Source organism: Dermacentor variabilis, chromosome 4 (assembly GCF_050947875.1).
Source record: "Dermacentor variabilis isolate Ectoservices chromosome 4, ASM5094787v1, whole genome shotgun sequence".
Taxonomy (NCBI): Eukaryota; Metazoa; Arthropoda; class Arachnida; order Ixodida; family Ixodidae; genus Dermacentor; species Dermacentor variabilis.
Window position 1 is genome coordinate 175,059,990 of NC_134571.1, and position 72,089 is coordinate 175,132,078.

Consider the following 72,089-nt stretch of genomic DNA (forward strand, 5'->3'; position numbering starts at 1 on the left):
GGAACGTTCCAACCCAAACCATAACATTGCTGCTAGGACTTAAACAGGGAAGTATTGACGAACAAGCCACTGCCAGCGTCGTAACGGTCGAAATGTAAACTGCCGAAAAGAAATCCAACCCCGATTCTAACCGTGATAACTCTACTGACTTTAAGCGCATGAATAACGTTGCTGTCTTCTAGTGAGCAGTGTCTGCTTGAAGGAATGCTCTCTCGCTCCGCCACATTGTTTGATTTTCCTCAAGGTCAACGAGCTTCCCATACACAACCGGCGTCTCGTATGAAACACCGCTTCCATACAGGGCAAGCGACGCCAATTTGTCAGAAACCCTATCGCGTTTCACCTTCAGAAAGAAAAGTCATTGCCGACCAGGTCGAAGAAAATGTTACAGAAAGGAGTGATCCAGGAATCATGTAGCTGTTGGGCTGCTCCTGTGATCCTAGTAAAAATAACTCATGGAGATTCTGTGTGGACTATCGCCGCCTAAACACCGTCACAAAGAAAGACGTGTCCCCCTACCGCGAATAGACGACGTCATGGACTGCTTCCACTCCGCGTCGTATTTCTCATCTGTTGATTTACGGACAGGATATTGGCAAATTCGCATGCACCCCTCAGAGAAGACACCCTTCGTGACACCTGACTGTCTCTTTGAGGTCAACCTTATGCCCTTTAGCTTATGCAGCCCTCCAGCGACATTCCAGTGATTTATGAATACCGTGCTCCGCGGACTCAAATGGGAAATTTGCATGTGCTGTTTAAACGACGTCATTATCTACGGCCGGACATTTCACGAGCACAATCAGCACCTGTCGGTCGCTCTTGATTGTATCCAGCAAGCTGGCCTTATTTGAAACTCGAAGAAATATCATTTCGGTGAGCGTCAAGCCCTCGTACTAGGCTTTCTGGTCGACAAAAACGGCATACGACCTGACCCTGAAAAGATAGTAGCGGTTCGCGACTTCCAACAGCCACACACGGTGAAAGATTTGAGAAGCGTTTTGGGCCTTTTTTCATATTTCCGGTGCTTGATCAAGAATTTCGCACAACTTCCCTCGCCCCTCACGTCACTCCGTCGCAAAGACACCTAATACTTGTGCACTGCAGACTGTGAGTCGGCGCTTCAACAGGTGAAATTTTTGTTGACTTCTGGACTCGTTCTACGGTATTTTGATCCAGAGGTGTCAAATGGAGCTGCATATTGACGCCAGCGGTGTGGTTGTTGGCGCTGTGCTAGTTCAGCTCCGTGGTGGCTGTGAGCATTTCATTGCCTACGCTATTCGTGCACTTACAAAAGCGGAGATAAACTACACCGTTTCTGAACTCGAGCGTCTAGCAGTCGTCTTCGCCATTCAGAAGTTCCGTCCATATCTACATGGCCACGCATTCACGATAGTCACAGACCATCATTCACTCTTTTGGCTCGTTGGGCTGCGTGACCCGTCAGGTGGGTTGGCCCACTGGGCTTTCCGCCTTCAAGAGTACAGCTTTTCCGGTAACTACAAGAGCGGGCGATGTCACACGGATGCTGACTGCATATCCGGTCTTCCTTTGCCGCACACTAAAGCGTAGGATAATGACTTCGATGACTACCTAGTTTCCAGACTGAGTACCTTCTGAGACTGAGTAACTTTCCAGACCTGAGTACCTTCGAGAGCGAGCAACCTTGCCACCCTACCTTGAAGCCTCTACGGGCTGCGAGTCAGCCAGCATGAACAACACCGTTTACTTTTCGTAATGGTTTTTTTTTATTCAGCATTGATTTAGACACAGTGAAGGTCTTGGATGGCAAGGCTAAAGGCAGTACATTTTCTGCCTGACTAAGGCCCTGTCACCCATACATTGCTCAACAGTGCGGTAGCATATAACATACAGATAGTATACACACATATCAATAGCGTGGATTAGACATACATAGCATACATTGCAAACATACGTGCATTAAATTCAACAATCACTATACAACTTTCCAAGCACAGATAGTTTAGGATCAACAGAGTAATATGAACACGAAAAAAACTTTATATATTTACAAGCACAAAATGAAACGCACTTAAAATAATTGTACGTAAAACACACAAAAACCAATTAGCACAATGTCAATCAGAAAGGGAAAGCAAATATTTTTTCATGGCACTTTTAAAGCAGTTTAATGATCTGAAGTTCTGCGCTATAGTGATCGTGTTAGGATGTGCATTTATGAAGGATGGGACTAAGTATGCTAGTTGTTTTCTACCGTAGTTCGTCCTGCAAAATGGAACTCTAATATGGTCATGCCTGAAATTGTATTGGGTGTAGCTTGAGAGGTGGTTTTGATAAAGAATCAGTGAATTTTTCACGAGTGCGCCTCGTATGTATATAGCGAGCTTAAGTTCGTACAGTTGATTAATTTTTAAAAGTGCATGCTTTGTGAAAAAAGGTGCCGTGTGATCGCGGGGTCCAAGGTTCTCAACACAGCGAACTGCTTGTTTTTGGAGACATATCAATCGATCCAAGTTCGATTGGAATGTAGTCCCCCATACCAACAGGCAATAACTAAGATGAGACTGAATTAAAGCATAATACAGACGGCGTTTCAACCAAGTAGGAACAAGGTATCTAATTTTACACAATATGCCTATTGACCTACAAATGCTAGAATGAATCTTCGTTACATGAGGTGTAAAACTCAGGTTCTCATCAAAAAGCACACCTAAAAATTTAAAAGCTGAAGTCCGCTCGATTACACAACTATTGAACTTTACACAAAAAGCATAGTCATCAGGCCTATTTCTAGGCCTAAAAACCACATATTTTGTTTTATTGACGTTTAACTGCAGGCGGTTTGCTGATAACCAAACTAAAAGTTGATCTAACCAATTATTAGCTGTAATTTCTAGCACTCGTAGACTGTCACCTGAGAAAAACAAACTTGTGTCGTCAGCATACAAGACTATGTCAGGAGTAAGCGGTATGTTTACAATATCGTTTACGTATAGAATAAAGAACAGGGGACCCAAAATTGACCCTTGAGGGACACAGAGTGCAATTTCTTTCTTGTGTGAACAAAACCCATTATAACACGTGTATTGCTGTCTGGTAGTGAAGTAATCTTGAATCAGTTTCAGGGCCACTCCGCGAACTCCGTAGTATGACAGTTTATTAAATAGGATAGTGTGTTCAATGGAGTCGAAAGCTTTTCTAATATCCAGGAAAAGACCAACCGTATATAGTTTGTTCTCGATGTTACTAAGGAGTTTTTCTTTGATCTTAACAAGTGCCATTTCAGTAGATCTGTGTTCACGGAAGCCAAACTGTTGGTCCACAAGGGCGTGGTTTTTATCTAGAAATTTAGTTAGTCTGCACTTTACGAGTCGTTCCAACACTTTTGAGAAAAGAGGTAGTATGGATATCGGTCTATAATTATTTAAATCAGCGACAGAGCTTCCCTTATGCAATAAGGGAAGCTCTGTCAATAATGTTTGCTCTGCCAAAACAATTACTTGGCTGATGGTGCTCTATCGCTTCTAGTTGTGCCCGAAAACCTGAGCCCTGCTGCCCTTCCTTCCATGCACGGCGATATCACGTCCGGGCACCTTGGCTACGACAGATTTTTCTGGCACTAGCTTTGAAAAACAACAAAACAGTATGTCGCCAGCTACACTGTTTGCCAGCGCCATAAGCAAACGGCGACGGCTCCAGCAGGCTATTTGCAACCAGTTAGGCCACCGACGTTACTCTTTGAAAAAGTCCGCACCGGCTTGCTTGGCCCGCTCTCAAAGATGTCATCTGGCTACCGCTGGATTAGAGTATGCGTAGATTACCTTATACGCTACGCGGAAACGCCGGCACTTCCATCTGCCTCTGCAACAGATGTCTCTTCGTTTTTGTTGCTTCACATCATACTCGTCACGGCGCTCCCCGTGTTGCCATCAGTGACCATGGAGGGCAATTCACCGCCGACGTCGTTGAAGAACTTTTACGGCTTTGTCATTCTGCATATCGTCATTCCACTCTTTAACACCCGCAAATAAATGGCCTCATGGAACGGACGAATCGAACCCTTGCCAACATGTTATCAATGTATGTCGCTACTGACCATAAGAATTGGGACGCCGTCTTACCTTTTGTAACGTGCGCGTACAATAGTGCCAAGCTCGAAGGTAATGGATATGCGCCGTTTTTTGTTTGCTGTACGCACGCGCTCCCGAGAGCTTTTTGGACACTATTCTACCTTTATCGTGCCAAGAAGATCCTTGCATCGCCCAAACTCTGTGTCGTGCTGAGGAAGCACGTCAACTGGCGCATCGTAGGACGTTCTCCTCACAAAGCAACAGCAAGATTCGCTATAATGTGCGGCATATCGCCGTCAGCTTTACTCCCGGTGATTGTTTGGTTGTAGAGAGCCGTTCGCAAAAAGGGATTGTACCGCAAGTTTCTCGCCACTTACAGCGGACCATTCGTTATACTCAGCCGCTTGAGTGGGGTGAACTATATAGTGGCCAAAGTTACCGCATGTAATCGGCGTTCACGTTCGACAGAACTTGTTCACGTGGCCAGACTAAAGCAGTACCATCACAGGTCACTTTAACTCGCTCAGCGAGGTTCGTCTGCCCCCGAGGAAAATGTCACAGCATTGCGCGACTAAAGCAGAGAAAGAAGAACTAGAGTGTGCGCGCGTGATCTCGCGGTACTCTGGGCGTCGCCTGTGGCTTCCTCGTGGACCTTGTCTCACGGTGTAAATATACATCATTCGTAACAAATAGAAGTTTGGTACGAATGATGTATATGTACAAATATATATATATATATATATATATATATATATATATATATATATATATATATTTATTTATTTATTTGACACGTGTACTTATCTTTATCGGGCAACCACGTTTCGCCGCCTAAGGAATGTAATCGCACAGCGTGGGACGCGCCCGCATGTATCCGAAGTTTCTGGAAAGTTATCGATGCTTCTATCCGCTGTCTGTTGTCACCGAACCTTATGTTAGCTGATTCCATCACCTGACGCGAACGGTGTAGAACTTTGTGGAAGGCACGCGGGTCCGAACGATTAGTCTGGAACATTTGACGACTGCTCTATAAAATCCGACGCGCTTGACCCACTGATCAGATTTTTCGACGATCGCCGACTGTGTTCGCCGCTCTCGTTGTGCTATAAGTGTAGCCTGTTTTGTGGGCACAGGTTCGACCAAAAAAATCTAGTTTTGCCTTTCACAGTATTGCTACTGTGGTCTTAACGTCACCACCACGTGACATCTGGTGGAGGTGCTTTACGTTCATGTACCGGACGCCCCCGACAAGCCGTAATCCAAGCCCGGACCGCCAAGACAAAACCAGCGCCGTTTTGGAACATCGAGCGAGCCGCCGGCTACAGCAGCTGCCCCCGGAGCACGGAATTCTACCAGAGACGACCAAGAAGACAGCCCCAATGACAGCCGGAGCAGCCCCAATAGTTCTGCAGCAGCCCAGAGAGCCACCGACGTTCCGCGGTTCCACATTTGAGGACCCGGAAAGCTGGCTGGAGAAGTATGAGAGGGTCGCTACGTTTAGCAGTTGGGACAGCGAAGAGAAGCTGCGGCATGTCTATTTCGCACTGGAAGACGACGCCAGGACCGGGTTCAAGAATCGAGAAGCCACCTTAACGACGTGGGACCTGTTCCGAAGCGGCTTCTTGCAAACGTTTACAAGCGTCGTGCCAAAAGAGCGAGCGCAAGCACTACTAGAAACCAGAGTGCAGCTGCCAAACGTGACGATCGCGATCGTCACTGCGGAGATAGCCCGTCTTTTCCGGCCTGCCGACCCGAAAATGTCAGAGGAGAAAAAAGTCCGCTTCCTGATGCGTGGCGTCAAGCAAGAACTTTTCGCCGGACTTATTCGTAACCCGCCGAAGACCATAGCTGAGATTTCTGCAGAGTCATCGACGATCGAGAAAACTCTGGAGATGCGCACACGGCAATACAAGCGCCAGGGGCTCACCCCGCAGTACGCCATCCAAGGACTGGATTTCGACGACCATCAGGAGAACATCAGGGCCATTGTGCACGAAGAACTGCGCAAGGTCCTGCCTTCGTCGCAGCCCCAAGTGGCTTCGATCGCCGACATCGTGAAAGAGGTGCACCGATCGCCTGGAGTTCCCTAGCTGCAACCACAATTACCGCAGCCCCAGCCAGAAGCGATGACATACGCCGCCGTCGCACGCCATCAAGGTCCCCCTCCGCGACCACGCCAGGGCCCTGCAACGACGCAATTCCGTCGTCCGCCGCCGCCACCGCCGCCAGCACGCCCACCCGTCGCCCAGCGCACCTACGCGAGGAAGACGGACATTTGGCGAGCCTCCGACCACCGCCCGCTCTGCTATCACTGCGGAGAAGCCGGCCATATGTATCGCCGATGCCCAGACCGGGAGATGGGACTGCGAGGTTTCGCCGTCAACGCTCCGCGCCCGCAGCAAAGTGAACGTCCTCGCGATATCGCCGGCTACCTCGCCGTAACTCAGCGGAGCTCTCAACGACTTTCGCGTTCGCCATCACCAGGCCGCTATCTCTCGCCTCAGCGCCGACCATACACTGCCCCAGCCCGGGCCGGTCAGCGAGCCCATATCCGGAAAACTAATAGCAGCAACCGATGGAGGTGCGGTTGCTTTTCGTCGAACTGACGAAGATCCTCCACCTCCGACGACGAAGAAACCATATCGACCACCTAATGACGACACCCCGCTGTCCCAACGAAGTCAGGCATCCATGACTACACTGACGAAAGACGACTTGACGACGCGACGTTCCAGCTTCAGTTCAACACGACGCAGCCGTGATCCGACACCAAGACCCAACTGCAACGCCGGACAAAGAACCACCGACCTCGACGTACTTCTCGACGGCCACGCAGTCACTGCGTTAGTCGACACAGGGGCCAATTACTCCGTAATGAGTGGACACATCGCCGCCTAGTTGAAGGTTAAGACTGCATGGGAGGGCCACCAAATTCGGACCGCTGGAGGACACCTCCTTACGCCTACTGGAATCTGCACGGCAAGGATAACCATTCATGACCGGACTTACCCTGCCACCTTCGTCATCCTCCAACAGTGTTCACGAGACGTCATTATCGGCATGGACTTCCTGAACCAACACGGTGCAATCATAGACCTGAAGTCAAAATCGATAACACTGTCGGAAAATCAAGCGATACCGCCGGAGAGTTTTCGTAGTCACCACGCCTTGAGTGTTCTCGAAGATCAAGTGAGCATTCCGCATCGCTCGAGCATTGTTAGTTCGGTCGGCACCGAAACACCCGCTGACGCAGAAGGCGTCATCGAAGGCGACCAACGTCTACTGATAGACCGTGAAATTTGCGTCGCAAGAGGGATCGCTCGACTCCACGGTGTGCAAGTGGGAGTGCTGCTGACAAACTTCAGCCAAGAGTTCAAGCATATCAACAAGGGCACGACAATCGCGTACATCGCGGAAATTCTGGTACATCGCGTTTGTCCTCTCGGATTCCGCTGCATCTACCCCGACGACGATGGTTCCCTAACCAGACTACGACATTAATCCAAGTCTCCCCGTGATTAAGCAGCAGCAGCTCAGACGTCCGCTCCGACGATACAAAGGCTGCTTTTCGATATCATCGAGGATTCGACAAACACCAGTCGCCAAGCATCGCATAATCACCGAGGAGTGCACTCGACCACTCCGCCAGAGCCCTTACCAAGTTTCGCCGCGAGAACGTGCAGCTATAAGAAAACAAGTCGACGAAATGCTGCGCAACGACATCATCCAGCCGTCGAAAAGCCCGTGGGCATCCCCTGTTGTCCTGGTAAAGAAAAAGGACCGAACCCTACGTTTCTGCGTCGATTATTGTCGCCTAAACAAGATCACGAAGAAGGATGTATACCCCCTCCCACTAATAGACAACGCATTGGATTGGCTCTGCAACGCTAAATACTTCTCGTCGATGGACCTCAAGTCTGGCTATTGGCAAATAGAAGTCGAAGAAAGAGATCGCGAAAAGACGGCCTTCATCACCACAGACGGCCTCTACGAGTTCAAGGTTATGCCATTCGGACTGTGCTCGGCGCCTGCAACGTTCCAGCGCGTCATGGACACGGCGTTAGCAGGATTGAAGTGGCAGAGCTGTCTCGTTTATTTGGATGACGTCGTCGTCTTCGCCGAAAATTTCCACGATCACCTCAGGCGGCTTGCGACAGTACTAGAGGCCATCAAGTCGTCAGGGCTTACTCAGAAGCCAGAAAAATGCCGCTTCGCTTATGATGAGCTTCTGTTCGTAGGCCACGTAATCAACAAATCTGGTGTCCGTTCAGACCCGTAAAAGACAGCTGCCATAGCACAGTTCCCGCAACGCATCAACAAGAAGGCAGTGCGTAGATTCCTTGGCATGTGTACCTACTACAGGCGCTTTGTCAGTCTTTTTACGCATCGCCGAGCCGTTGACACGTCTAACTAAATGTGATGTTGAGTTGAAGTGGGAAACACCGCAGGCCGACGCATTTAAAGAACACAAACGACGCATGCAGTCGCCGCCGGTACTTGCGCACTTCGTCGAGTACGCCGATACAGAAATCCATACTGACGCCAGTAGCCTAGACCTCGGTGCCGTTCTAGCCCAGAGGAGAAACGGAGTCGAACAGGTGACAGCTTACGCTAGCCGGCCGCTGTCAAAAGCGGAAGGCAACTATTCTACGACCGAAAAGGAATGCCTCGCCATCTTTTGGGCAACAGCTAAATTTCGCCCTTATCGTTATGACAGGTCATTCAAAGTCGTCAGTGACCAACACCCGTTGTGTTGGCTAGCGAATATAAAGGATCCTTCAGGACGACTGGCGCGGTGGAGCCTCAGACTACGAGAATACGTCACTGTAACCTACAAGTCCGGGCGAAAACACTCCGATGCCGATTGCCTATCACGCGCACCCATTGACCCGCCGCCGCAAGATGACGAGAATGACGACACCTTCCTTGGAATGATAAGCGCGGAAGACTTAGCTGAATAGCAACGGGCAGGCCCGGAGCCAAAAGGCCTCGTCGAATATTTGGAAGGGCACACCGACGTTGTCCCCAGGGCATTTAAGCGCGCATTATCTTCCTTCACGCTTCAAAACAATCTACTCGTGAAGAACACTTCTCACCAATCCGTGCAATGTACCTTCTTGTTGTCCCGTCAGGACTCCGTCCAGAAGAACTGCACGCCCTACTTGACGATCCGACCACTGGACACCTCGTATTTTCCCGGACACTATCGAGGATACAAGAAAAGTAATATTGGCCGCGCCTGACCGCCGACGTCGCCCGTTATGTCAGAACATGCAGAGACTGTCAGCGACACAAGACAGCGCCGACAAGGCCAGCAGGCCAGCACAGCTGATCAAACCTTCTTGTCGACCATTTCAGCAGATCGGGATGGATTTGTCGGGACCCTTTCCGACGTCAATAACCGGAAATAAGTGGATCGTCGTGGCTACGGACTACCTCACCCGCTTTGCTGAAACTAAAGCACTGCCGAAAGGTAGCGCAGCCGAAGTGGCGCAATTCTTGGTCGAAAACATCCTGATGCGACATGGCGCCCCAGAAGTCCTCATCACCGACAGAGGAACGGCCTTTACAGTGGAGCTCACCCAAGCCATTCTAAAATACAGTCAGACAAGGCTCAGGAGGACAACGGCCTACCACCTACAGACGAATGGTCTTACAGAGCGGCTGAATAAGACCCTCGCCGACATGCTAGCGATGTACGTCGACGTCACTCAAGACCTGGGATGCCGTCCTGCCGTATGTAACATTCTCTTACAACACGGCGGTGAAAAAAACACAGATCACGCCGTTCAAGCTGGTTTACGGCAGGAACCCGACGACGATGGTCGACGCCATGCTGCCGTACGCAACTGACGAGGAGAATCTCGACCTCACTGTTGCAATGAACTGTCTCGACCGAGGCAGTTCATTGCAACGGGAGTGCCGATGAGCCACGACTGCGTTTTCTCACTGCTGCCGATTCTGTACTGCCTCCCGGCCACGAGCAAGTCATAAGTCTCTCTTCTGCGGACATCACCAATGGCGACGTGTTCATCACTCCTTACGGTGGCTGTCTTGCCCGTGGGATTGTCTTCGCTTCCTGCCTGGTGCGGTTAAAAGAAAGCTCTGCGTGAATTATCGCTTTAAACGAGACTACTGTGACAATCCTCCTACCTCAAGGCTCCGCAGTGACCTGTTATGTGGATACCCAACCAGTCTCCCTGCTTCCACTTGCCGCCTCGCAAGCTCCTCGTCAACAGGAGAAATCTGCTTCATCTGCCCTTGCTTCCGTGACAAGTCCTGGCCTTACTGCTGCTCAAAGTGAAGCGTTGCTAAAATTGCTCACGAAGCACCAGGCCTCCTTTGATATAAATACTTCGTCACTCGGACAGACTTCTGTTGCCTTCCATCGTATCGACACCGATGGCCAGACTATTGTACGCCGTCGTCCCTACCGAGTCTCTTTGGCCAAACACAAAATCATCGAGGAGAACTTCGCTGATATGCTGAAAAGAAATGTAATACGTCCCTCCACCAGTTCCTGGTCATCACCCGTCGTTTTAGAGCATAAGAAGGATGGATCGGTACGATTTTGTGTTGACTACCGTGCGCTAAACAAGATCACCCGTAAGGATGTATATCCGATTCCTCGTATCAATGACGCCCTTGATTTGTTCCAAGGCACGCAATACTTTTCCAGCCTTGATCTTCGCTCCAGATATTGGCAAATTCCAATGCACGAAGCGGACAAAGAAAAGACAGCCTTTTTTCTCTAGATTGTCTTTACGAGTTTAATGTAATGCCTTTCGGTCTATGCAATGCTCCCGCCACATTTGAAAAAATGAGCGATACTATTCTTCGCGGCCTCAAGTGGAAAACTTGTCTATGTTACCTCGACGACATCTTCGTGTTTTCCTCGACTGTCACTGACCATCTGCAACGCTTAGATGAAGTGCTCACATGCCTTTCTAATGCCGAACTTCAACTAAACACGAGGAAGTGCCGTTTCGCTAGCACAACGATTAAAGTCCTGGGTCATCTCGTTAGCAAAGACGGCATGCAGCCCGAGCCGGATAAAATTTCCGCGGTGCTCAACATTCCACGCCCACTTCGTGCAAAAGAAGTGCGCAGCTTCATTAGACTCGCCTCATACTTTCGACGTTTTATCTGGAACTTTGTCCGCATAGCCTCGCCCCTCCACAAGCTCGTTGCTAGTTCCAGTTCCTTCGATTGGAACGATCAGTGTGAAGCCGCGTTCCAAGAACTCAAGCGCGCACTAACATCCCTACCTGTTCTTTGTCATTTTCATAACAAGGCGCCCACATTACTGCATACTGACGCCAGCGGTCAAGGAATTGGTGCCGTACTGCTGCAGCGCGACCACGAATTTTGCGAAAAGGTTGTTGCATATGCAAGCCGCACTCTCACTTCCGCGGAAAAGTACTCGATAACCGAACAAGGGTGTTTCGCTGTTGTCTGGTACATTCAGAAATTTTGTCCATATCTCCACGGTCGACATTTCACGGTTGTGACCGACCACCATGCCCTATGTTGGTTGTCGACGATCAAAAACTTGTCTGGGCGCCTTGGCCACTGGATACTCCGATTGCAAGCATATGATTTCGTTGTCATACATAAGTCCGCAAGGAAGCACCAAGATGCCGATGCTCTTTCACGATGCCCATTACCCCGATCATCGGAGCACATCGCATCACCTCGTGAAATAGGCCGCATAGAGGACGCTTCGTCTATACACCGATTTCTTCCTTGACTCCATCAAACCGCCCTTCAGTGCTTTCCACTCACCAGCGCGCCGATTGCTATTGCCGTGGTATCATCAATCGCCTTAGCGGTGTTTCATCTCAACCCAATGCCAGGCTACGGAAACAGCTCAAACTGTTCAAGTTTGAAAACGACGCGCCCTACCGGTACATTTTTTACCCGAAAGGCCTTCGATTGGTTCCCGTTCTACCGCGCTCTCTTCGCGCTGCAGTTCTGCAGGCCTCACACGATGACCGTACGTCAGGCCACTTGGGTTACCACAAAACACACGAGCGCATACGCAGCCGATTCTATTGGCCAGGCCTTTCCACGAGCATAACTAGATATGTTGCCTCGTACACGCTTTCCCAACACCGTAAGCGACCTACTACTGCTCCGGTCGGGACGCTACAACCACTTCCTTGTCCAGCAGAACCCTTCTCTGTCGTTGGCATCGACCTTTTCGGGCCAGTGCCACCTACTGCAGACGGCAACAGATGGATCGTTACTGCTGTTGACCATTTGACCCTGTACGCTGAAACACCCTCAATACGCTCAGGAGCTGCCTCATAAGTAGGGGCCTTCTTCCAGGCTGTCTACTTACGTCACTGGGCACCTCACGTTCTTCTGAGTGACCGAGGCAAGGCCTTTCTTTCAAGCACTCCTAATCAAGTTCTTCAAGCGTCCAACACCGTGCACAAGACAATGTCTAGCTACCACCCTCAAACCAACGGCCTAACAGAGCGATTTCATCGCACACTGTGCGACATGCTATCCATGCACATCTTCTGGGAAACAATAGATTTATTGACCACAGTGGTACAAATGGTTAAAATTCTTTAAAATACTCTCCGCATGCATCAATACACTCGCGGAGACGTGTCCGCCACGCCTGGAAGGCACCCTGAAAATCCTCACAAGAAAGGTCTCTCGGGAACTCTTTACCATGCTTTTCAATGTATTACATGGTCTCCTAATACTTTTCTTTCAGCGCTCTCTTCAGACGGGGAAAAGCCATGTCGGGACTGTAAGGGGGATGGGTGTCTCAAGGTAACACGATGAGTTGAAAGTTCGGCCCTGTGGTGCAAACTCAAAATAGACGGCTCCTAGGACGTCAAAGAAGATGATGAGCATTGCTTTGATGAAAGACTTCCTCATTAACGCTTGTTCGGTCGGGGGATGATTTTGTGCACCACTCGTTACTCAGACTTTTCAATTCTGTGTCGTACTCGGACATTCAGAATGCGTCTCCGATTACAATAGATTTAAAGTCCGGCTCATTTTGCATCTAATCCAAGAATTCTGGACAGCGCAACTCAAAGTTCTTTCAGATCTCCCATCAACCCTTTCGGCACAGGCTTCGTGCAGACCTTGCGCATTTGCAGATCCTCGGTGTATAGCCCACGTACCCCAAGTGTGGACATGTTTAAGGCAGAACCCTCGCCACATTTCTGGGCCGGTTTTACCGCGCTGCCATGAATAGTCGCGCCATATTACCATGCGCATTACTTTCATAAGGGACCCTACATGTGCCACAGCAGGTCAACAATTTCTGGGCATGTTTCGAAGACCTTATAATACCTCCTCTGAAACGCGACCCTTTGCTTTGTCTGTGTCCTCGTATACAAGGGCTATGCCTGCTGCTCGTAATATATGAACAAAAACTAACATCTTTGTGAAGCATCTGGTGCGTCTATTACAGCATGATGCAGCAAATATGTTGGGTCAAGGGTTGCGCACTCAAGGTATAGACATGTTCATTTTCCCTTCGAAAATTATCGTGTTCTGTCCGCGGTATGAGATGGAGCGTAATAATCTTCCGAAGAAGCCAACACTGAACAATCCTGATAGTGCTCAGCTTCCTCATTGCTACGAAGTTCTTGTATGCATTCAAGACCGAGTTTTCGAAAAAAAATAGCACCGCGCGCTCACAAACACTCTTCCACTAATCTACCACTAGCAGCTTCTTGCGTCGACCATAAAAAAGAAATGTTCCTTTCGCAAGGAATGGCCATTAACAGCTTCTACTACTAAATACCTTTTCTGTACTTTTGTGCAATACAGGTGTCTCGTACAGTCGTAGCACAAGTTACCTAAACCTGGGCTCCAGCAGCTACATCGATCACGCACAACCCAGCACAAGCCGCGCTGGCATGGTGGAAGCATCAGCCATATTAGAATACGGCACCAGGTAAGCCCATTTAAAGAAACGTTTCATTGCAAAGCAACTCGAAGACTACAAGGAATACTTACTTTGGTGTAACTATGCCTGCACCCTCTAAATGTTCAGGGGGAGACATAGCTCTAATGTCTGAAACAGGAACTGCGTCAGCAGTTTTCAGCATTCGGGAAGTGGCGCTCGACTTAACATACATTGTGCTTGCGAGAGAGTAATTCGACACGGACAGACCAGAAAGCATACGGTTTCCTACAATATACTTCAGAGTACTCAGTCGCTGCAATCGTTGAGCCACCATCGGAGTGATGTGAAATACATATATTTGTCTGACTATTTAGACGGTGTTGTGGGTCCGTTTATTAAGCTTTATCTGCCTCCATTGTCGTAAATTTTAGAGCAATATATACACTTTGAAGTGCGGAAGACGCTGCAAACATGTACAATCGCTACTAACGGAAACGACTGACCTTGTCGAGGTGCCCAAATCGAAACCGGCCGAGCGTGTGAACGCACTAGCTTGCCCGCGATAATTATTCAAAAGTCGTTACACATCGTTTGCCGATGCATGCGCCCGTGAAGTAAGTTTCAGTATCGCACCTCTGTGCTCACATAAGCAAGAATAAAATGAATAGAATTAAGTATGTTCTCATGAACGGAGGAAGCCTAGAAACAGTGAAGAAACTAGGAATAGGAAGAATCACATGTATGCATTAAGAGACAAAACCGGCAGGATCGTTACTATTATATTATACTGGCCAAGCTGGCATGATTAGAAACGACATGCATGGTAACACCACACGAGTTGAACCACACCATCATCATCATCAGCCTGGTTAGGCCCACTGCAGGGCAAAGGCCTCTCCCATACTTCTTCAGCTACCCCGGTCATGTATAATTGTGGCCACGTTGTCCCTGCCAACTTCTTAATGAGTCTCATTCGCCCACCTAACTTTCTGCCGCCCTCTGCTACGCTTCCCTTCCCTTGGAATCCATTCCGTAACTCTTAATGACCATCGGTTATCTTCCCTCCTCATTACGTGCCCTGCCCATGCCTATATCTTTTTCTTGATTTCAACAAAGATATCATTAACTCGCGTTTGTTCCCTCTACCCAATCTGCCCTTTTCTTATCCCTTCACGTTACACCTATCATTCTTCTTTCCATAGCTCGTTGCGTCGTCCTCAATTTAAGTAGAACCCTTTTCGTATGCCTCCAGGTTTCTGCCCCGTACGTGAGTACTGGTAAGACACAGCTGTTATAAACTTTTCTCTTGAGGAATAATGGCAATCTGCTGTTCATGATCTGAGAATGCCTGCCAAATGCACCCCAGCCCATTCTTATTCTTCTGATTATTTCAGTCTCATGATCTGGATCCGCAGTCACTACCTGTCCTAAGTAGATGTATTCCCTTACCACTTCCAGTGCCTTACTATCTATCGTAAACTGCTGTTCTCTTCCGAGACTATTAAACATTACTTTAGTTTTCTGCAGATTAATTTTTAGACCCACCCTTCGGCTTTGCCTCTCCAGGTCAGTGAGCATGCATTGCAGTTCGCCCCCTGAGTTACTAAGCAAGGCAATACCATCAGCGAATCGCAAGTTACTAAGGTATTCTCCATTAACTCTTATCCCCAATTCTTCCTAATCCAGGTCTCTGGATACCTCCTGTAAACACGCTGTGAATAGCGTTGGAGAGATCGTATCTCCCTGCCGGACGCCTTTCTTAATAGGGATTTTGTTGCTTTCTTTATGGAGGACTACGGTTGCTGTGGAGCCGCTATACCTATCGGTCAGTATTTTTACATACGGCTCGTCTACACCCTGATTCCGCAATGCCTCCATGACTGCTGAGGTTTCGACTGAATCAAACGCTTTCTCGTAATGAATGAAAGCTATATATAAAGGTTGGTTATATTCCGCACATTTTTCTATCACCTGATTGATAGTGTCAATATGGTCTATTGTTGAGTAGCCTTTATGGAATCCTGCCTGCTCTTTTGGTTGACGGAAGTCTAAGGTGTTCCTGATTCTATATGCGATTACCTTAGTAAATACTTTGTAGGCAAGGAACAGTAAGCAGATAGGTCTTTAATTTTTCAAGTCTTTGGCGACCGCTCGCTTATGGATTCGGATTATGTTAGCGTTTTTCCAAGATTCCGGCACGCTCGAAGTCATGAGGCATTGCGAATACAGGGTGGCCAGTTTCTCTAGAACAATCTGCCCACCATCCTTCAACAAATCTGCTGTTACCTTATCCTCCCCAGCTGCCTTCCCCCTTTGCATAGCTTCCAAGGCTTTCTTTACTTCTTCCCGCGTTAACTGTGGGATTTCGAATTCCTCTAGACTATTCTCTCTTCCATTATCACCGTCGGTGCCACTGGTACTGTATAAATCTCTATAGAACTCCTCAGCCACTTCAACTGTTTCATCCATATTAGTAATGATATTGCCGGCTTTGTCTCTTAACGCATACATCTGATTCTTGCCAACTCCTAGTTTCTTCTGCACTGCTTTTAGGCTTTCTCCGTTCGTGATAGCCTTGTTCAATTCTATCCACATCATACTTCCTTATGTCAGCTGTCTTAAGCTTGCTGAATAACTTCGAAATTTCTGCCAGCTCAATTCTAACTGCAGGGTTGGAGGCTTTCATACATTGGCGTTTCTTGATCAGATCTTTCGTCTCCTGCGATAGCTTAATGGTATCCTGTCTAACGGAGTTACCACCGACTTCTATTGCACACTCCTAGTGATGCCCACAAGATTGTCGTTCATTGTTTCAACGCTAAGGTGTTCTTCATGAGTTGAAGCTGAATACCTGTTCTGTAGCTTGGTCTGGAATTCCTCTATTTTTCCTCTTACCGCTAACTCATTTATCGGTTTCTTATGTACCAGTTTCTTCCGTTCTGTCCTCAGGTCTAGGCTAATTCGAGTTCTTACCATCCTATGGTCACTGCAGCGCACCTTGCCGAGCACGTCCACATCTTGTATGATGCCAGGGTTAGCGCCTAGTATGAAGTCTGTTTCATTTCTAGTCTCGCCGTTCGGGCTCCTCCCGGTCCACTTTCGGCTGTCCCGCTTGCGGAAGAAGGTATTCATTATCCGCATATTATTCTGTTCTGCTAACTCTACTAATAACTCTCCCCTGCTATTCCTAGTGCCTATGCCATATTCCACCACTGCCTTGTCTCCAGCCTGCTCCATGCCTACCTTGGCATTGAAGTCGCCCATCAGTATAGTGTATTTTGTTTTGACTTTACCCATAGCCGATTCCACGTCTTCATAGAAGCTTTCGACTTCCTGGTCATAATGACTGGATGTAGGGGCGTAGACCTGTACAACGTTCATTTTGTACCTCTTATTGAGTTTCACAAGGCCTGCAACCCTCTCGTTAGAGCTATAGAATTCCTGTATGTTACGAGCTATATTCCTATTAATCAGGAATCCGACTCCTTGTTCTCGTCTCTCTGCTAAACCCCGGTAGCACAGGACGCGCCCGCTTTTTCGCACTGTATATGCTTCTTTTGGCCGCCTAACTTCACTGAGCTCTATTATATCCCATTTACTGCCCTCTAATTCCTCCATTAGTACTGCTAGACTCGCCTCACTAGATTACGTTCTAGCGTTAAACGTTGCCAGGTTCATATTCCAATGGCGGCCTGTCCGGAGCCAGGGATTCTTAGCACCCTCTGCTGCGTCGCAGGTCTGACCGCCGCCGTGGTCAGTTGCTTCGCAGCTGCTGGGGACTGAGGGCTGTACGGTTGCATGACTCCTGTCAACAACGGTAACAAGAATAGATATAGGTACACAAGTAAACAGCAGATTACCGGAATAATACCGCACAATGTTTATCTGGAGCTTAGCGTAGATATTTCAAAAGAGAAACAGACAAGATAGAAGACGCGCTAGGCGCCGGCATTTTTGGTTCACTGGCCGTTCTTTTTTCTCAACTAACGGTGCAAAAGATGTCGTACCAGCAATGACTTGACTCAATGTTTGCAGACATAATTGACTGACTGAGAAAAATGCTGTCGGCCGTGGACAGAAGTCGGAGAGAAATACAGGTTATTTGTTTTTCATGAACGATGATTGCAATGAACGTTGTAATGCATATTTTCACGAGATATGAAGAAGCAAAAAAGGAAACCTCGTCGGCAGCATACTTCATTCATTGTGCGACAAAAACAGAAGTATTTGAGGCATTCGTGATGGCTGCGTACGGGGGAATAGAATATGTTCGCGTCGACAGCTCCATGCCTTTGGTGGGAACGGTGTATTCCGCCAATGCAAGTGGAATGTTAAATGACTGGATACAAATACTTAAGAAATATTTGAGCCCGGAAGTTTTTTCTCTTCCTGTTCAATATTGTTACGGGGATGTTTCGAGTATAGAAATACTATATTTACAATATATATACAAGCTGAGCCAGAGTAGTTAAGATGACTGACCATCAACAACACGCACCAGCCAGCCGTCTCCGATCTTCTTCGACCTCTCTTATTTCAGCCTTGCGTAACAGGACCCCTCGATGGCGACGCGCCGTCTCGGCGCATGGTAGGCGAAGCATTGCGAGCGAAGTGTGGCTTCAGCCGCGAAACGTGCACGACGTCAACAGGCGTCTGACATGAGGATGCATCAAGTGTAGCAGCAAAATCTCGTAATTTACGTCGCTAACTTGGCGCAGGATTTTATGAGACCCTGTGTATTAGAGAGAAGCTTCTGGGCGAGGACAACCCGACAGCATGGTGACGCGAGGAGCAACCAAGCACCTGGCGCGAACTTAACATCGCTATGGCAGTGGTCGTAACGCTCTTTTTGTATATGCTGCGAGGGTACCAAACGAGATTGGGCGACTTGACGTGCCATGCGAGCGCGATCGATGACTTCACGCGCCTACTCAGTTGCAACACGTGGCACAGAAGGGAGGATGGTGTCAAACGGCAATATGGGGTCGCGACCATACAAGAGATACGACGGCGAAAGTCCTTGCGGCGTAATGTCGGAACGAGTTATACGCGAACGTCACGTACGCTAGCGTGGCGTCACAGTTGCGGTGATCGTTGGAGACTTAATCCACAGAATCTCTGTGATTGTTAGGTTTAGACATTCCGTAACACCGTTCGTTTCTGCGTGGTAGGTGGTTGACAGCCTCTGCTCAGTGCCACAAATGGGGAGGAGGTCGTCGACAACTCGAGATAACAACGAGCGGCCGCGGTCTTTAAGTAACTGTCGAGGTGCACCGTGGTAGAGAATGACTTCGTGAAGGAGAAAATCGGCGACGTCAGTTGCGCGACTAGTCAGCAAGGCCTTTGCTATCGTGTAGCGTGTCACGTAATCAGTAGCGACAGCGATCCACTCATTCTCTCCAATCGTCGTAGGAAAAGGGCCAAGCAGGCCGAGGCCACCGCGAAACAATGGTTCTGAGGGAACTTTAATTGAATGGAGTCGTCCGACAGGTGCCAGAGGAGATTTATTCTGGCGCTGACACAATTCGCAAGTTGCGACATAACGTGGCACAACACGGTAGAGACCTGGCCAGAAGAAACTGTGTCATACGGGGTCGTATGTAGGCAAAGCACAAGGTGTACTGACGTCGGTGCATCGTGAAGTTGATAGAGAACGACGGATCGCAGATGACGAGGAAGGACAAGGAACACCTCGGGGCCGTCAGGGTTCATATTGCGGCGGTAGAGGATGCCGTCATGCTGCACGAAATGCGCCACGTGATGTCGGTGCAGCCAGATTGTGCTCCGGCGATGATGGACTGTAAGGATGCGTCGCGTTGTTGTTCAGCACGCATGTCGGTCCTGTCAGTCAAAGCCAGCACGCAGGTCACCTGATCATGAGAAACAAATCTCGAGCATCCACGGGGTGACTCTAGAGGCAGTCAGCGTCCTTGTGGAGGCGTCCAGTCTTGTAATGGACACTAAATGAAAATTCCTGGAGCCGCAAAGCCCAGCGACCAAGCCGTCCAGTCGGATCCCGAAGGGAAGACAGCCAGCAAAGTGCATGATGGTCTCTGACACCCGAAAACGTGCGGCCTACAAATATGGCTGGAGCTTGGCCACAGCCCAAACTAAAGCCAAGCACTCCCCCTCGCTGATGGAATAATTTCTTTCGTCAGGTGACAGCAGGCGGCTGGCGTAAGCTATCACGCACTCGGTACCATGCAGCTGGGCGAGAACAGCGCCTATGCCATGGCCGTTAGCGGCAGCGTGGACATCGGTCGATGCATGGTTGGATGAAAGTGGGCAAGTATGGGTCAGAAAACCGATGAGAGCGGCGAACGCGTGAGCCTGCTCCGGGCCGCACGAGAATGGTGTGTTCGTCATTACAAGGTCCCTCAAAGGCCGAGCAACGCCGGCGAAGATTTTGACGAAACGGCGAAAGTAAGAACACAGGCCGAAGAAGCAGCGCACGTGAGAAGCAGAACATGGCACAGGGAAACTGCGCACGGCGCGATTTTTTACAGGATCTGGTTGGACACTGCCTTCGTCAACGAGGTGTCCTAACGCTGTAATACCGAACTAACACTTCGAGGAGTTCAGTTGAAGGCTGGCTTTTCGGAAGACCGCTAGAATTGCAGCGAGTTGGGTATGGTGGCTGCCCGAACGTGGGAGAAAAAACAGTACCATCGTAAAGATTACAAAGACAGGTGGTCCATTTGTGGCCTCGCTGAAGAGAGTCCGCCATAGGTTCAAATGTCGCAAGAGCACTACATAGGCCAAATGGCATGACTTTGAACTGATATAAGCCATCGGGCGTAATGAAGGGCGCCTTTTCGCGGTCCATTTCATCAAATGAAATCTGCCAGTAGGCCGATCGAAGATTGATGGACGAGAAGTATTTAGCTTCGTGCAAGCAGTCCAATTTGTCATCGATGCGTGGTAGTGGGTAGACGTCTTTTCGCGTGATCTTGTTTAAGTGGCGATAATCCATGCAAAAACACCAGGTACCATCTCTATTTTTCACAAGCATGACAGGCGAAGCCCAAGGGCTGGCTGATGGCTCGATGATCCCTTTGCGGAGCATTTTGTCCACTTCTGTTTGGATGATTCGACGTTCAGCATGCAATACCCGATAGCGACGCAGACGAATAGGATTCGTGTCTCAGGGTTTATATGGCGGTGATCAACAGATGTTTGGCCTAAAGGCCTGTCGCCGAAATCAAATGACTGTAGGATTCAAGCAGGTGACGTATGTCCGTGGCCTGTGCAGAGGTGAGGTCAGGTGCAATCATTTTCGCGAAATCATCCGTTAAAGAACCAGAGCTGCGAGCTGCAATTGGCGCTAATAAGCCACTCTCGGCATTCAGACTTGCAATGTCACATTCGGAACCACTAGAAACGCTGGCCAAGAACATGTCGGCCGTAATAACTTGAGGGCACAGGCTGAAATTCAAAACGTATGCGTGAGAGCAACGTTCCAATTCAAAAGCACATCGATGATGGGGCGAAGCACATATTCACCGTAAGGAACCTGTGGCTGGGCAGTCAAATCTACGTAAGTAACTGCTTCGGATGTTACTCTCATCGTAAGCGAGCATAAGCACCCTGGGGCGGTGCTCGGAGCATCAGCGAGTTGAGGCATTTCAAACTGAAGAACGCCGGTCGCGCAGTCGACGAGAGCAGAATGAGTGGATAAAAAAGTCCAATCCAGCGATAACCTCGTGAGGGCAGTTGTCGATCACAGCAAAGAGAACTGAAGTAGGGTGGCAAGAACAACCAGCACGCCGCCGAGGGCCACACGAAGTACTCGGGTAGCTGCTGGGGTGAGGACCTTCTTTAAATGTCTACGTAGGCTAGCACTAATCACAGATGCGTGAGCTCCAATGTCGATGAGCGCTTGGACAGGTACACCGTCTATTTTAACGTCTATTACAGTTCTCCTTGTGGGCACAGACAGAGTATTTGCTGCGGTAGTAGGAAATGCCGCACCACCTCTGAGGGCTGCATTCATTATTTTTCCGAAAGGGTGCGGCCAAACGCCCCAGGAGACGAAAGGCGACGTCGCTGCGGCGAACGGGAAAATGTACGACGTGTTTGTGATGAACGAGACTGGTGTCCACGCGGCGATAGTGAGCGACTGTACCACGTGTTCCTATCAGAGTTGTCGGCGCTGTTAGACTCGGCGGTGGGCGAAACATGCGGGCATTTGCATCAAAACGGCTCAGGTTGGTCGGCGTGTGAGGTGTCGAAGGCCACGGGTTGCGACAGTATTGGGTCACATGACCAGTGCGGCGACAGGTGGAACAGATTGGCTGGTCGTCCACAGTTCTCCACTAAGTCGGGTTGCGATAACGCGGAGAGAAGCCTCGGAGTGGAGCGAAAATAGTAGAGGGCGTTCGTTAGGTCTGGAAAGGGCGACAACACATACAGATTGTAAACCAACGTTTTCTAGTTCTTGGCGAACGATGGCTTCTACGATAGGAACGGGAAAAGCGGTAGTATCAGGGCTACGCCAACGCAAAGCTGCGGGCGTCATCGCATCCAGTACCCGTCGAACGATTCGCACCACGTCATCTAATGGTTAGGCAAGCTGCTGCGCGGTTTGATATTCACAGGTCGACGTTGCGGCAGGATTGGGAAGTCTGGCGAATGGGTGCAAGGAGCGTCGGCCTTCGGCCTGCCCCAATTGTCGGCACTCTTTAATGATAGCAGCAGATGTAGAACAGCTTTTGCACATGATCAGAATAAACGCGTCGTCAGCAATGCCCTTAAGCGCGTGCCCGACCTTCTCAGCTTCTGTGATGTCGTATTCGGCTTTACGACAAAGTACCAGCACGTCCTGGATGTACGAAACATAGGACTCCGTGGCGGTTTGCGCACGGGAGGCCAGTTCCTGCTTTGCAGCAATTTTACGGCCGGCTGGTTTGTCAAACAACTCTGCCAACTTATGTTTGCATCGGTCCCAGCTGGTTAGCTCCTCTTCCTGGTTTTCTTACCACACCTTCTCTTGCCTGTTAGGTAGAACAGGTTAGCTAGCATTAGCGTTGGGTCCCATCTGTTGATTCCACTCACGCGTTCGTACATAGCCGCCCACACTTTGGCGTCGGCGCTATCGGACCCGCAGAAAGTTCAAGGACCCTTGAGTTGCAAAATCACAACCGAAGGTGAGAGCGATGTAGCTAGCGACGGTGATGTTGTAGGCGGCATCGACGTTGATCCTGCGTGCTCACCGTCATTCATCGTGCGGATGGTGATGCGACGTCCTCAGCGGAGCTTCGCTTCCAGCCGTGGCACCCCGCACGTCCCACCAACATCTTATGGGAATGTTGCCAGTATAGAAAACCATATTTACAATATATATACAGGCTGAGTCAGAGCAATTACGATGTCTGACCACTAACAACACGCAGCAGCCAGCCGTCTCCAATCTTCTTCGTACTCTACCTTCCTTCAGCCTTCCTTAACAATATGTAGGGATTGAGCTACGACGTATGATATCCGATGGGGAGTCAATCCACCTTATCTTCTCAGGAATACCACGAATAGTGCGCCTTTGTATCATTTCCAATTATTAGGAAGAAACCCTTAAGTGGCCCGTTTCAATGGCTCCTACCGTGAAAAAGCGGCCTTAGTTCAGACATAAAAAATATCAGGAATGGCATATATCCCGTAAACAATTAAAGATGCAATGGCTAATAAACAACGAAGATAGAAAAGAAAGAAATAAGGAACGAAAGTAGGAAAAAACAGCCGAACAAAAAGAACGAACGAAAGAAAGACAGAACGACAGAAGGAACGAAAGAACCTTTATGTATTGCATTAGTTTCAGGCATGTTTGCTTGAAGAGATCGTCCTACAGCGTCATACGTTTACTTCACACGGCGGCTCGTTATGTCTTGCAAGAAGGCTGATCCCTCCGATCGCATACCTGAATGCACTAACACGGGTGCAGCAAGCTTTCGCCTTCACATGTTAGAGTAGTGTATCATGCTGCAGTACTTTTCTTACTCTTCTTCAAATAAAAGGCGTCTTAAAAATGTAGACGCCTTTTAGCTGATGAAAAACAGTCATTTTCAATGCCGAATGTCACTTCCAGGGAAACATTTCGGAAGATTTCCCTGAATGCTGGCTTTGAGCGTGTTGAAGACGCTCGTGTATTTTAAAAATGTTGACCGGCTAAGTTTCTTGACCAAGCATCACTGCTGAACATTTCTCCTCACCTGCACTTATTTTATCTAGGCTATGCATGATGTATGAAGTGAAGCATGGTTTTGGTATTGCTCACAACTTCAATGAAAATTATTCCTATGTTCCATTTTAGCTAGCCAGACCATCAAAATCAGCAATGTTCAATTTATGCCAGCCAAGCGCCCTAAATGAGCCCCAAGTTTAAATACAGCAAGTTCGCGCTTAGGTTCAGCAAGTCACCTTACCATTAAGAGACGATTATGTTTGTCAACATCTGAATTGGCAAAAAGAGTTTTTGTTCTCCCCTAACAAGAGTCGTGCATATTGAACTATTTGTCCGTCTCCTTACGGGAATGCTACTGGAATGGGAGGAAGGGGACAGCAAGACTTGTGAGTTATCTCTGGCAATGTTTCGAGCAGTGCGGTTGCTTTACACGGGCACGCCAACCAACTCACTGGCGACACCGCCCACATTTGCAGACAGTCTCATCAATCGTGTGTGAAGAAGTCAAAGTTTGTAGAACATTGCCGCACCCATACTGCCACAAACCACAAATGCGAAAGCTGTCATAAACTGTTCCACCGGTGATCTTCTAGTTCGACATTACCACAGACACAGAAATGAGACAGTACAACTGCGAAATATACCTAAATAAAAATATACCGAAATATACCGAAAAGTACCTAAATATCCATAAACGCATCCATACAGACGAGAAACCATATAAATGCCATATATGTGACAAATCGTTCCGGGATTCTGGTTCTGCATACAAACATAAGCGCACGCATACAGGCGAGAAACCCTACACTTGCGAAGCATGTGATAAATAATTCGCGGACATGTCGAATCTTCGTTCACAACAGCTCACTCACACTGACGAGAAGCTCCATGTCTGTCAGAAGTGCACTAAACCATTCAAAACCAAGCGAAATCTCACACGTCTTCTCAAGTCGCATAGTAGGGACACAGCTTTCGTTTGCGAAATATGTCATCTATCCTTTCTTAACAATTCAGGTCTGCGTCATCACCGCCAAAGCATGCACGGGGATAAAACCCTGGCTGAGTCATATCATTTCGCAGACAAAGAAAACCTTGATGGATACCTGTGCCAGAGAAATACATGCTACTTATGTGGATATTCCTTTGAAGACGACGTTCAACTGATTACACACCTCGTTACGCATATGGATGAGCAGCGCTAATAGTCTGACTAGTGCGCAAGTTCGGTAAATGGCCCCCGGCTTTCACACAACAACGCCAGAGCGAAGTCGTGCCGAGAAACAACGCTGACATTCTCTCACAGGCGGGAGCAATTACCTAAACACATCATGTGCAAAGACCGGCTTCTTTGGACATTTGACATGGCTGAGTAAAAAGCGGGTTTTAAAAAAATACGAGGCGAGACGTCGCCGCCAGAAGAATTCGTCGTTCAATGTCGAAGTACAGTGCAGGTCCTGCTCAGTGCTCAGTGTTTGCAGAAGTGTGGTGTTCGCGAGCATAGCTTTAGGAAACGAATTTCAAGACAAACCCTGGTAGGGAGTGTGTCTGTTTTGTGTAACTAGTAGGTTGAAATGTCCGAACATTATTCTTGGCACCTCGTTTAGTTAGAGAAGTGCTTTGTGGAACCGTCTTTGCAGTGTACTAGAAAACTAATTTTAATTATACATCCTATTGGTGGTTCCGTTTTAAGCGAAAAACACACGTATCATTAAGAACCATTTAAAAAGTGAAGACCGTTTTCTTTTAACTCAAAAGCAATCTGTGCCAGTATCTCAGGTTCTTAAGCCCTGTTGCCTTCAACAGACAATACTGGTAGGGGCTTTTACTAAAATATAGTGCCACATTGTATGCATACGAAAATTTATTTACCGTAAATTTCTTTCAATGCATTGAATAATTTGGTTTTCTTCGCCTGTTGTCTGCTCACCGAAAATACTTCTTCACTACCAGAAACTAAAGTGATGACAGTAGTGAGATGTTTAAATTCAAATGGTTTGGAGCTTCCCTATATGATATGCTCTCCATGTACGAAATTTTAGTTCTTATTTTATCCTGGTAGAACGTCTGTCAGTTTTAAGGGGAAATTTTTATTCACTCGAAAGTCACATGTTTTGACTCCGCCCGCACTCTAGGTAAATGCTGTAAAATCTTAGTCTGATGTGACAAACGCATGCGTGCGACGAATGACAAGTCAAGCAAGATAGAGTTCTTATGCGTATTGATGACATTGATATATGCGTATATTATGCGTATTATGCGTACTTGTATATCTCTCCACTTTGAACCCTTTTCAACTGTTCACAAATCTTCAGTTACTGCTCAGTGCATGACGCGCCTTCATGCATAAGAGAATTCTCAAACATTCTCGTCGATTCTTTCTCGTGGCCTCTTGTAATGAAATTGTACGCGCGACGCCAATAGAGATGGGCGTCATCTGCGATGGCGGTGCAATCTTCGATAAATCACGTGGGAATAGCCGACGCTGATTAGGCACAAACCACGTTTTGGACGATTGGCGCATGTGCACGCCACTATCCTACTGCCCGAGTATAACTTGTTTTGTTAGTTCCGTTACGCCAAATAAAAAGTATCTCGTGACTCAAAGGAGACGCCGCTAGGGGGCCGAGCCGACAAGACATGGGCTCCGAAAACTTTCCCTGATTGTGGCGGAAAAAGGCAGTTCTCGAGTCTAGAACTACCACATCTCACACAGGAAGGTCGACGGACTACGAAGACATCGGGATTATCCCAGGTGGGCGATTTTTGAGCCACAAAGGCAGTTTTAATACACTGCCACGCCGGTGGCCTGGCTAACCCTAAACTAGCTGGGTCTACGACGCCACTGTTCCCACCACTTCGGCGGGAACGCCGCCTGTCTCGGGTGCGGTCGGGCCCCCGCTTCGCCACGAGACGCGAGGATGGACGTCGTAGAAGTGGAAGGGGAGACAATTTCCCCGGAAGAATATGACGACCAGGGCTGGATTGCGGCTCACGAACGCCGCAGTAACGCCAATAGACGCCCAGACCTCGATGAACGATCCAAGAACATCGGAGACTCGCCGGTTTCAACGGCGTGGAAAACCACGAACGCACGAATTCTACAGCGACCAATGGCCCCGAGGCAACCGCAGCTACCGGAGGATGACTACAAGGTCGTGATCCGCCCGAGAGGTGGGCTCGACATGGCGCAACAACGCATTGCCTACATAAAGGATGGCGTTCTGCTGGCAGCCGCATTGACACCAGAAAATGCCGGAGAAGATACGCTACGCATCAATCCAAGACAAAACACCATGATCATGAGCACGCCGAAACTGGAGAATGCGAAACGCTACAGCAAAATACGGGAAATCCAACTTGGATCGAACACCTACAGTACGGCCGCTTACATTACTGCGCCGGAGAACACCTCCAAGGGAGTCATACACGGTATACCAGAATACGACACGCCTGAAAACGTTGAAAAAAGCGTGGTGAACTGCAGAAACCCGACTATACTACACGCAAGACGCATGGGACGCACCGATTCGGTTGTGATAGTATTTGAAGGAACGTACGTACCACACTACGTGTACGACCGTGGAGCTGAATACCGATGCCTACTATATCGTAAGCAGTACGAAACATGTACCACCTGTGGCCGCCTCGGCCACCGAGCGGATGTCTGCCCGACACCGAACAGCAAGAAATGTCGCGGGTGCGGAACTCTCAATCCAGCCGAAGATCATCAGTGCGAGCCAAGATGCTTCATGTGTGGGAAGGGACACCTCACAGGAGACAAAAAGTGCCGTGAACGGTTCAAGATCCCATATCTCCTCAGAAAGAGGCAGTGGAAACAACAACAACAACAACGGAATGAACATCCACCGAAGAAAGCTATGGCGGACAATCGCCCAAGTCGGTCCAGGGAGCGGTCGGGCAGCACCGAATCGCACAAGGGATCGATATGGACCAACAGCCACGGCAGCAGACACCGCGACAGGAGCCGCTCTAGCTCCTTCCCAAGACTCCCCGGTGGAGGCGGTGGCGGCCACTCCAACTCCAAGTCCCGGTCCAGGTCCCGGCCCAGGTCTGAATCGAGATCGAGAGGATCCCCACTACGCGGAACCCCGGAGGGCTCTGGCGGGTACGACGGCAACAAAACGCAGGTGAGCTGGGCAGACACGGTCTCCGGCGCTGTTTCTCCGTCTAATATAACACCTAAAATAGAAGGGTCCGCCCTGGAGCAGGAAATGATCCAAATTAGAAAATTACTAGCGCTAATTACTCGTGAAAATGCTAAGCAGAGGGAGGAAATTCAACAATTAAAGCAAGAAAACGCTAGGCTTCAGCAGAATAGGACACACGAGCCAAGTCACACGCCTACCGCCAGTACGGCACAGACGCCTAGCCGCGAGTCAACGCCCGCTCTCGCGCAAATGACAGGGACGCCGCCCCACAAAAGAAAAGCCGAAGACGCGCCAGACGCGCAAAGCAGCGTCTCAACGCAGTTAGAAAATCAAGTAGAGGGAATGTTTGTGGAGTTAACCAAGACGCTACAACAATTCGCCGGGTTACAAGCACAGTTCGTGGAAATTATACAAAGAATAGAAGGCATTGAAACCCGATTAACAGTTGTTGAAAACGCGCAAAAGGACTTGAGGCCTGCTGGAGTGGGACCGGTAAAAGCGACCACCAAACCATATCATCGACCCGTAGTGACAGAAACCAGTAAAGTCACCGGGGAGAATCAAACAATTAAACATGCCTCCGCGTAATAAATACATAATATGGCAATGGAACTGTCGCGGGTATCGCCGGAAACGGGGACACCTGCAGCAGTTCCTAAGTAGCAAGGAGGCCCCAGACGTCATCGCCCTGCAAGAAACGGGGGGACTGGCTAAATTATCCGGTTACAAAGCATACGGTGCTTCCGACGAGAAGGCGTCTGTTACAACTCTCGTACATAGAAACCTTACGGTCATAGAACACACCACTGGCGTGACCGGTGTAGACCACGTCCTGCTTGAAATCATTCCCATGCGCAAGGGAGAAGGAAGCCTTTTCATCTTAAATGTATACAGTAGCCCTCGACACAAGATGAGATTCGGCCCACTTTTTCGTAAATCTTTAAATTTAGCAGAAAGAAATGCAATGGTAATTGTAGGGGACTTTAATGCACCCCACGCGGCTTGGGGATACCGTTTGGAGAGCGTCAAGGGTCGTAATCTATGGCTAGACGCTCAGAAGGAGGGTCTCACTCTCATAACGGATCCACAGGCGCCCACTAGAATGGGTAACGGTGTCAGCAATGACACCACACCAGACCTAACTTTTACAAAGAACACACCTGATGCAAATGGACTTCATTGTAGCAACAACTGTACACGCAGGCCCATCACGAAAGAAAGGCAGAAAAAGAACAATTGTCGAATGGGACTCCTTCCGCAAAATCAGGGAGGAGGAAGCTGATGAAGTCATACATGACATCGATATTTGGACTAAAAGCTTCATCAAAGTGTTATACGAGCCACTAAGACTATTCCGGAAAAAGCAGGGATAGAGGAGGCGGACAGCAAACTCCTACATATGTGGGAGGCAAAAAGCAGTATGCAGAAACGCTGGAAGCAGCAAAATCTTAATAGAAACCTGAGAAGGAAAATCGCCATGCTCAATAAGGAAATAGAGGACTATGCGAATAGATTAAGCCGTCAAAATTGGGAGGCCACGTGCAACTCCATGGAGAGACAGATAGGGCTACCTAAAGCCTGGAATCTTCTGCGTTATCTTTTAGACCCGGAAAACAGCAAGTCCACACAACGACACTGCCTGTACAAAATAATTCACAGATACAAAGGCACGGAAGAAGAACTTTTACAGGAACTACAAAGTCTATACGTAGGAAATACAACCAAAGAACAACAACATCCGTATACTGGTAAGGAAAACCCGTATCTTGACAGCCCCATAACCGAGGCTGAAGTTCGAGCGGAACTCATCAGGCTCAACACGAAATCCACGCCAGGCCCGGATGGAATCACCAACAAGATCCTGAGAAATCTCTATGATGAATCTATCTCGGCCCTCACCAAGTATATTAATACCTGCTGGGAACAGGGCAATATTCCACGTCAATGGAAAACCGCCCGGGTTATAATGATTCCAAAGCCGGGAAAGAAACTTCAACTTGAGAATCTCAGGCCTATATCGTTAACGTCGTGTGCTGGCAAGCTCATGGAGCACGTCATCCTCACACGTCTAACTAATTACATGGAAGATAACGGCCTTTTCCCGCACACCATGATTGGATTTAGACCAAAACTGTCTACACAAGATATTATGTTTCAAATCAAACACCAAATAATAGACGCGGGACCTCAAACACTAGATACAAAAGCTATCCTTGGTCTTGATCTTACGAAGGCCTTTGATAATATCAACCACAGGGCTATTTTAGAAAACTTGCAAGGCCTAGGAGTGGGCCAACGAACCCACGCGTATGTTAGACTTCCTCTCTGACCGTGTTGCGCAAATCACAATCGGTGAAGTGAAATCCAAAGAGATAAAACTCGGAAGCCGGGGCACACCGCAAGGATCAGTCTTATCTCCCTTTCTTTTCAATGTAGCTATGATTGGCCTGCCAGCAGAACTAGAAAATATAGAAGGATTACAGCATAGCCTGTACGCCGATGATATCACCCTTTGGGTAACAGGTGGAAGTGATGGGCAGATTGAGGAAATCCTCCAAACAGCCGTACATACAGTTGAGAAATATGTTGTGGATAAAGGATTGAGATGCTCGCCGCAAAAATCAGAATTACTTCTATACCGACCGACACGGAGGGACCGTAAGAGTTCTACGGAAAAACCAAACATCACGCTTTTTGTAAATGGCAACCAAATACCTATTGTCGACAGCATTAGAGTCCTCGGACTCCACGTATCAGCTAACGGTCACAACGGGGAAACAATCAGAATACTAGAAAACAGCGCACAACAAACAATGAGACTAATTAAGAGAATAGCTAATCGCCATTATGGGATGAAAGAGAACAATCTGGTACGACTAGTCCAGGCTTTTGTCATCAGCCGCATAGTATATGTAACCCCTTACCTAAATCTCCAAATAGCAGAAAAGACAAAAATCGACGGCATCATTAGACGATCATTCAAACAAGCCATAGGTTTGCCGATAAACACATCAAATGACAGGCTCCTTGCCTTAGGTGTCCACAACACGCTCGAAGAACTCATAGAAGCCCATACGATAGCGCAATATGAAAGACTCTCACAAACACCTACTGGCAGACACATACTTAACAAGCTTAGAGTAACATACGCATCACAGTATGGCACTAAAGTAGACATTCCCCACGACATAAGGAAGCAGCTTATTATCCCACCGCTACCCAAAAACATGCATCCCGAACACCACAGGGAAAGGCGGGAGGAAAGGGCAAGGGCTATACAGAGGAGATTCCAACGCTCTCAGGACGTGGTGTACGTCGACGCGGCAGAGTACACGACTACTCAGAATATGTGTATCGTTGCAGTGAACTCGGAAGGTGAGCGTAAGGTCAGCGGATCTATTAAAACTAACAGAGCCGAGGTGGCTGAGGAATCGGCCATTGCTTTCGTAATGGCTTCCACACTGGCCACGATAATAGTCAGTGATTCTAAAACCGCCATTTTAAATTACGCAAAGGGACGCATCTCGCCGGAATCACAACGTATCCTGGAAAACTTTCGCGGTGAGCGGGTTGTCCATATCATCTGGGCGCCTGCGCACTCCTCTCTCCCCGGCAATGAGGCGGCCGACACCGTGGCTCGAGGACTCACAAACCGAGCCACCGGGGCGCCGCGGTTGGGGCTGATAGGGGACCGGATGGTTGGCTATAGGGAGATAACTAATCATTACAGATTGGGGAGGGTGCGTTTTCCTCCCGCACACCCATCACTGAATAAGCAGCAGGCGGTGGCATGGCGCCTCCTTCAAACAAATACATATCCGAATCCGGTGACTTACAATCATTATTACCCAGACCAATATTCGGCCAATTGTAAACTTTGTCAAGAAAGGGCGGACCTGGATCACATTATCTGGGCCTGCCCTCGGGCGCCCCGACAGGGCCAAAAAATTCAGGATGGGAAGCAGTGGGAGACCGTGTTGCTCAGCTCGGCCCCCGAAGACCAACTTTTGGCTGTCCAGCAGGCCGAGGATGCCGCTAGAGCTCAAGGGCTTCTGGCTGCCATCTAGGCGGGGTTGGCCCCCCCCACGAATCTGCCGGCTATATAAATAAAAGTTATTTCTCTCTCTCTCTCTCGTGACTCAAAGTTCTTGCTACAGTGATGTTCACCGTTAGAACAGCGTGATATCTTGTAGAGGTGCTTCGTTGTGATCCCATATACCCTGCAAACTCAAATGACACCAGCAACCAGAAACTTACCCACCCCCAATGGGCACCCTATAGACGCAACACTAATTTATAGGACATTCTTGTACATGCCCAATTGAGGACAATGTCGAAGCCAACATCCGGTGCCTCTGGCCGCCCCAGGAACTCTACATGCAAACATATTGTATCTAACATAAACGCAAATGGTACAGCGTTGGAGTATCTCCCCAAGGTAGCTTAGTATTTCGCCTTCACGTCAAGCAACGTAGTCTACTGTCTAGAATGTGCGAATTGTGACGTGCAATACATACGAGACTAGACAACCAGTTCGTACAAGACTCGACGGCCATCGCGCAGATACAAAACAATTTATATAAAGCAGTAGCCAACCACGTGAATGAACCTGTCCATACATTCATTGAATCCAGAATCTATATATAACAAACGTATTTCCGTTCAACTTATCATAGTAAGTATGCCGAATCACCCCTCACAAAAGTTTAAATGTCTACCCTGGACAGGAATAAATTCGGCACGTGGCAGCTTAGAATAGCTAAAAGCCGCAACTTGCACAATAAATTCTTAAATCATTAAATGCATAACACGCGCCATGCCACCACATAACCTCGATTCTTAATACCACATATTTGTCCGTTTCCATTTCTTCCTTGCTTCTCCCTTACAAATCAATTTCATATTCTATTCATCTCTAATTCGCATATAAGAACCATTCGAGCGGTTTTCCCATGTGCACCTGCCCCCTCTCAATTTTTCTGCGGTGACTCAATTTGTGCCTCGGTTTCTGTTCCTTTTATTGCGAAAGCAATACTGCTCGCACTTTCGGCCCATCGGTGGTCGTGGCGCCTCCTTACACAGCTGCGCGTCACGTGACCGTGTGACGTCACGCCAGACCGAGAGAAGAGGCCCCAGCTCGCGACATCGATGGTGGAGGCGAAGCCTTGCGCGCCGCTGCTGCGGCGCTATCCAGAGAGGGCGCTCGCTGGTGTGATGTCACGCCAGACCGAGAGACGGGTGCCCAGCTCGCGGCATCGATGGTGGAGGCGAAGCCTTGCGCGCCGCTGGTGCGGCGCTACCGAGAGAGGGCGCTCGCTGGTGTGACGTCACGCTATGACTATAAATGGGGCTACAGCTCGGCTCCTCGCAGGGGTCGGTGCGCTGCCTTGCGCTATGTCGGATGATGTATAGTCATAAGTTTAACAAAGGGCAACCATGTCCACACCATCAGCCGAACCAAGGCGCAGCCAAGGGTATTGCTTTCGCAATCTTCCAGGCTTAACCAAGCTAAGTCTTCAGCCATTTTTATTCATTCCCGCTCTTTCTTTTCATCTTTCCTTTTTTTAATTTTTATAGACTCGCGGACACATTCCAAAGTCCCAGACACCAGAATACCTTTTTCGACACGTCGACCACGACCACATAGGTTCGTGCCAATTAGTATAACGCCGTGACAACGCCTACACAGAAGTAGTGAAGCTAATCCTATGAATAACCGAGCCGATACCTTCCAAATGCCGCGTCCGTTGCCGCCAAAATGTCGGTCGCCAACTTAACACCTCCAAAATTACCCAATGCACTGCTGCGATATCGTTACAGATCGTGCCTGCAGTGTGCTTTTTACCCTTCCTCACGCAACAAAAACAGACATGATTGCCGCCATGGAATAATGGATGAATGAAAAGCTGTATTTAGTGCGAATTTCTCGCGCATGCGCCGGTAGGAAGTTACTAAGGACTGTCTGAGCCATAAGCTGGTTCAAATCGCGTATTGATGCTTACTGTGCTATATTTCTAATGGAGCATCGAGAAGCAGCTGCCATTAAAATGGCACGCCACAGCCAGCACGATGTACAAGAATAGCTTCAAACGACCAACGTCTCATCCTCCCTCAATTTTTTCGGACAATTCAGTCTTGTTATATGTGGTGGCAATTCTTTTATGCCGCCACCATTTTGATGGTGGCGGTAGTAGGTAGCCGCGAGTAAATCGCGGCTCTCCCACTTGTAATTCCAACGACGGCGAGAACAGCGGGCTTGAATTCGCACACGACGAGAACACCAAGGTGTATGTAAACTGGTTAGCGAAGTTTCTATAGCAGCCCACACGTCAAGAAAACGGCGGGTCGTTGAAACCGTCATCTGCGTATAGGGGGGGGGGGGGTGTAGGGGTGGAGGGCGGGGGACAACTCGGAGCAAGCAAAAATAAAAGGTGACGTAACATCCAAAAATTGCCATGACGACAATATGTCGTGCTGTTTGGAGCTAATGTTTGAAGCATCTGACTTTTCGACCGCTACGCAAGCAGGTTTTTTTTTTTTGAGGCTGAGGCGAGCTTCGAATTCACCTCAACTGAAGCGCCAGCGGAGCATTAAACTATGAGAGTGGCGTTTGTCATGATGTGAACATAATTTGGTTGTTGTCAGCAATTGCTCCAGTCAATTAATTAGGAAGGAGAGCGAATAGGCTCGAAATGAATGGCAGCGTCACAGAGGTTTCAAAATCAACTTCACTTTTTATCGTCTACAACAATGCAACCAATATATTTGACCAAACAAAACATATTTCACTGGATGAAAAGTACTATGGCCAGCACACTGTCGTAATGTATGGCACCATATCAGAAATGTTCTCACATAATTATTCACAATTCTGTGCGACAGCATTCACATTCATATCCAACCGTCATCAGACAAGACAACATTGTTTAGAAAACATTCGACTTACTAATTTTGCTGCACTTAGTAAATTCTGTGCCTGTGTTACTGAGAGTGAACGAACATAACGCTAAGTTTCTTCGGGGAACGTTCATCATTTATCACGAGCAATAAAACAGCGCTAAACGACGGGACCAGCGAAGGGACACAGACAACAGCCCTTCGCTCGCACCGCCGTTTAGCGCGGTTTTTATTGCTCGTAATCATGAACCAACCGGCCCAAATGCCTACTCTTTTGCATCATTTATCGTCACGACAAGAAAGAGCGCGTCGCATGCCGCAGCGCGAACTTGCACGATAATAAAGCCTCCATCGTAGCTTTCGCCAATGAATGCCGCGCCTTAGATCACGCACAATTTATTGTAAAACGCACGCTACACTTTGAAGAAACAGGCAAGGAAATATATAAACATCTTGTATGAAACCGTTGTGTTCGAGAGAGCGACGGCATTCAGCACGACTTAATAGCTGCTTTGCACAGTCCTGCCATGTCTTGCACCAGAATCACGGATTGATAGGTGTCCTCAGCAAAGACATATTAAATTGTGAAATAAAAGCGAATTTCCAGTTGTTCTACTACAGCAAAAATAGTAGATACGCAAAAGTAAGACAGTATTCTGCTTCAAAATATTCTATTCTTAATGTTTTGACAAATGAAGCTTAAATTACTCAGTTCTAAATCGTTTTCTTTTTCAAAGAGCACAGTGGGGCGACCTTGTGCCACACCGATAAATCTGTGGAAAGTTGTGGTATTCTACCGAACATCTTACCATTTGTGAACAAATACAGTAACACGTCGGATTTCAGCTGTTTTCCTGCTAAGCGTTGTGTCGTTATTAGGATATTTTTCATGCCGTTCTCCAAATAAACTTTATTGTTTTAATAATTATGAAGTCAGACCGGGCGAGTGACATAGAAGCAATCTTAGCATCGCTTTAAAACAAATATTTTTGAACACCATTCTAGTTCATCATGATTTCATTCTAACTCGTAATTTTTTTCCCAAGTATTCAAATTCTTCCTTGGCACAGAGACAGAACTCTGCTTGTATTCTTGAGAACAAGTCTTTGAGCCCATGACTTCAAATAATTCAAATAATACGACGTATTCCTCATAGCTGCCGAATCCGTTAGTCATCATTGCAATCAGCGTGAAAACGTCATATTCACCACAGGGATGCCGAATGACGTCAGGCGGGTACCAATGCTATTTTTCAAATATTAGCGCAGGTTTGCGTCATAATTGCAGAAACCATCTGCGCAGTGTCGTTGTTATACTTCAACCTGATTTATTGATGCAAAGAATATGTTCAATGCATCAAGATTTTATTCCGAAATTATTGTTAGCATTCTGTCAATGCGCCAGAGGAGCAAACTACATAGGACCCGTTATAAGTACTCCAACAGTTAAACTGACAATGTTCGTGCAAGCGAAGGTGCCGTTTCGACTATGGTGGACGAGCGCTGTGCAAAATATAGTGCCCCGACTGTGCCGTTCGTCCTATGCCAGCCAGCATAGTCAGTCTTTTATGAGAACGAACTATTGCAAGTACCGCGATAACAAAACACTATTTTACTTGTTAACATTGTTTTAATAAAACATAAATTGAACCATTTTTGTGGCAGATAGTACCTGTCTGACTATTACTTTAATAATTGCAGCATTCCTGATGACGCCTGGAAGTACCAGTGGAACACAAAGCCCACGCGGATAACCGACGGAACTTACAACATCGACGGTACGTAGGCGATGGTCATTTGCCAAAGGTGGAACTTGCGAAGGCAGTTCACAACAAACATAGGAGATAGCCCCTACGGTTACCGGAGCAACGGTACATTTATTGGGTATAAGGATGCACTTTACCAGCACCATCAAGACGGTTTCCGCATGAGCCAGTTTATAACTGTCCTTGTTGAGAAATTTGCGTTTTTCTGAATAGATGCAAATTGATACATAACTTATGGAGTAGAAGCTTTTGAATGAATAGATTCTTGTATCGGTTGTCAGGTAAAGGACGCTCCTAAATTATAAGGGCAGAAGCCGAGACGGCATTCCACGCCGCAATTCATTCGCAAATGGAATCATCGCTTGACCATTGGTCTACAATTTTTATTGGCCAAGCAGAACCTCAGTGGGTTCATCCTCCTAACATCGTTATAATGTTTTCCTCAAACCGATCAAGCTGGTTGACAAAGCAAGTGCTTTGATGCGAATGCAGATTAAGATGTAAAATTAGGACGGCGTTTGAGATTTCTTTTAAAGGAGGGTCGTAACTGTACTGCTACGTTTTCGGCCCAGTGCGATAATTGCTCCCGTGCAGCAGGTTTGGAGCAGCCAACTTATCCCGTTGCGGCCCGACTGCAGAACCCACAGCGTACAAGTTCGGGCAGCACAAAATAGTTTACATGTAAGCTCTTGGTTACTTCATACCAAGCAAGCCAAGTCACAGCCGCAGCATAAGCAGCCTTAACAAATTAATGAAAATGTAAGACAAGGAGACACAAAGTAGTTGGCTAGTTGTTTGCTCTCTGTTTCCTTGAGCCTTTACCAAATAACCCGATTATACGCTTCTGAAACAAGATTATTCGTGTTGACAGAGTAACAATCTGAATACCCAACGATTTCCAATGGGTATGCCACTACTTCAAAAGTGTAACGCTTTGTGAACAAGAAAATCTACGCCATGCTCAAACACCCACCTTCCAAACTGAATGTTCGTTTTTAAGGCGATTAGCATTCCTTCCATACATGACGCATCATTCGTTCTGCCAATATCTACGCAACCACTTTCTCAGGCCTGACGAACGTTGCGGCTTTAACGGTTCGACTAAAAAAAATTGACGAAGCCTGACAATGAAGATTACTTTCTTAAATTACGCTTCTGCAATAACGCTGGTTCCTTCGATGTCAAAAATGATGAAACTCAAATTTTTAGTTCCGGTCGTTCGGAACCCGCGTTTGATCTTTTCTGTGACGTACGAAGGCGCAGAGACTCGGGCATGTGGGTGTAACAATGCCATAAACATTCTTATCCAACTCCGTCCACAAACTTCATGTTCTAAATAAAGGTCTATTCAACAATGCGGCGTGTCCCTGCAGTTTTAATGCTAATTGCAGTAGCGTCGATCATCAGCCTGAGGAAGTCTCTGCTTTATTTTCCGCTTTTTCCTACTCTCGCATTTTCCTTTCATTTTCACGCGATTTCTCCAGTTCTAGGGAACATGTGCGCATCTATAATCCTTGCAACGCTATCCATGCAGTTCACACTTTAACGCGCTTTGACGCTTTCCGTTGCATAGTTCAGTGGCATTGCCCCGTGAATTAACACTTCAGCATTTCTTTCCAAGCTGATCTGGTATCCGCAATATGATTCTCAGATATGGGCATTGAGCAATCTTTTTGGTAGTTGTCCTATAATCTGTTGATGGCCTGCACAGGAGCATTGTCGAGGACACCCGTTTTGGCGTTCCTAATGAGCTGCTAAACATGCAGTGCTTACGGCCGGTGCTTAGGAACTTGAGCTACCGGAGTCACGAAATAGGTTTGGGATAATCAGTTTCTTAGACGCGAGTACGTCGTTGGATGACGCACCTATCTGTCATAGAAGTTTAATAAATAATGGGCAAACATCAAACAAAAATTTTAAATCCCTCGGTAGAAATGCCTCTTCTAACTTTGTCGTCGTCTGCGTCTGGCTATGTCTGCTGCTCGTAATAGATGAACAATGAGCAAGAACTTCGTAAGGCATCTAATCTGCTTGTTACTGGATAATATAGCAAATATATTGGGCCAGCGGTTCCATGCACGAAAATCGACGTGTCGTTTTTCACTTTGAGCACTGTCGTGGTAATGCTCGTGGTTTGAGAGAAAACGTGATAATCTTCAGAAGAATCCAATAGTGCACAATCTTGATCGTGCTCGACTTTCTCATCGCCACGAAGTTCTTGCATGAATTCAAGAATGTTGCAGACAGAAAAGGCACCGCTTACCGACGCACAACAGTAAAGTTTCCCTACCACTAAACGTTTCTTGCCTTGCACAATGAGCATTAAATACGATTTCCCATGAATTGGCTCATCATAACTGCGAATGAACACTTTTACTATACTTTTGTCATACAGGTGTCACTGACAACGGGAGCACAAGTTACCAGCCCCTGGAGTCTATCAGGAAAATCGAGAAGGCAATGCACAGCACAAGTCGTGCTGGCATGGAGGAAGCATCAGCCAAGTTTGAAGACGATGCCGCGTAAGTTCGCATTTACAAAAGTTCCATTAAAAAGCGACTCAGAGAAGCTACGGATGGTTACCTGGTATAACAATGTCTCTACTAGGTAATTTCTCCTTTGAAGGGCTAGTTCTGATGGCTGAAACAGGTACTGCATCAGCAGTTTAGAGCGTCCGGTCGACACAGCCTGCCTTGCCAAACTTCTTGGTTCCAACAACGCGACAGGACACCAGTGTCCGGTGCGCACCCACACCTCATGCCGCAACCGCGAAGCCAAACTCGCCCGATTTCCATCCTGTTAACACGCCACAATGTGCCGTACCTTTGCAGGCAGGTCTGTAGCCTGCTTACTCACTCCCAATTACGGAATATGTAAAGATTGTGAAGGAGAGACGCTCATCGGAGCCGAGGCTCAGGAAATAAAACAGGCTTTTCCTGTTTTCCTGTGAAATTCGTTCAAGAATTGCGCTGGGACTTACGCACGTGTGCAGGGGATACATGTTGCGATGACCTAAATAACAATTAAGAGCCGCTGTTCAGCAATATGGCGTCGGCGTAAAAGAGAAGCCTTAGCTGAGGATCTACTACCTAAATACTTTGGAAAAGAGAAATGAATGTGCCTGACAACACACTGTTCGAGTAATGAAGCTTGTGGATTTAAAGACATGTGATCTTACCGTAACTGAAGCACTTGTATTTTAGATTCGTCAAATACTTAAGAAAACGTTGAGAAACTCAAGTTGCAAAATTACGTCATTATAACTAATATAAGAAATATAACAATGGAAGAAAATTTAACAGCAATACATATGTTCTTCTTGTAATTCAGTTTTGTAAATTCTAAGCTTCTATTCTTTTTAAACTTAGCAATTTCCTCATTTTCCCCAGTTGCAAGCCTAAATAAGAGTTGTTAAAAACATTAAATTATGGAGTTTTACGTGGCAAAACCACTTTGTGATTATGAGGCACGCCGTAGTGGAGGACTCCGGAAATTTTGACCACCTGGGGTTCTTTAACGTACACCTAAATCTAAGTACACAGGTGTTTTCGTATGTCACCCCCATCGAAATGTCGCCGCCGTGGCCGGGATACGATCCCGCGACCTGGTGCTCAGCAGCCTGACACCATAGCCACTGAGGAACCACGGCGGGTATAAAAGTTGTGATGGATACCCTTGCCGGAATTTATTTGGCTCAATGAAAAGAAATTTGATTCTTTGTTTTTTCTGATTTTATTATTAAATTATCTGTTCTCAATGGCGTCAAGCTGGCACGATTAGAAACTAGGTACAAGGTAGCACCAGACGACCCGAACCAAACCATAACAATGCATGAGCCATGTGAACAAACGCAACAAGAATAAATACATTTATGCAAGCAAAGAGCACATTACCACAAGAATATCTACCAATCTTCGTCTAGTGCTTAGCGCAGGCATTTCAAAAGAGAAACAGGCTGTAGAAAAGACATACACTGAATGCGCTGTCTCTGCTCTACTGCCTGTTGTATTTTTCTACACTAAACTTTAGAAAACATGTCGTACCAGCAACGTCTTAACTAAACGCATGCAGTGTTCATAAACTTACCGAGAAAAACAAAAGAAAATACTAACTTTTTTGGCAGCATAAAACATCCAGTCTACATGAAAACACTGAAGTATTTGTCGTATCTCTTCCTGTTGAGTATGGGGGAATAGATTAGGTTGTAGTTTGCTCGATGCCTTCCGCAGGAACGGTGTGCAGTTCGAGTGTGAGTCAAATGTTAAATGACTTCATACAAACGCTGCAGGAAAACATGAACGCGCCAGTTTTTCTTATTATTCGATAAGTAAAGCTTGAGTTAAAACGTATGGTGTCCGACGGCGAGTCCACTTACACGTGTCAGAAATAGCGCGAATAGTTTGCCTTGGTGCTATTTCCATTTCTTAAAGCGAGAGCCTCAAGTGGCTAGTTGCAATGGCTTATACCCACAAAAAGCGGCTCTAGTTCAGTGAGTGAAAAATATCATCATCAGAAATGGTTAACACCCCCATAAGCAAGCATGGATGTAATAGCTGAATATGAACGATGGAAATAAATAAGCATCGGACGAACGAGCCACGGAAAAAAAGAAAGCCAATGAAAACAACTAAATTACCTTCAGGTATGCATTAGTTTCTCGCGTGTGACGCTGAGGAGGTCAACCTACAGTTCCAAACGTTTACTGCGAACTGCGGCTCATTATGCCTCAGATCCTACAAATTTACCCGTCAGATCCTACAAATTTAGCCATTAGCACGTATGCAGCAGGCTTTCATCGTCAGGTGTTTGTAGAGTATTACATGCTACAGAACTTTATCATTCTACCTAGCATACAATCCGTCCTGAAAAATTCACCACTCATTAGGATAGCTCGTAATGCGAAATTTGAGAGCAGCTGTGTACGTGGGACTTGGCGATATAGGGAGGAAAAGATTTTAAGAGAAACGTAGCCGACGTCACGCGCCACGGCTTTTGTAAATGACTAATCGAGGCCACCAGTGTAATGGCTCCTGCTGCTTGGCTTCCATAAAATCCTAAACAATTCGATTGCGCATAAAATCTGATTGGAAAACAATCGAACACCAAGACAACCAATCCTAGCTATTAAAGCAAGTGAAAGCGCAACCCGACACGGGCTGATCATAGCACGAAATGGGCGCTCTGGCTGAGACCAGATGCTATTACGAACCGAGCGGTCGGGCGGCTCCGCATGAAACCAGTTTTCCTCGCTCATGTCACTGAAGGGGCAGCGCTCATTGGTCTCCGCCTCTGGAGTGTTGAAGGCTCGCGTTTTCTGGCTCTCCGCGTTCGCTCTTTCATCTTTCGCTCTTGTGTTCGTACGGTCTATTGCGCCACCGACGCTCGCCGCAAGAGCGGGTCATAACGAGCTGCGCCATAAAACGGACACGTATTTTAGCAGACGCAAACAGTCTTTCTCAATGCCAAATGTCTCCCTTCCGAGGGCATGTTCCTGGACTTCTGCCTGAATTTTCCTTGTGAGCGTGTTTAAGACGTAGTTGTATTTTTCATACGCAGACCAGCTAGTTTAACTTACCATCACTAACAGACATTTTTACTCTCCTGCACCTGTTTCCTGTAGAATGTGCATGATGTATTAGATAATGCAAGGCTTCTGTTATGCTTGCATCTCGAACGAGGAAAGTTCTTAATTTCCTGTTCAGCATCACAGGCCACCAAAAGCACCACTGTTCAGTTTCTGCCAATGTAGAGCTCAAATGACCACTGTTCAGTTTCTCCCAATCTAGAGCGCAAATGGAGCGCTAAATACCAATGCAGCAACTTAGCGCTAAAATTCAGCCAGTCGCCTTAACATTACCGAGCGATTTAAACTTGTCAAACTCTCGATGGGTAAAAATCTGTTTTTGTCGTCCCATAAGAAGGGTCGGCCATTTAGAGTTAATTTTTTCATATTCTTGCAGGAATGCTACTGGAACCGGAGGAACCGAGCAGCGAGAGTGCTGCGGTGTCAGTGGAAAGGTTTCCAGCAGACGGGACCCCTCACACGGGCAACCCAACAATCACGCGGACGGCACAGCCCCCATGTTCAGAGCACATGATTGATTGTCTGTCAAGAAGTCGAACCACAAATGCGAAACATGTGGTAAATTGTTTTGCAGGGCTGATTACCTAACTTTACATTACCGCACGCATACACGCGAGAGGCCCTACAAATGCGAAATATGTCATAAATCGTTCGCGCATAGCACGACTTTGCATAAGCATAAACAGATTCACACAGGAGTGAAACCCCATATCTGCCATATATGTACTAAACCATTCAAAAACAAAGATGACCTCAAGAATCATCTCAAATCCCACAGTACCGACAGACCTTACATTTGCGACATATGTTATGCCGCCTTTAAGTACAACTCAACTTTCAGAAGACACCGCAAAAGAATTCACGAGGGTAAAATGCCGTATGAGTAAAATGCATTTAGTGCAAGCAGTGTGGATTTCGGTTCGCAAAGAAAGAAAACGTCGACGCACATCTCTGCCAGAATAGCAGGGGCCAATTGTGTGGAGATCCGTTTAGAGATTCAGTTCAACTGATTGCACATCTCATGACGCATACTGGTGGGCAGTCATAACAGTCATAACAAGCGCAGTTAATTGCTCACGTGTGTCCCATAGGAACGTGACCGTGAAGCCGTGCAGAAAGAAACTCACCCCTGACATTCTCACGCAGGGATAATGAATAAGCCGAACGCATCCTGCGGAGAGACGGGCTCCTATTGACGTTTAAAACTGCTGTGTGAAATGCGAGACGTAAAGGATGCCACTTGATTTTTTTAAATTACGAGACAAAACGTCGTCTCCAGCAGATTTTAGGATGCTTGAATGTGGAAGTGTACTGCATGTCCTGGCTAGAGCGCATTGTTTCCAGAACTATGTTGTTCCCCGACGTTCCTTTAGCGAACTCATTTCTAGACAAACCCTAATGGGCTGCATGTTCGTTTACTGTGTCAATACAAGTTTGAAATGTTCGCACAAGTTGCTTCACAACTCGTTTAGTTTAGTGTAAGCGTTTTGACAGTGGACTAGAAAACAAGATTCTAGTAGCCATCCATTTAATTATTCTGCAGTGCGAATAGAAGGGAGCACCTCTCATTAGGAACTATCTTTAAAGTAGGCACTTTTTCTTGTCAAGTAAAAAAATATCTGCCAGTAATTGAGGTGCTTAGGCCTTGCTACCTTCCAGAGACGCACGCGACAATATATTGACATAACCATGCCGAAATTTATTTCCCTTACAAACTGTTCAATGCACGTAATGTTTGGTTCTACCCTTAACTCTCGTATTCATACAGAAGATTCTTGTTGTTTATCATGCTGATAACAAGAGTGAGACTCGAAATGATCTGGAACTTCACCATATATGTTCTCCCAATGTGAATATTCTATTGAGGTGGAAGGTCTGTCAGCCTTAAAGTGCAGTTTCTGATTCATTCGGAAGTCCTCTTTTCTTACTTGCATTCCACTCTGGTTACAGCTGTGGAATTTTTTAGCCTGTTGTGACAAACTTATTCTTGCGAGTAAAATGCAGTTTTTAGTTATAATATTGGCGCGCCGTGTTTTATGTCTTCTTGCTGTGAGCGCGTTTCACCGGCTAACAAATCTTAATTCACTGCTCATTGTATGACGCTCCTGCATGCATCTGAACATTCTCCAAAATTCTCGTCGATTCTATGTTTTTCTATCTTTATTGTTGTCCAACTTTTCGTTATCAAGTTGCACGCGCAACGCGAATACGGTTGTGCATTCTGGAAGACACGCGAGCACCGACGAATCCGCTGGAATCTTCTACGAACCAAATGTCAACAGCCGACACTAATTAATCGCAAATAATTTGTTCGGCGATCGACTCATGTGCCTGGCACTACATTTCTGCCCGCACGTAACTTGCTTAGTGAGTGCGGGTTCGCCCAATAAAGAGTGTTTTGTGACTCACAGCCATTGTTACTGCATCGATCCCCATCGCTACAACATGACATCTCGTAGAGGTGCTTCGTGGTGACCGAATAAACCCTACCAGCCGTGAAAATAACATGAACGTTGTCATGGGCGAGCGAGCTCGGCGCAGGCTACAACAGCCCGAGTACGGACGTCTGCCTTAGTAGACTAGCAAGATCATGGCCCAGGAAACTGCCACAGGGAGAGTGCCGGCGTCACCCGCAGCAACCTGTGCTGCAAAAGCCAAGGAAGCAAACCGATCATCCCCGGATTGCCGTTTGGACATCTGGAAATCTGGCCAGAAACCTGCGGGAGAACCGCTACGTTTAACAATTGAATCTGTGATGAGCTGCGGTTTCACAGTTTCGCAGCGGATTTCTGCAAACATTCATGATCGTCATGCCCAAGGAGCGGGCCGAAGTTGAAAAGGAATGCCGAATGAGAACACCGTGACCTTCAGGGCAGAAATTCAGCCAAGCCGACCCGCGCAAGTCCGAGAGGAAAGCGTTCTTCCTCATCCGCGGTTTGAAGCATGTGGTTTACACTGATTGATACGTAGGCCAGCCAAGACCATTTCAAAATTCCTAACGGGAGCCATGGGCATTGCAAAGACGTTGGAAAAGCGCATTCAGCAACATATCGCCTGGTGTTTTCGCCGAGCTGAAAAATTCACGGTATAGGCTCTGACTAACTACGAAAGACCACCATAACAGTTCACGCGAAGAACTACTTAATATGTTCGGTTCGACGCAGTCTAAGGTAGCCTTAATTGCTGATGTCGTCTGAAAGGAGATCCAGCAGGCATTCGCAGTCCCTGAATTGCCGCATCTGAAGCCTAGAGTGATGGCCTACGTCACTGTCTTCAGCCGTCTGCGTCTCCCATCGCGCCCGCACCTGATGGGTCTTCGCTCGGCTGCCACTGAGAACCCGGACACCTCCACTGCTTATCCTTACCATGAGATAATAGAATGTGTTGCCGTGAACTGTATGCGTTCACAGCAAGATGAACGACCCCGTGAAATTGCCGACTGTTTGGCTGCAACTGAATGGTGAAACCGACGACTGTGCCGATCGCCGTCACCGCGGCACTGCCTCTCAGTGAAGCGCCCTGAGCACAATGGGCCAATTCGTGACTGATATGTGGGTCCATATCTGGTAAACTAAACACCGCCACCTATGGAGGTGCGGTTGCTGTTCATTGAAGTACCCAAGGTCCTCCGCGGCCAGCGCAAGATCAGTCTCCAGGAGGAAAGAACGACATGCTGCAATTTCGACGAAGCTCCGAAAAAGAAACCATGCGGCCTCAAGGATACCCGACGACACTGTGTAAAAGTGTAACAGTGTAATGCAGCCACGATCCGACACTGCGGATTACCTAAGCGCATGAACCACCAACATCGATGCTGTCGTTGCGCAATCGCCGCTTTATTGGACACAGGTCCCGACAACTCCGTTTTGAACGAATCCTTAACAGCGCAGTCGATGACAGTCAAATGAATGGAAAGGACCCCAAATCTGGGAAGCTGGAGGTCATGTGACAAGGACGACTGGAATCAGCCCGTACGTCGAACACAAGATGTGTTAAGGCACCCTTGCGTTCCAGAATCATCCTTGTTTCGCAGGATCACAACTCGCCCACCTACGCATCAACCAGCAGCCAAGGACGGTCAGACAACGCTTCGTCGTACACTAGGTCGGCGACGATGTTTGAGTTTGCATCCCTATAAGCCGATGCATACTGACTTAAAAGCTACGTTATTTCGAACTCTACACGAAAATGCCGTGACTGTGCGCATGCTTTTCCACATAGAGCCCGGCGGGACGCAATCACAGCGGCGCCACTCATGCCACTCATGAGTCAGTGTTGTGCACCTTAGGCGGTTTTAGCATAGCTAACCAACTATAATTTCGTTGCTTTGCTAAACTTCTTTTGTACGTGTTCTCATTGTTTTCGCACGATACTTTTTAGGATGGGCGCATTGACACGTGTTTTTTACCTTCTTCCGGTGAACACGTTTCAGCGCCTAACAAGTGTTAAATTATCGCTCCGCGGCAAGACGTGGTTGCATCTATCAGAACATTCTCGGTCATCCTCACTCATTTTATATTCTGTCTATGTTGTAGTGGAACCTTCTGTAATCAGTTTGCATGGGTGACGAGGATTCTGTGAAACATTCTGCGAGGCGCTTGAGCTCATGCGGTTAGTCAGGAATCTTCGACTGAAGATTTATATATAACTGACTCGCTTGACCCGCAGATGAGTTTTTCTATGGTTGAAGCATGTGCTCACGGCTATCATTCAGCCCGAGTGTAACTTGTTTTGTCGGCGAAGTTTCGCACAATAAAGGGTTGTTTTCATGACTCGTGGTTCATGCTACTGTGTTTTGCATCGTCACTGCAACGTCAAAATATCGACGAATAAACCGCGTCTCAGTTGAACTTTTGTTGGCAGTGTCGGCTCTGCTTTCGCAAACACCAGAGAGCAGCGGAGGTGAGGGACGTTGAGGGTGCAGAAAATTTCTTGCAGTCTTTCAATGTGGGAGGTTTCGGTCGGGACTGCGCGCCAACGCAGGCGCCCGCCGCAGCAGAAGCGGTTTGTCGAAACGCCATATGTGTGGATGTCGTCAGCGAGACGCTGCACCGACGCGACGCGGCGGCAACCGTCACACCTTCGCTCTGATGCAAGCGTAAGCCCAGTCTTCATGGAACTTCAGATCAATAGTAAAAAAACTTATCGAAGTGGATGGTATCTGCATTCACTCGCATTACATCACTCCCAGATGTACCATCTGCATCAAATGAAACACGAGCAGCGGATCTCGTGACCGAAGCACAAATGAAGCTACTGTGGGCGCCGTCAGCTAGTGATCACCATTGACAGCTCGCACATCCGGTTTTACTGCACTATGCGATAATCCTCGCCCTATGCTTCGATATTCTCCAATAGTTTCCTTTATTTGTGTTTTCTGCCTTTGAAAATACAGAGAAACAAAACAGAAGAAAAAATATCGCAGTAGAGGGCGAGCATCATCGACCGTTGAGGTCAAACCAGACGTGTCCGCCTTTCAATGATAACGAAGGGCAGATGAAAAAGCACTTCGCTGTTCGCGTCTCATTTGGCGCCGACTGCAGAATAATTTAGCGCATTGTGACAACAGAAAATATGGGCAGTGGAAGACAACAAAGCCGAGAGAGGTGGTTACGTAGGTTTTTTAGTTGCCTATACCCTACACACGGAGATGCGGAAAGCATCTTCAATGTCATTTTAACGCAGGAAACGTGACTTTGCTTTCCTATGTGAGTCCTTATGTTTCTGTTGGGAGACGTTCATATCAAGTAAAACATTTTTGATGCTACAGTTAATTCACGCATAATTTCACGTTTAACGATTTTTCTGCTCAGCCCGCGCTTCCCACGTCCGCAAGTTATGATGACCGCCATCGTAAACCGAAACCTTTTATTGCTGAAATATATAAGGTCATGTCACCTCCCAGGAATAACTACATAGGTTGGACACTGCAACACGGAAGTGCGTGTGAGGCCCAGTCGACATTGCTTGTCGACTGGGCCTCACTGGCTAGGTTACTTGAGAGCAGCACAAAAATATGCTCTAACGAACATGTCAGTAATGTTAATCGTGTCCTAAAATAAAGGAAAGCAGGCGTTCCCAGACATGTGCTTTCCAGTTGCGCGATATACGACACAGGTGGTTAGCAGATCGTCAGTTCCTAAAAAATGGCGGTGCGCATGTTCAAGAAATATCTCTAAGTGTAAAAAAAAAAAAAAGAACCGTCAGAAAATATGGAGTTTCGTTCGTCGGCAAATCACGTAGAGCGTCCACGAGGGGGAGCAGTGCCTGAGACGCCTTGCAAAGCTGGAATCATGAAGAGCCAAAGGACACGCAGTCCTCGCATCTCGGTAGCAGAAGAACTAGAAAAAGTATTCCATTACATTAGTTTGACGCTTAATGCTCTTTCTGCCCTGTATACACGATGGTGCAGTCTCCACATGGTGGCCTCAACAGGTGCTCATTGGTCAGCATGGTTTTAGGTATGTCGTGGCCCCAAGCACTCCAGCACATGGGGGTACGACCCTTCGTTCCTCCAACGTGCGAGGCTTAGCCGTGTCCGAAGGAAAGACGATTAGGACCGTTGAGCCCATGCTGAGGTGCCAGGGCCTTTTAAGGCCCCTCGAAGGAGGCACCCCACGTTACTGCCTTGGATGTTTCGTTTACCCCGAGTGAACCATCTGGAGAAATTCGGCTTTCGCATTTTCCTCTCCCCTTCTTCGAGTGTTTTTTATCTGGCGTCATTTCTTTCTCGGATGACACCTCCACTCTTCGCATTTGTTTGTACGACTCGCGTATGCATCCTTAAATGTTAAGTCCTGCAACGTCTCATAGTTAGGCTCGGCGGCTGTCATTGCAATCTAAACAAAACACACACGCTATGAAAGCCCGATCGCTTCCTTCAGTACCTAATTGTAACGCACCAAGAAAGTTCACATACGGATGGAGGCTTACCAACTCCTTCAGTCGACAGAAGTACTTTCCGCTGTTTCCATGTAGCAACCTACGAGACAACTGAAAACTAAGCTAGAATACCATCTCCTTATGCTGCTGGCAATTATTTGACTGACACCCTAGACGTTGGCTATAACGTCATAAACATTGTCAGCGGAGACCACCTGCTCGAGCATCGTTACAAATATCGGTACGAAGAGCCAACCAATATGGCGAAATTGGAAGTATTCCAATCACCGTTATACTCCACTTATTCACGAGGAGTAATATCCGAGGTCGATCTTATCAATAATTACCGCAACAGAGCTCTTCGAGGACTGAAAAGAACGAAAGGGAATAATGTATGGAGCATCAATATCGGCTGTTGAGGCTCTGTCCCCAACACAGAGAATCACACATCCGGTGTGATGCTCTCGTGGAAATAAAAATAAATGCCCACGCTGCTTCTCATACTGACCTTTCCATGTAGCGATCTGCGACAGACCATAGAAGAGAGATACGCTTGAAAATTGTAAGGCCTTGCATTCCAAGCACGCGATGATGTTTATAATGTCAAATGCATGACCAAGATCCACATAGCTCCAGTGGCCAGCTTACCTGCGCAAAACGTGGTGTGCAAGGTCACCACTCCGACGAGTGTGGTGCCACAACCCACTGCAAGAAGTAAACTGCGATGGAGACCACACTGCATACTCACGATCATGGGGCAACTGGAAATAAAAAGGAAAAAAAAGTCGTCGCCCTAGGAGTCAAACAGAATATCTTCAAGAAAGCCCGTATTATAGGAAGGTGTTCAGTATTGTTCCCTTCACTGTGGCAAAAACGGAAACAGATTATCGGTCACAGCTAAGTACCGTGAACAAAAACTTCAATTTATCCCATGTCATGCAACGATTTGCTTTTATTAGTACTACGTGATTACGGATATTATAATCAAATCGAGAGGACTAATTTACAACCTTCATGAAGCTACAAAAAATATTATTTTGTTCAAGTCTACGTCATTGTGAGTCCAGGAGAGGCATTTAAACTCGTAGCAGTCAAACTTCTTGGGGTGACAGGCCATCGTCTGAAAACACCGTGACGGTGTTGCATCATTCTGGGGGTGAGGCTCAATTTTAGACAAGTGTAACACCGACCATCTACAACTTAAAATGCTCCTCGAGACAGTGCCCGTGTGAATTATTTAGATTGATAGATTGGTTACAATTTCTTCTTCACATTCAATCTAATTGAGTATTAATAACACTTGAATTTTATTTTTGGCTAGTTGAATGATCAACGATTCGTGGGATGGTTTTCCGAGCGATGTAACAGACCGGCTCGATTAGCATGCCCTTGTAACCTAAGGTGCGTCCTTATTGGATAAGGTGGCCACCTATTGCAGTATATCCCACATTTCATACTCCTCCATTATTTAGCAGTTTTCAAGCTCCTCTCCTCCTCAACTTGGAATGGAATGTTACTTTGTTCCTTGAGAAATGACCACTTGACAGAAACATATACTTGATGGTGCAATACGCCTCTTTTCCACATGTCCCTATCTTGGAGCTAAGTTCGGTCGATTAGTTGCATTTTCATGCGAAAGCATTAAAATGTCTATAAATCCAAAAGTCACATCACATGCATGCGTCGACAAATCAGGGAAAGCGAAGGAAACACCTACTTGCCTGTTGTTGCGCCACGCGTTACGTGAGAGGAGAAGGCACGGTTGCAAAGCCACGTCACCGTCGCTCTCGGGTGCCTCATTACCCAGCGCATTGCTTGGCCGCGCAAGCTATCGCCTTCATATTAACTAGGCCTCAGTAATCGCTATAAAGAATTTAGGATTGTGTGGTACAGCACGAAGCAGGGACAAAGGACGCAAGAAAAATGAGGACAAGCTCTTGCGTTTTCTTGCGTCCTTTGTCCCTGCTTCGCGCAGTACCACACAATCTAAAATGGAAAACCAACTAAATTACTATGTGAATAACGGAAGATTTTTGAAGGGAAAAACTTTTGAGGTAGTGAGTTTCAAGACTACGACCCCACACTTGGAAGCAGGGTGTCTTACAAACAGGGCTAAATTAGCGTCTCGTACATTGCAGACCTGTGCAATGAGATTTGTGACCTGTGGCTAGTTGACCCGAAATATCCATTCACGAAAGCGGTGACGTCCAAATTGCCACATCTTGCTCGGCAGTGTCCCCATCACAATCTACGGCACTCAAAGAGCGTACCAAGACGTCACAGGTTGAAGTACACTTGCATTGTGATATCCGAGAAGCGTCTGGTAAACGTATAAACGCACTTTCTTGCCGGGGAGGAGTTCATAACTAGAAGGCTCACTCAAAGGCGTTGAATTGGACACTAATGATTTTTCATTAAGAACTCGCAAAAAGTGCTTAAGTAATCTCAGATTTTTAAAGAATCGCCATAGTTAACGCGATATTATATATGCGTGCTTAATATAGGAAACGCAGTAGCATACTATCGCGCTTTTATTATTGTTCCGGCAATAACTTGCAGGATGCTTAAGCTTTGTCTGAGTGGAAAGCGATAACATTCAAAGATGCACAAACGTTTCTCAGCTTCCCGGCAGGCGCAGAATATATCACCATATTATTTACCGACAGACTCTGGTGCCGAACGCTATGAACGAAGGAGAGCTCTCTGGTAGAAGCGCGGCCTCGTGCGCGCGCCGGTCGGGGAGATAGTGCACAGCCGCACAGAAACAACAGTATTTCGGAAGCACTCAAGAAAGAAGCGACTGTATTTTTTTACTAAAGAGCTCTTTGTTCCATTCATCGAGGCCAGAAGGCCCCGTTTTCTTCGAGAGACAGGACTTGCAGATGCTTTTAAAGTATACCGTCCTATTTTGCGCGTTAAAAAATTTATTTCCTTTAAATATTCTTTCAAACATTGGCTGCTTATGTTTTTTCTTTGGCTCCTTTATCCATACCAAAGATCTTCGTTCTGTGCCTGAGTCGATAACCTAAGCTGACGACAGTAAAGAGAGTATATTAGATTCAAATGTTTGCACCTTCACAATACAATATGAAATCCCTCTACAAAAATTTCTAACCGTTCTTCTTTTATTGTGGTGGATCAGCTGTCAATTTGAAACAAAAATTTTTAGCCGTTTGGAAGTAGTCCATTGGTACTCGCACTGCTCTAGTTGCAGCTGTCGAATATTTGTAGCCTGATGTGACAAAGTTATCGGTGCCACCATTGATATGACAATTAAGGTTTGACATGACAAGTAAGTTTCTTGGTACGTTGTCGTGCGTACTTGTTTTTTTTCCTGTGAACGCGTTTATCGGCTAAGGAATGTTTAGTTGCCGATCAGCGCATGACGCGCCGGCATTTATCAGGACATACTACGTCGTTCTCGCCAATTCAATCTTTTGACTGTGTCGTAGCCAAACCAATTGTTTTCAAATATCACGCGTGATGCGAAGAGAGTTGTGCATATTGAAAAAGGCGAGCGCCAGCGATTACGCTGGAATCTTCAACAATATCGGACGCTCGTTAGTCGCAAATCTCTTCTTGGACGGTAGGCGCATTTTAAGGATCTATCTTTCTGCCTTAGTGTAATTTGTATTGTGGGTTCCCGTTCGCGAAATGCGAAGTTTGGTGATTCACAGTTCTTGCCACTGTGTTGTTCATCATCACCTCAACGTCACATCGAGAGGTGCTTCGTTCTGACAGGATACACCGCGCAAGCCGAGAAAACGGTGTAAATGTCGTCATGGGCCTGCAGGCTATCTGCAACCTATGACTACCGAAAGAGTGCGGATGTGTGCCCGAGAAAATTAGGAAGGTCATGGCACAATGAGCAGTCCCAGTGACCGTCCCCGTCTCACCTACAAGGGTCACGCTGTAACAGCCCAGGGAGCCACCGATGTTCCTCACATCATCGTTCAATGATCCCGAAAGCTGGATTGAAAGCTTTGCAAGATTCAACACTTTTAACAATTAACAGTGTGACAAGCCGCGGCTTGACTATTTCTAACTAGAAGACACCGCAGGTCGTGATTCGAGCACCGAGAGCCCTGCTTAACAACATGGGAGCAGTTTGCCAGCGGCGTCCTTCAAAGATTCACGACCGTTGTGCGAAAGAAGGGAGCAGAGGTTCTGCTAGAACCCGTGTGCAGCTACCGAATGAGATCCTCGCGATCTTCGCGATGTTCAACTACGTCAACCTGGACATGTCTGAGAACACAGTGTGCTTATTCATGCCCAGTTGGAGGCAAGAGTTTGACGCCGGATTGATTCGTAAACCGGCCGGACGAGACTGTCGCAACATTTCTAACAGAAGCCACGGGCATCGATAAGAAGCTGGAGAAGCGCACTCGGCAACATGGCCGGCTAGTTTTTTTTCGCCGAAGTGAAAAAATCAGACACTAGTCTCCGACAGGCTCCGGAAGACCATCTGAGCTGTTGTAGGCCAAGAAATTTGTAGGATGCCCTTTTTGACTCAGCCTCAAGTATAGTTAATTGCTGGTATCGTATTAGAGATCAGGCAGCCATTCGGAGTCCCTAAATTGCCGCAGCTCAAGGTGGGAGTAATGGTTTACATCACTGTCTTCCTCCGTTTCCGTCCCCCTCTGCGTCAGCACCCGACCACTACCCGATCGCTACCACTACGGAGAAGTCGGCCCCGTTTATCTCCTATGCCTATACAGTGAGTTGGGACTATCAGGTTTCCGCACCAACCCTGAGTCCACAGCAAGGTGAACGACCCCCTGAACTCGCTGACTGCAACTCGTGGAGATTCCGACGGCTTTGCCGATCACCGTCGCCAAGGCACTACCTCTCACTGCAACTCCCACAGTACACTGGCCCAAACTGTGGCCGGTCTCGGAGCCCATACGCGTAAAACTAACGCAGCCAGCGACGGCGGTGCAATTACTCTTCACTGAAGTGCCCAACATTATCCGCGGCGGTGCAGGATCAATATCCACGATGTAGCAGCTACATACTGCCATTTCGCCGAAGCTCCGAAGGAAAAACCACGCCACCTAGATAACACGTCATGACGGCACGTAACACTAGGGCAACGCCGTGCAGTCATGATCCGACGCCGCAACATAATTAACACAAGACCAAGAACCAGCAGCCGAGTATTCCGTCATGAGTGAATCCTTCACCCCAGAGTCAGAGAAAGTTATGCCTGCATGGGAAGGCTCCGAAATCCGGTTGCTCGAGGCCACCTGACAACGTGCACTGGAATGTGCACAGACGTCGAGCACATGTGGCTTACCAATCTTCGGTATACGTAACCTTAGCTTCCAACACCGCAGTGCAAGAAACAATTCAGATCCCGATGTTCAAGAAGGTTCACTGAAGGAACGCAACGGTGCCTCTCAACGTCCTGCGACCGAACGTCAGCGCAGAAAATAATCACTTCGACGCCATCTTTCTGAAGTACGTCGAAAAAGCAGTGCAAGTGGTCTGCCTACATATTAGGCGCGAGCCAAGGACCAACAGATGACGCCACAATCTTCTGTGACGCTATATGATATGCCAGCTCGGTGACCATGTAGGGTGTGGACCCCAATACGACGACGGGAACTCGCTGAAAAGCTCGAGGCGTTCATTTCAGTGATAGCCAGTCGTTTACGCGCAGGTGCGAGTACGAGCGGGCGCGACCGAGAAAATCTGGGGGCTTTTGCTCCTTGAACTGATGAAAAAATGTACGCCAGGGATATGCAGTTTCATTCGTCGGCAAACCATCTAAAGCGAACCCGAGGTGGAGCATTGGCTGAACACGTCTTGGAACGCTAGAATTACGAAGAGCATCACCAAGGGTCATGCGGTGGTTGCATCTCGACACTAATCAACAACAATAGAAATATTTACATTAATTTAGCGTGACGTTTAATGTGATTCCGCTGTGTGTACAGGATGCTTCAGTTTCCGCACAGTTGTCCCCGTAGGTGCTTATCTCTAGGCAGGTGTTTGGTGTGCCGCGACAGCAAGGACTCCAGCACATGGGAATCCGACCCTTCGGTGCCTCATCATGCGAGACTTAACCGTGTTCTGAGGAAAGACGATCAAGACCGCTGAGCCCATGCGGGGGTGCCAGGGCCTTTGAAGGCCCTTCGTCGAAGGCACCGCACGATTTCGTCTTAGATTTCACGTATACCGCGACTGAACCATCCGGGAAAATTCGGCGTACGCATTTTCCTGTCCTCGCCTTCGTTTGGCATTTGTTTCTGTTTTTTTCTGACTTCTTCCCTTTTTCTCATGCCACCTCCTCCCTTCATATCTGTTTTGTACTATTAAGGAGAGTTCATTTGCCATCATGTATTGTACCCTGCCTTGGGCATACTTATTCGAGTTACAGTACCAATGCAATGCTCCCGTACACATACTTACATGGGAAATCCTGCAGCGTCCCGTAGTTATACTGGCTGCTATTGCAATCGAAGGAAAATGCAGGGCTATGCAAACCCTACCTTTCTTTCATTAACTCGTCTCCGAAAATATGCGACTTAACGATGAAGGCTTACCAACTCCTTCACACGACCGAAAGGCTTTCTGCCGTTTCCGTGTAGCACACTTCAAGCTGAATGACAACCAAGCGAGAACACTTTCTCCTATTCTTGCTTGCAATTCTTTGACTGGCACCCTGGGCGTCCGCTACCAGGGGCTAAACATGGTCAGTGAAGACCGCCTGCTCGATGTTTCTGACAAACAGCAATACTAAAAGCCAACCAGGCTTGTGAAATTTGGAAATATTGTAATCACCGTCATGCCCACTGATCAATGAATAGAGCGCGCGGGGGAATCTCTGGTGCCCATCACGTTGACAATGACTGAAACACAGCTTTTCGAGGACTGGAAACAACAGAAGGTGGCCAATGCACCGCACGTCAACAAAGGTGTGACCAATCTAAAAGAAATGCCCACTTAGCTTTCCATAGTGAGCTTTTCATCCAGCGTTCTGCCAGAGACAATACAAACGGATATACCAAGATAAATATAAGGCCCTGGACTCCAAACACGCGACGATGTATCATAGGTCAAATGTATGAGCATGGCGCATACAGTTGCAGTGGACAGCTCACCTGTGCAGAAGGCGGTGTCCAAGGCCAGCACTGAGACCACTGTGCTGACCACCCCATTACAAGACTTCAACCGGGATGAAGACCACACTGCATATTCACGATCATGTGCAAACTAGAAAAAAAGGAAAAAGAAGTCGTCGCCCTAAGAATAAAACAAGCTGTATTTAGGAACGCCCTTATAAGGTGCTTGGTTTGGTTCACTTGACCACAAGAAAAAAATACATCGGTCAAGGTAAACTAAAGTGAACACGAACCCCAACTCCTCCCTGATGCATAGGACACATTTATTTTAATAGCACTACTATAGGGTTACGGATAATGTATTCAAAGCGAGAGTACTGATTCGCAGCCTTCTTCAACTTACCAGGACTACTGTTTTTCTTTAGGCCTAAAGTGTTTCAAGTCCAGGAGATGCATTCCAACTCCGAGCAATAAAGCTTCCTACTGTTATATGTCATCTTTCTAAGACACCATGACAACGGTGTTGTTTCGTTTTATAGAGAAGTATCTCACTTATCATGTACAACTTAAAAGCTCCTCGAAACATCGTCTATAAGTGTAATACAGATTGATAGATTGGTTGCAACTGGTTCTCTTTACATTCAATTACATTACATGTTAATAAACATAGGAATTCATGGCTGGCGAGTTCAACGATCAACAATTTGGGGGGGGGGGGGAGGGAGCCTCGGGTGCGATGTGACAGCTCGTCTCATGGGAGACGTTCTTGTGATTTGCGCTGAGTGCTTATTAAATGAGGAGGAGGCCACCTACTACAATGTGTCACGCAATTCATATTCTTCTATTTATTTACTGATTGGGAAGCCGCTCTTCTCCCCAACTTGGAATGGAATGTTAATACATTCCTTTAGAAATGATCACTTCCCAGTAGCACTTACATCAATGCTGCAATTCGCCTTTTTTCCGCTTATCCCTGTGTCGAAGATAGCTTCGGCAGACTGGTCGCATTTGTTGCGAAAGCATCAAATGGATCATTGATAAAAAAAGCCGATGTTTGTAAAAGGGAAACAACCCCTAAATTCCGATTCACTGTGGCGCCACATCGCGTGCGCACCCCGACGAAGCAGATAGGGCGAGGGAAACACCTGCTGGCGCACTAAGTGTTGCGTGAGGGGAGAGGTCGCCGTGCGACGCCTCGTCACCCTCGCTCTCGGGTGCCTCCTTTCCCCGCGGGCCAGGTAAAGCGGGCCAGGTAAAGCCCGCGCAAGCTCTCGTCTACGTCCGAAGTACGCCTCTGGAATCGTTATTAAGAAATAATTGTATAAATTACAGAAAATAAAGTTGTCAGGAAACACTTTTCAAGCAGTGAGTTTCAAACCTGCGATCGCTGCCTCAGAATGCGAGGTTCTTAGCCACAGGGCTAAACCAGCGCCCCCTAGATATTTGGAACGTCTCCTTGGACCGAAATCCACATTGCCACGCCCGGCGTGACGGAAACGGTGACGACAAAATCACCACAGCTTGAATTGTGATTATGCTAAGATAGAGACGGAGCCCCCCGATCTGCACATGAAAGTGGTAAACGTGTCTTGATTCCGTTTTCACGAACAGACGCTACGGCTGGGCTGCGACTGATGTCCCGTGAATGTACTTTGCCTCTGTGGGACTCGAACGGTTTCACCATGTGTCGTTTGCGTTCGTTGTCTCCGGATATACGGATGCACCTACCACCTCGGTTACCACGACGTGAACAGACCATGCTGTACCGTCTGTGGCAAGGCGTTGCATTTTCGAACCCGTATGCTTTCCTTATTGGAATGGCCAACAGCCCCACTTGCGCCACATGCAACATCGATGAGACGCTCGCACATAGATGTGTCTGCTCGCGATATAGTGCTCAGAGACAAGTGCTTTGCAGAGTACTGGACCAGTTGGACAATCGTCCACTCTCATAACTGAAAGCTTTAGGTGAGTACTCCCACCAAACATTCACGCTAAAGCCCTTACTCGCGTTATTAAGGTTCATGCGGTGTGCGGGGCTTCACGAAGGACTGTAAGAACGCCGCCCCGTGCCGCTCTGTAGTGTACACGGTTTCGTTGTGCTCGTCTCTATTTCTTTCTATCTCCCCCTTCCGCTCTCTTTCTCTTTTTATCCCTCCTTCAGCCTTCCCCCCGGGCTGGGTAGCCAACCGGAACTGCCTCTGGTTAACCTCCCTGCCTTTCTATACATCATTTTTTCTCTCTCTCTCTCTCTCTAAGCTAACTGTTCCGTTTAATTTTTTCCAGCCGTGCCATAAAGTGAGCGACATTTAAAAAAAATACCACGAGGCTTCCGGCTAACGCGCCGCGCTTTTAGTTCCCTCAGTGTAGCAAGCATGTGACGCCCCCTCAGGCGTATTGTTCGTTCGCCGCCAGGCTCGGTGGCCTTGGAAGCTCGGCAGGCAACATCGGTCACCGCACCGCAATAAACACCGACGAGCACGACTGCTCGGCGGTCAGTCATCGTTCGGCACCACCACGCTGCGGAGCGTCCGTTTAACGGAAGGTGCCTCGAGCCCTCCCTTGTTCACGAACCCGGGTGGATCGTGACACTCAGATGTCAGTTGAACAAATTTGAAAAGGCTGCTCCGCGCACAGAGGTCGATTAAACATGCTGACAGTGACTGGGATGCACATTAAGTCATGTGCGGGGCGTACGGTTTTACGAAAGAAATTCTTCAACTAAAAAGCGGCCACCACGTGTGAATGCAATGTGGAAATGAAGGCAGCATTTGACGCAGCACCGGCATTTTTTTTTCTTTGTAGACCAATAAAGAAACACGATAAAGTGTATTTAGCGACGTAGATAAAAACCATGCTGCGTCCGTTCTATCGCAGTGCTACACAGCCCCCTACAGCCTGTTCAATTGAACTCTGTGCGTGGACCGACCTTTGATAATTCGTTGCACTTACATTTGGGGGCACTAAAAGTGTGGTGCGTCCACCGTCAGTCACGTGGTATTTCTTAAAACTTCGCGCCCTCTAATGAAAGGCTGGAAAAAAATTAAACAGAGCAGTTATTTTAGCATAGACCAAATAATATGATGTTTCCGAACAAGCGCTACTACTGTTGTGTTGATGAAATTTCGCTAGAGTTAATAGTTAAACAGTTAATTAAGCAAACTTTCTGAATGAACCAGCTGGGCGGATTGAAAAAAGGATATTAGGACGTGATCCATACGACTCAGAACAATGCTGCGACAATTCGACACCCCTATAGAGCCTATGTTTCATTTTTTAATACTTGGTCCAAGTTAGATGAAACATCCTAAATAAGCGAGCTTAGGATAGACGAGGTGGCAGCATATTTTAGCGCTTTCAATATTGAAGCAGCAGAAACTTGGAGGTCGCTTAAGCTTCGCCTTCAAGAGTGGAACGCCGTAGCTTTGAAATATCCCTGACGGCTTCTCACGCTTCCAGGCAATGAAATTAGGTATCGTTCTGCAAGAAACTTATTCTGGTCCGGAGGCTAGCAGTGTTAGATGATTTTAATGCGCCGAACAGTCAATGGTGACCAATTGAACGTGGAGCCAGCAGAGAAAGGAAAAAAAATGCTATGACAAACATACACACTGGCTAAGCAACAAGTGCGGAAGTGTACGGAACATCGTCTCCGCGCGTCCAAGCTACTCAATACTGCAACGAACTTGAAAGACCTGGAACAAGCTGCGTCCGCTTTCAGAGAAGGACCTCGGGTACTGAACATTTATGTTTGCACGTTCAGTCGGCTTGTGTCCGTTATATGTATATTCGCTAATTGCGCCGCGACTGCGATTATCTCGCCCGGAAGCCATTGTTCTCCACTTAAAAAAATGAAGAATAACAAACGCTTCATGTCTACGGTTCATGGCGAGCCGAGGGGTTTAATTAAACTTAGCTTGATGGCTTGGTCTAAATGTAGTAAATATAGTAAATATATTTTGCACAATTGGGGCACCTCTTCTAGATTTCGAATATAGGCACATTACCGTCGACATAGTGGCGCACTCTATGGTCTTTTTCTTTTTCAGATTGGCTTTACGGCTTCATTCGAGTTGCCCCCATGACCAACGTCTTATTGGTTTCATTTCATCACTGACAATGACTGAGCATGCGCGATCATTCAACAACGTTCTGTCTCAGAAAACGCTAGTGCTCCAGAGCGTCAGCATCAGGCATGACTGAAGAAAGAAACGGTGGACGCATGCCTCATGCATTTACCTTCAGAGACGAAGCAACGCATATTACAAACCATAATGACGCCAAGGGTGCTTCAGCCATATGCGACAATTACACTACGTGAGTATTGGCGCTTGAACGTTTCATTGCATATTGTCACCCGTAAAAACAACCTGGAACACATACTTCGATAGTTAAAGATTTACGCCTGCAAAGTAAACGTTTTCAACGGCAACTTATAGGCAGCCCAGCTGCGGCTGTTTATGGTCATGGTAACGACAAGTCGCATTGCAGGATGTAGATATTTTTATCGAAGTATGTATTTTTCGCCTGCGTGCGTTGTCACCGCACCCCAGACCTGTAGCAGTAACCCAGTGGCTGCGATGTTGCGCTGCTGAGCTCGACATCACGGATAACGTTCAAGGCACGCTGGTCTATCACCAGTGATTGTGAAGTACATTACGGCTCGGATGCTTGGATTTACGTGCACATTACAGAAACCAAGGCGGTGAAATTTAATTGTAAGATCCCTCCAAGACGCAGTCATGACCAGGTGTTGGTTTTTGAAAGGGAAACACCAGGATATAAATAATTACAACGGCACCTCACATTTGCTTTGGCGGTCGACTGAGCATTCTCCAGGAGGCTGACTAAATAGTGCAAATAAAGCACAATTTGCTGAAAACTGAAGAAATGTGTAATCCAGTGGGTACGCTTCTTACGGAATTGATGTTGCTTGTTTTTCAGAAAATTTAACTGTTGAGCATGAAGAAAAACGCGTTTTGGCTTTGAAATGAACTCTGCGTTTATTTTTACGGCATGTGTAGATTAATCGGAAAGTACTACCTGGACACCGCGACGGCGGCGTCATTTTGGCGCAACTGCGAACAATCGCGTCGGCAGAGTGTGCAAATCTAATCGTCAGGTTGCGAAAACAGTTGCTGACCGGAAATCTTAAGAATGTGGTCCCATACTTGAGAGCTGTTTCCGACGTCACTCGGGGACCGATTCGGCCGACTGTCGCCGCCCCTGTCGTAAAGCTAACCTGACGTAGCTTAAACTTGCCTAACCTTGCCGGACCTAACGCATAACCTTAAGCTTTCGTGCACCTTTCACGCGCATTGCTCGTAGCGATGTCGTAGCGTCACATGTAGGGCAAGCTATTTCCTATTCATTGGCATCACGTCTTAGAGTAAAACATACGTATGAATGCTTCGTCACTTTGTGGTGTCGTTTAAGTACTGAAAATGCTTGTTAGACAGAAAACACGCCTTTGTGCAAGCTGACACAGTTGCCACTAACAGTTACCATTTAGTAGTTTCTTTCAGGGAAGCATTTTGTTTGTTCGTGTATATTTAAATGTATGTTCTTTTACCAGCGTCCGTCAGGACAACCGCATGAAGACAGCTGAAGTAAACTATTGTCAGGAGGTTGTAACTCGCTGAGTTTGACTGAACAAGTTGAAGAACCATAAAACCCGCGTCGCAAACACCGCGCCATGGGAATTTAGATAAACACTCAAAGGCAAAGCAACACAGCATGTTAGGGGGGCGTGTAGTAGCAGGTGAATTTTACGTGCGCGCCTTCAATAGCTGCTTTGCATTGGATTTGATATCTGCATTACCACCCCTTTTTATAGCGGGCACGGTAACGAAGCCATTTATAGTTAATTATAAAGTACATTGGTTTCCTTTTGTTTCGTAGTTGCAAGTGCTTAATAGATATCAGGAATTTAATTTTTGTTGAAATAAATGAAACAGTGAGTCTTTTTTACTTAAAGCAACAGCTACTCAGATTTAAGCGCACGTTAAAGAACCCTAGGGGGTCAAAATTACCGGAGACCCCAATACGCGTGCCTCATAATCAGAAAGTTGTTTTGGCTCGTTAAACCCCATAATTTATTTATTTTTTGCTTAAGAATGGTTTTCCTTTCTGAATCATTGTTCCATCTTTACACAGCCGCGCTTCAGTCGCTATTGCCCTGAGGGGGACAATCTTTTCTGGACGACATTTCTTGAGAAGCTTCGGGACCCATTTGGATCGACCTTGCAAACAACACATGGGGTCATAGAAGCGCCGACGACTGCTAGTCGGGAGGATGTGTTCGTTAGTGCGCCATCTGTTGAGCTTTCAGTTTATTATTCTTTCAAGACATATAACAGGTTGTTAATAGCCTACATGCGAGGGTCCCAAAGGTAAACGACTGCAGCGGGATGTTCGGTTAACAAGAAGATTGGTACAAAATAATTAATTATAACAGTAGTGTAAAATTATGCAATATATTAGTAAATAAAAAGTGAACGAAGTAGTGAAAGGGAATACATTCAATTTTTATACAAGGATTCATACAGGAAAAAAAATTGCACGTTACCAATTTATATTCCGATAACCAATTTAGTAATGAAGTACACAAGTAATATACAAAGTAAGTTAATCAGGAACAAGTCATATAAAATGAAATTAACTTCACATTTGAATGCATGCAAAGATGATGATGATTTAAGAGCGTGGGTAAGTCATTCCGCAGTTGAATTGCTGAGAAGCAGGAAGTCATATTGCCATAATTCATGTTACATTTAGGTAAATGAAAATTATGATTATGGGCAAACCTTGTGCTATTGGTATTTGTGAAGAACCTAGAGGCTGTTGATTGGAACGCGAGCTCTTTGTTAAGTAATTTAAGTAGAGTGATAAACAAATGGAATTTCAACAGGCTACATACAAGAAGAATGAAGTTAACCTGAAGGAGCGGAGCAGCATTAGAGTAAGAAGAATTGCTGGTAATAATGCGATTGACCTGGTTCTGAGGAAGAATGGGATTACCTTAACCACATGCAATGAGCGGCTCGTAGGGGGGGGGGGGGCATTGCGGTGCAGAATAATCTAATTATCTTGCCACTTGGTACTTTCCTAACTTGCTTCTAGCATCGTTTGTGGTTTTCTTATATTTTCTTATTGATATCATGGATATTCAAGCTGCGGAAATGCGCATTCTCAAGGCACTTGTTTGTGTCCTGCAGATGGGCCTGATGTTGGCAAAATAAAAGATTATGGATGTCAGCACTTCGTCTACGTCTGTCTAACTGTGCCTGTGTATTTGCGTGTTTTGTGCAGTAATGGCAAAACTGGAATACCAACATGTCGGAACTTATATTAATTCAATTTATAATTATTTACGGTACTCCTTACCATTTGCGAACAATTTCGAAAGCACGTCCCGAACAGTTAGCCTTTCTGGGCCTCCTATCTTCAACTGCGTCTCCTTCATGCCACGATAATAATAAACTGGGTCTTTCGGAGAGACACCTGCGGGTGATAAATGTGAAAAAATTTAGCGTCTTCTTTAACGACATATTTATGCGCTGCATAGGCTTCGTTTCGTACGACTTCGTCGTTCTGTGCTCAGACGTTCAAAATTAGACTTGCCTAAGACACAACCGTTGGTTCAGTATTCTTCAGTGGAAGCCATTTTTGCCCGTAACTTCAAATATTATTTCATGTAAGCTACAGTGTTTTCAACACAGATGCGGAATCCGTCAGTTCTTGAATCCATATTGAAAACCCTAATGCCACCATCATCATCATCATCAGCCTAGTTACGCCCACTGCAGGGCAAAGGCCTCTCCCATATTTCTCCAACAACCCCGGTCATGTACTAATTGTGGCCATGCCGTCCCTGCAAACTTTTTAATCTCATCCGCCCACCTAACTTTCTGCCGCCCCCTGCTACGCTTCCCTTCCCTTGGGATCCAGTCCGTAACCCTTAATGACCATCGGTTATCTTCCCTCCTCATTACATGTCCTGCCCATGCCCATTTCTTTTTCTTGATTTCAACTAAGATGTCATTAACTCGCGTTTGTTCCCTCACCCAATCTGCTCTTTTCTTATCCCTTAACGTTACACCTATCATTCTTCTTTCCATAGCTCGTTGTGTCGTCCTCAATTTGAGTAGAACCCTTTTCGTAAGCCTCCAGGTTTCTGCCCCGTAGGTGAGTACTGGTAAGACACAGCTATTATATACTTTTCTCTTGAGGGATAATGGCAACCTGCTGTTCATGATTTGGGAATGCCTGCCAAACGCACCCCAGCCCATTCTTATTCTTCTGATTATTTCCGTCTCATGATCCGGATCCGCCGTCACTACCTGCCCTAAGTAGATGTATTCCCTTACGACTTCCAGTGCCTCGCTGCCTATTGTAAATTGCTGTTCTCTCCCGAGACTGTTAAGCATTACTTTAGTTTTCTGCATATTAATTTTTAGACCCACTCTTCTGCTTTGCCTCTCCAGGTCAGTGAGCATGCATTGCAATTGATCCCCTGAGTTACTAAGCAAGGCAATATCATCAGCGAATCGCAAGTTACTAAGGTATTCTCCATTAACTTTTATCCCCAATTTTTCCCAATCTAGGTCTTTGAATACCTCCTGTAAACACGCTGTGAATAGCATTGGAGATATCGTATCTCCCTGCCTGACGCCTTTCTTTATTGGGATTTTGTTGCTTGCTTTATGGAGGACTACGGTGGCTGTCGAGCCGCTATAGATATCTTCCAGTATTTTCACATATGGCTCATCTACACCCTGATTCCGTAATGCCTCCATGACTGCTGAGGTTTCGACTGAATCAAACGCTTTCTCGTAATCAATGAAAGCTATATATAAGGGTTGGTTATATTCTGCACATTTCTCTATCACTTGATTGATAGTGTGAATATGGTCTATTGTTGAGTAGCCTTTACGGAATCCTGCCTGGTCCTTTGGTTGACAGAAGTCTAAGGTGTTCCTGATTCTATTTGCAATTAGCTTAGTAAATAGTTTGTAGGCAACGGACAGTAAGCTGATTGGTCTATAATTTTTCAAGTCTTTGGCATCCCCTTTCTTATGGATTAGGATTAGGTTAGCGTTCTTCCAAGATTCCGGTACGCTCGAGGTCATGAGGCATTGCGTATACAGGGTGGCCAGTTTCTCTAGCACAATCTGTCCACCATCCTTCAACAAATCTGCTGTTACCTGATCCTCCCCAGCTGCCTTCCCCCTTTGCATATCTCCTAAGGCTTCTATCTAGGCTTCTATCTCCTATCTCCTAAGGCTGCCACCAAGCTGATAGCAAATCCCAACACGCACGTGCGAAACAGCCTCTCCTTTCCGGACAGTTCGCGCTACCCTTTCCTTTAAGCCTTAACCCATTTTGTTAAGGGATGGGTTAAAACTGTTCCTTGCAGCCTAGTAGGAATTATGGTGCTAATTGTGACCCATGAGTTATTTACGCTGTGACAAATGGAGAACGCTACTTATGTAGTTAACTACAAACCCGTAATCAGACCCGTTGTAGGTGAACCAAAAGCGTTGACACTCTTCGAGCTTGTCAATGAGGCGTTTCTACTAAGGTCGATCAGCTCCATGCTCCAGACGTAGCGCCGAGTGGGCCGTTCACCCAACGCCAGTCGGTGAGTGAGCGTTGAGATAAAAGGAAACATTACAGGTATCACGTTCGTTAACAAAATACCAATTTCGTTATGCCAAATTTTGTTTTGACGAAACATTCTTCAGATATTTTCTGTCATACCTGGAAGTGAAGAGTCTGACTCCAATACATATGTACAATTCCAGGATTTGTGACGACTCCTTCGATGACCTATGGAACGCGTTGAACAGCCAGACCGATGCCACTGACAACGGTATGTACGACATGGCCTCAGACTGTGGTAGCACTTGCGAAGACGCTTAACAACACACAGAGGAAATAACATTAACAACTATCACGAACGCGGTGCACTTACTGCTAATAAGGACACCTTACCAGCGTCACGATGTCGGTTTCTGCTTCTGCAGCCTTAGTGTGAAATGCATGAAGATTAATCGGAGAGAAGGCGAGTGCTACTGCCGACACTCTCCTCCTCACCCTCCAATAGCATCCGTAACCAGCATTCCTTCCTCGCCCTCTCCCACAAAGGAGCCGAGGGCCTACGTGATGTTAACAAGACGAGCCCCGCATTCATATCATCATCATCGTCATCCTTGTTACTCCCCCTGCAGGGCAAAGGCCTCTCCCATACTTATCCAACTAACCCGGTTATATACTAATTGTGGCCATGTTGTCCCTGCAAACTTCGTCATCTCATCCGCCCACCTAACATTCTGCTGCCCCCTGCTACGCTTCCCTTCCCTTGGAATCCAGTCCGGAACCCTTAATGACCATCGGTTATCGTCCGTTCTCATTACATTTCACTCCTATGTCCATTTCTTTTTCGTGATTTCAACTAAGATGTCATTAACTCGCGTTCGTTCCCTCACCCAATCTGCTCTTTTCTTATCCCTTAACTTTACACCCATCATCCTTCTTTCCATAGCTCGAGGGGTCGTCCTCAATTTCAGTAGAAACCTTTTCGTAAGCGTCCAGGTTTCTTCCTGGTACGTGAGTACTGGTAAGACACAGCTGGGGGGCGGGGGGGTCATACACTTTTCTCTTGAGGAATAATGCAACCTGCTGTTCATGAACTGAGAATGCCTGCCAAACGCACCCCAGCCCATTCTTATTCTTCTGATTTTTTCATTCTCATGATCCGGATCCGCGGTCCTAAGTAGATGTATTGCCTTACCACTTCCAGTGCCTCGCAACCTATCGTAAACTGCTGTTCTCTTCCGAGACTGTTAAACGTTACTTTAGTTTTCTGCAGAATAATTTTTAGACCCACCCTTCTGATTTGCCTCTCCAGGTCAGCGAGCATGCATTTCAATTTGTTCCCGCAGTTACTGAGCAAGGCAATATCATCAGCGAATCATAAGTTACTAAGGTGTTCTCCATCAACTCTTATCCCCAATTCTACCCAATCCAGATCTCTGAATACCTCCTGTAAAGATGCTGTGAATAGCACTGAAGAGATCGTATCTCCCTGCCTGACGCCTTTCTTTATTAGGATTTTGTTGCTTTCTTTATGGAGGACTATGGTGGCTGTGGAGCCGCTATAGATATCTTTTAGTATCTTTACATACGGCTCGTCTACACCCTGATTCCGTAATGCCTTCATCACTCCTGAGGTTTCGACTGAATCAAACGATTTCTCGTAATCAATCAAAGCTATATATAAGGGTTGGTTATGCTCCGCACATTTCTCTTTTAGCTGAGTGATAGTGTGAATATGGTCTATTGTTGAGTAGCCCTTACGGAATCCTGCCTTGTCCTTTGCTTGACAGGAGCCTAAGATGTTCCTGATTCTATTTGCGATTAGCTTAGTAAATACTTTGTAGGAAACTGACAGTAAGTTGATCGGTCTATCATTTTTCAAGTTTTTGGCGCGCCCTTTCTTATGGATTAGGACTATGTTAGTGTTCTTCCAATATTCCGGTACGCCCAAATTCATGATGCATTGCGTATACAGGGTGGCCAGTTTTTCTAGAACAATCTGCCCGCCATCGTTCAACAAATCTGCTGTTACCTAATCATCCGCAGCTGCCTTCCCCCTTCTCCCAAGGCTTTCTTTACTTATTCCGGCGTTACTTGTGGGATTTCAGATTCTTCTAGGCTATTATCTCTTTCGTTATCGTTGTGGGCGCCATTGGTACTGTATAAAGCTCTATAGAACTCCTCAGCCATTTGAACTACCTCATCCATATTAGTAAAGCTATTGCGGGCTTTCGACCACCTGGGGTTCTTTAACGTGCACCTAAATCTAAGTACACGGGTGTTTTCGCATTTCGCCCCCATCAAAATGCGGCCGCCGTTGCCAGGATTCAATCCCGCGACCTCGTGCCTATTCCTGGTTTCTTCTTTACTGCTTTTAAGCTTCCTTCGTTCCTGAGAGCAAGTTCAATTCTATCCATATTATACTTTATTATGTCAGCTGTGTTACGTTTCTAGATTAACTTAAAAAAAATTAAAATATGGGGTTTAACGTGCCACCGCTTTCTGATAATGCGGCACGCCTTAGTGGGGGACTCCGAAAATTTCGACCACCTGGGGTTCTTTAACGTGCACCTAAATCTAAGTACACGGGTGTTTTCGCATTTCGCCCCCATCAAAATGCGGCCGCCGTTGCCAGGATTCAATCCCGCGACCTCGTGCTCAGCAGCCCAACACCATAGCCACTGAGCAACCATGGCGGGTGTAGGTTAACTTCGAAAGTGTTGCCAGTTCTATTATAGCTGTAGTGTTAGAGGCTTTCATTGACGTTTCTTGATCAAATGTTTCGTCTCCTGCGATAGCTTATTGGCATACTGCCTAATGGAGTTAGCGCCTGATTTTATTGCACAATCCTAATGATGCCCATAAGTTTATCGTTCATATCTTCAACACTAAGGTCTTCTTCCTGAGTTAAAGGTGAATACCTGTTCTGTAGCTTGATCCGGAATTCCTCTAATTTCCCTCTTACACCTAACTCATTGATCAGCTTCTTATGTACCAGTTTCTTCCGTTCCCTCCTCAAGTGTAGGCTAATTCCAGGTCGTACGATCCTATGGTCACTGCAGCGCACCTTGCCGAGCAAGTCCACACCTTGTATGATGCCAGGGTTAGCGCAGAGTATGCAGTCTATTTCGTTGCTTTTCTCACCATTTCTCACCATTCATGCTGTGTATATATATATATATATATATATATATATATATATATATATATATATATATATATATATATTGCCCCACGGCATCTCTCGTTGCGTGTTTCTTCTTTGGATGATCGAACGAATTCGCGTGTTATGGGCGGTGCCGTTCCATGTAGTTGGTATTGCACAGAGATGTATTTTGTGAGAGCCTGACCTGGACTGGCCATCTCAACGCGCGGGTCCTTCAAGAGGATGGGCACAACTGTTTTGCAACTGTTTGCAACAATACAAATTGCCCCTGTTTCCTTGGACTCAGTCCTTTGATAATTTGGAGACACGGTTGCCACCACTTCATTTGCTAACCACGCTTGTGTTTACAACAGCCACACTTGGTGAGTCTCGCAGCTTGAAGGAAAAACGGCCACATCAATCTTCCTACTCACACAGCTTACTTAATCTTACATATCAATTTTAGACATCAATCTTACATACGCGCAGTGGGCGACCTATCATAAACAAATTCATAGGTATCGAAAGCGTGCAGAGGGATGGGCAGGATTAAAGCCGTTTTGTTTGTAGTGATCTGTTCAAAATTCATCGCTCACTGTGTGCTTTCTCAGAAATTTGAGATACAGAAGTCGGTAAATATATGCATCGGATAGCCAGGCTCCATGAGGCTAGCCCACTTTTTGTTGAAGCAGGCGTCTGTCCCGTCAAGAAAATTATAATTACTTTTTAAACCTGTCCGGCCCCCATTTGCTTTGTCCATGAGCGGAAGAGCCTACGGCTACTTATAATCACTTGAACAGGCCACGTTATTATTGGCGCCATCCGTCCGCTGTTTGCGAAAGATCTTTGAATTTCAAAAGGAAGCTTTATGACGGGGCCATTTCAGATTTTTCTTTTCAAATGCATCTTAAATGCAAGGATACTTTTTGAAGCCACTCTTAAAATGACATGAACGTTGCTCGTTGCATTTGAGAAATTCACATTTCTTTAGGTCTGGGCAGGGAATTCATTTTTAAGGCCTCATTGCTATGCGACAATTGCCGGAAATTGGCAACTTTCAAAAAACATGAAGCACAACGTCTGCAGTTTAGTATCTGTCCTCCCAAGGGAGATATCACAGTTACGGAAACTGCGTGTGTTAGAACATATAAAGAGGCCAAGTTTAATTAATAAATTTAGAAGTAAAAAACATTACAAAAATGTTTACGTGCGTTTTCCAAATGTAATAGGCACCATATTGTGGTATTTTCCAGAGCGAAGCATATCATTTTTGTCTAAGTTAGATATATTAGAAAATGAAGTTTCCAGAATGGTGATATCGTTTCTTACAGAAGTACAAGCTTGATAGCGTTTTCTTCTTAATTTTGCCGCGTTCAATATTTTTATACGCACGTTCACAGGCTAAGTAAAATGTTAGTTTGCCGCAGTCTAAACATTTTGTCATTTTCTTTCCAATTCAATAAGTGCTACCAATGTTGGTGCAGGAAGGCGGCCGAGAAAAATTATATCTCTGTTCCCCCATATTTGGACAGGATCCACTGAGCTAAAGTTTCGTTTTCTGCACCACAAACTTAGAGGCTTTAGAATAACAATAACGCGCCCTTATGTGTTAGGGAAAGTTTGGTGTGGGCGAAATACTGCTTATTATATTTATACCTTCCCCTTCCACGTATGGGAAGCATGGAGTTTACTTAATACTGCGAATTAGAGCCAGACATGGCTCTTGTAGTACATTAAAGAAAGCGTCCTGTCGCTTTTCGCTTAGAACACTATCGTGTTCTGTTGTGCTGTATTCAGTAGAGAGTATTTATTTCTAGAAAAATTCAAGATCACACAAATTCACTACGAAGCCCTTGCTTGCATTTAAGGCTGAGATTCGAGAGGAAAAAAAAGACCGTATGCCGAACACTGCATCCAGACTTCCCCACCACTAAAGCGCAAGTCAAAAGTTTTGCATGCCATTATTTCTTAGCGCGAAATTTTTGTCCTTTACGAATGACCTCTGTACAGCAGTGACTGAACGCCTCTGCCGTTCTGTCTGAACTACAGATGTCGCTCACGGCGGATGCACCGGTTACCCGAATGCGGTATCCAGCAGTAGCGCCGATCACGGCTGGCCCAGTACAAGCAGCCCTAGTATGGAGAAAGCACCGTCCATTCCGGAAGACATGGCGAGGTAAGCCCACGTTTCGAAATGTTTCTTTACATGAAGCAACCCAAAGACGGCGCGAAATGCTGCGAGGGTGGCATTATGACTGCCCTCACTAACTTGTTCTGAGGACGAAACGAGCGCTGATGCCTGCAGCGCGCATCATCTCAGCACTGCCCCCCAGAGCATCAGCCCACCGCTCAGCTGGCCGGCTGCGGTTGGAGGGCGTCCAGATCCCATGGAACTAGGCAGTCACCTACCTGGGGCTGCGCATTGACCATCGGCTCAACTGGCTGCCGGCTACCAAGGCCCTGTGCACCCAGGCGCTTCGGGTCCGCAAGGCTATCTCACAGCTCCTTGCCCGTGGACAGGGCTGTACCACCAGGTGGGCCCTGCAACTATTTGAAGCTGCAGTCACTTCATTTCGCCCACCCCGCCTGCGGAAACTGGAGCTGCAGCATCGGTCAGCAATGTGGCTCTGTCTTGGCGTTCCCCCAACCTCAAAAGTGGCCGCCACTTTGACTGAGGCAGGTGCCTTGCCCCTGTCATTACTCTTCCTACAACAGGCGCTACGACACATTGATCACCTACACCATGCCGCAGATGGTCAAGCACTCCTGACCCGCCTACGCTCTCGGCCAGCATCACACATGGGACGGCTGTGTGGCCTCTACAAGGAGGTCATAGAGGACACGCCTGCAAACGCTGTACAGCCTCGCCCA

At 46.9% G+C, this 72,089-nt stretch overlaps 1 protein-coding gene across 1 annotated transcript; it reads left to right on the forward strand.

Annotated features, from left to right (window-relative positions):
• The first annotated feature begins 13,884 nt into the window (after nt 1–13,884).
• Nucleotides 13,885–43,135, forward strand: LOC142579949 (uncharacterized). Its single transcript, XM_075690632.1, has 4 exons — nt 13,885–13,983; nt 36,876–36,952; nt 39,336–39,462; nt 42,901–43,135. Exons 1-4 carry the CDS (start codon nt 13,946–13,948, stop codon nt 43,040–43,042), a joined length of 384 nt encoding a protein of 127 aa, XP_075546747.1. The 5' UTR covers nt 13,885–13,945; the 3' UTR covers nt 43,043–43,135.
• The last annotated feature ends 28,954 nt before the right edge of the window (nt 43,136–72,089 follow it).

What these genes read in the sequence shown, in the direction of transcription:
- LOC142579949 (XM_075690632.1), top strand. Translation starts at nt 13,946, where the DNA reads ATGGTGGAAGCATCAGCCATATTAGAATACGGCACCAG. An exon ending in ATATTAGAATACGGCACCAG is followed by an intron (nt 13,984 to 36,875) that starts GTAAGCCCATTT and finishes TAATAATTGCAG; the next exon opens with CATTCCTGATGACGCCTGGA. An exon ending in AAGTTTGAAGACGATGCCGC is followed by an intron (nt 39,463 to 42,900) that starts GTAAGTTCGCAT and finishes ATATTCTTGCAG; the next exon opens with GAATGCTACTGGAACCGGAG.